Genomic DNA, 72,089 nt, shown 5'->3' on the forward strand with positions numbered 1-72,089 from the left:
CACTGACAGAACCACAGGCACATAGACACAGGCAACAGACCATGCACAATGTCGGCACTAGTACAGTGTATATCCACCTTTCGCAGCAATGCAGGCTGCTATTCTCCCATGGAGACGATCGCAGAGATGCTGGATGTAGTCCTGCGGAACGGTTTGTCATGCCATTTCAGACCTGGCGCCTCAGTTGGACCAGCGTTCGTGCTGGACGTGCAGACCGCGTGAGACGACGCTTCATCCAGTCCCAAACATGCTCAATGGGGGACAGATCCGGAGATCTTGCTGGCCAGGGTAGTTGACTTACACGTTGGGTGGCACGGGATACATGCGGACGTGCATTGTCCTGTTGGAACAGCAAGTTCCCTTGCCGGTCTAGGAATGGTAGAACGATGGGTTCGATGACGGTTTGGATGTACCGTGCACTATTCAGTGTCCCCTCGACGATCACCAGTGGTGTACGGCCAGTGTAGGAGATCGCTCCCCACACCATGATGCCGGGTGTTGGCCCTGTGTGCCTCGGTCGTATGCAGTCCTGATTGTGGCGCTCACCTGCACGGCGCCAAACACGCATACGACCATCATTGACACCAAGGCAGAAGCGACTCTCATCGCTGAAGACGACACGTCTCCATTCGTCCCTCCATTCACGCCTGCCGCGACACCACTGGAGGCGGGCTGCACGATGTTGGGGCGTGAGCGGAAGACGGCCTAACGGTGTGCGGGACTGTAGCCCAGCTTCATGGAGACGGTTGCGAATGGTCCTCGCCGATACCCCAGGAGCAACAGTGTCCCTAATTTGCTGGGAAGTGGCGGTGCGGTCCCCTACGGCACTGCGTAGGATCCTACGGTCTTGGCGTGCATCCGTGCGTCGCTGCGGTCCGGTCCCAGGTCGACGGGCACGTGCACCTTCCGCCGACCACTGGCGACAACATCGATGTACTGTGGAGACCTCACGCCCCACGTGTTGAGCAATTCGGCAGTACGTCCACCCGGCCTCCCGCATGCCCACTATACGCCCTCGCTCAAAGTCCGTCAACTGCACATACGGTTCACGTCCACGCTGTCGCGGCATGCTACCAGTGTTAAAGACTGCGATGGAGCTCCGTATGCCACGGCAAACTGGCTGACACTGACGGCGGCGGTGCACAAATGCTGCGCAGCTAGCGCCATTCGACGGCCAACACCGCGGTTCCTGGTGTGTCCGCTGTGCCGTGCGTGTGATCATTGCTTGTACAGCCCTCTCGCAGTGTCCGGAGCAAGTATGGTGGGTCTGACACACCGGTGTCAATGTGTTCTTTTTTCCATTTCCAGGAGTGTAGTTTATAGTAACACCAAATTCGTAGTAGGACTCTGACCCATACACGTTTTCTACAGCTTTCTAGATTTGGCTATGATCATTGACTATTCATTGTGAAAGTTGATAAGCGGCGCTACCACCTCTCCACGAACTGTTACAAGGAAATGTTCAAATGGCTCTGAGCACTATGGGACTTAACATCTAAGACCATCAGTACCCTAGAACTTAGAACTACTTAAACCTAACTAACCTAAGGACATCACACACATCCGTGCCCGAGGCAGGATTCGAACCTGCGACCGTAGCAGATGCGCGGTTCCAGACTGAAGCGCCTAGAACCACTCGGCCACCTCGGCCGGCAAGGGAACGTGTAGAAGAATTAGCGGTACCAACCAGGGAGTTCTGTCTGTTCTAGGTCGTGTCTCCCTACTACTTTCGCGCAACGACGCTCTGAGCGTGTTTTTTAGTGAATTGACTAGTTTGAACCTGGGACCTTTTCCTGGTAAAGAGACGCCAGACCACACATGACATGTAGACTTCAAAAGAGTTCAGTGAGACTAGCGATGGTATAACCAAATACTTAATGATTCCAGCGTCAGCTCCACTGCACTCCCTGTAAAAGAATCTTAATACTAACTAAATTTAGTGGAAGGGGTTCAAGGCTTTGCTATTTTTAGTTAGCTGGTAAAATAACATCTAAAAAGCAGTTAAGTTTACCATTGAAAATTTTATTCTACTCACAAAACATTGTTTATAAATTGCACTATTGATAAAAGGAAATGTTTTAATACAGGATGATAAAAACCAACTGCGTTCAACAAAAATGTGAACGAATATTCCCTGAATGGGTTTCGAAGTTCTACAATGGATCGAAGGATGACCTATGCCATATCACATCTATAATCTAGGTTTAAATTAAGTTTCACAAAAGAGAAAACTATCAAAATGGTCTACAGTGACCCTCAATTGTCTTTAATTACTTATCTAACTTGTCGTAAATTACAGTGGCTGATGTGGCTTCTCAATAATTATATAACAGAAAAATCATCGCGTTTCAGATTTTCACTTACGTAGAAAATGTGAACACCATGAGATTTAATTGACGATCGACACTAGTATTACGTAAAAAGGGGATGTAACGGATGAGACTTCTGCAGTTCTGAGTGAAGCTTTGTGCGTGCTTATGCGGCATCGCGTGCGTTCATTACCTTGTCGGTGGTTAGTCAGCGTCAGGGAGCGGCGGTCGGCACAGCTCCACGCATCTCACCGTCTCGGAAGCAACTCCACGCTAACTTCTCCTTACTACAATTTACCGAAGTTGGTTTAAAAAAAAAAATCTGGCTGTTTTCATCTGACCAATCAGGGTCTCAATGTTAACCTTAAGCTCCGCCTACAAAAATTCTGTCTATCCAATGAGAAACGTTATACTTTTCGTGGTGGGGCGATGTTTTTAAAGTTTGCAACGTAACAGAGACGCGAAAAAGTCTCACGCTAAAACTTGCGGCTGGTGTGGCCCTTTTAGTGTTATCGTAAGATCTATACTGTTCTTATGGAGGGCTCTAGCTTTTAACATGGGCTGGGGGGGGTGGTCCTGGCAGTTACTTTTCGTGGTGGGGCAATGTTTTTAACGTTTGCAACGTAACAGAGACGCGAAAAAGTCTCACGCTAAAACTTGCGGCTCGTGTGGCCCTTTAATTGTTATTGTAAGATTTATACTGTTCTTCTGGAGGGCTCTAGCATTTATCATGTGCTGGGGGTGGTCCTGGTGGTCCTGGTGGTCAGCTGACGACGTGGGTGCCCGTCCCTTATCGTAGGGCCTTCTAGCTTAGCACGGTTCTGCTCTCAGCTTCTGTTCTCGTTTCTCCCCTCAGAACTGCGTCTGTCTCATGGTGGGAACGTATGACATGCTCTCAGCTTCTTGTGTTAGTCTGTAGTATTCCATTTGCTCAGTCGTTACTCGTATTACTTTGGTTAATTTAATGTCACGATTTATTCGGAGCTATGTGACATACTACTGGATTTGCTTATCATGTCAGGGTTTTCACGGAAGGTGTTGGATTTCCCTGACACCTTACAGAGTCTCGCCCTCAGCAACTCCAGACTCGATCCATTTTGACTGCCGATGAACAAGAAGGAACATGTAAAGTCGTTAAGCGCAAACAACTCCAAGTTTTATTGTGCAAGAAAAGTAAAATTAGAGATAAATGTTTTACAAGTAAAAAATTTGCTTGTGGTTCATGTCTAAGCGAAAGCAATGCAAAAAGTGCACTTGAGATACTCTGAATATACATTCTCCATATAGATGTGTCTAGCAGTAGACTATTCATTTCTTACAGGATAAAATAATAAATACTGAATAGCTAAGCAGCTGTGTTATAATCAACATTTGTCGCCTATTATTGTATGATGTGAAACACAAATACTGAAAACGTAAGCATTTTTATGTACCCCTAATACTGTTGCACAAACAAATACAATATATAAAGGTTAAATAAAAATGTGCTACTGCGGAACTTTGCCGAATGCCTTGCCGAAGTCAAGTAACGCGACATAGACCTCGTATCCACTGCATTCTGGTTGTATTATACGAACAGAGCCGGTTTTTGCACAAACAGACGCAAAATCTATACGCCTGCATCTCTGACGTCAGTCACTTATAGAAATTTTGGTAAGTTTCATGCTGATATATTATGTCATTTCTGGAGACTGAGAATCTCCTCACCCTTTTTTGTGAAATATATTGTCTAAAAGAGTAACCTAAAACGGAACCGATAGAAGTGACGTAGCCTAAAGGTCACTGGACTCGCTTCCGAAATGAAATACTTTAAAATTCTTAACTGAGAATCCAGATTTTGGCCTTCAGTCGTTCCGCCGAAGAGATTATAGTGAATTACGAGATGTTTTGTTAGAAAAGGATACAATAAATTTTCTTCTCCAGTACGGCAGTTCCGAGTTTCCACTTTCGCATCGACTATTTCGTGTTGGCCCTGTGTGCCTCGGTCGTATGCAGTCCTGATTGTGGCGCTCACCTGCACGGCGCCAAACACGCATACGACCATCATTGGCACCAAGGCAGAAGCGACTCTCATCGCTGAAGACGACACGTCTCCATTCGTCCCTCCATTCACGCCTGTCGCGACACCACTGGAGGCGGGCTGCACGATGTTGGGGCGTGAGCGGAAGACGGCCTAACGGTGTGCGGGACTGTAGCCCAGCTTCATGGAGACGGTTGCGAATGGTCCTCGCCGATACCCCAGGAGCAACAGTGTCCCTAATTTGCTGGGAAGTGGCGGTGCGGTCCCCTACGGCACTGCGTAGGATCCTACGGTCTTGGCGTGCATCCGTGCGTCGCTGCGGTCCGGTCCCAGGTCGACGGGCACGTGCACCTTCCGCCGACCACTGGCGACAACATCGATGTACTGTGGAGACCTCACGCCCCACGTGTTGAGCAATTCGGCGGTACGTCCACCCGGCCTCCCGCATGCCCACTATACGCCCTCGCTCAAAGTCCGTCAACTGCACATACGGTTCACGTCCACGCTGTCGCGGCATGCTACCAGTGTTAAAGACTGCGATGGAGCTCCGTATGCCACGGCAAACTGGCTGACACTGACGGCGGCGGTGCACAAATGCTGCGCAGCTAGCGCCATTCGACGGCCAACACCGCGGTTCCTGGTGTGTCCGCTGTGCCGTGCGTGTGATCATTGCTTGTACAGCCCTCTCGCAGTGTCCGGAGCAAGTATGATGGGTCTGACACACCGGTGTCAATGTGTTCTTTTTTCCATTTCCAGGAGTGTAGTTACTTTGAATGTTTTTTTAGGCGACGTTCGTGTACTTATACAACGATATTCAACAAACATCTGAAAATCTCCAATAAATGAAAAGATTAAACTGTAAAAGAAATCCTTAGAGAGTGGGCATCACAAAAAGCTGAAATAACGCAATATTTTTAACTGCTATCCACTAATCATCTGATTTAGTACAACTGGATGCAGTGGCTTAAAGAAATATTCGTGTAAAATGTGAAGAAATTTTGGAAGAAGAATAGAAATAGGACGTATAAAAACCTGTGTGTGTGTGTGTGTGTGTGTGTGTGTGTGCGGACGCGCGCGTGCGCGCGCGCACGCATTCCACGTTTCCTTCTAAACCGCTGGACCGATTTCAACGGAAGTTGTTACACATTCCTGTTATTGTCAGGCAACAATCCCTGCGGGGATAAGAACAACGTACCTATCAAAGTTCGGGCGAAATGACTTAATGGAAAGTAAGATGCGTCAAAAACTGCCGCACCATTGACGAAGTTCACTACTAAGACACTCCTACAGGTCAATCAACTTAAGGAAATTCCTGATGCCGGGCAGGGCTTTTGACAGCTTTCAACTGCGAATCTCAAACGGCTTTAGGTGAAAACAGTGGCCTTGTGTAGAGCTACGAAGAGGCGTTGCCATAGAGACGTTTAAAAAATCGGATTGTAGACACGAGAAGCAGTTGCGCTAAGCATAGAGGAATACTATGTTTCTTAATTTGGATACTGCACTTATACAAATGTAAATTATGCATATTTCCTTGTACGACTGTATCATAATATGAGCGAATGCTTGGAAATGAAATTTTTTCGTTATTACACTAGAAACACAGTTGATTTTTTTCGTTTTCATTTCCAGTGGAAAATTGGCAAAATGAATAGCGTTGATGCAATTTTTTCATATGATGACATGGAGACCGTGGCTGTCATTTGAAGACAAATGTTGATGGTGTTGGGACAGCAACCGGCCAGAAATTTACTTTCAGTTCCTTTATTCAAAAGGTACCGTTACCGATTTCGAATCGTTGTGATTCATCTTCAGACGTTTTACACGCTTTCGTTATGACATGGGGTGTGTTTTTTACAGACTAATTGTCCTAAAATATGAATAATACATAATTATAAGCACTTCACACACAGATGGTTGCGTTACAGATTTTCGTTGCATGTGACTTACGTGAAATGTCGCTTCGGAGTGTTTGTTTTCATAACATTCGTCCAACAGATGTGAGTACATTCACACTGCATTCTTATTGTTGCTCACATAAATTTTTCTCACTGAACAATTTAGATTTGTCAGTGAGAAGATCTCTACCACGCACCACATGATTTCATACATACAAAGAGTTTACAAACATATGAGTATCAAAGATGCTATGATATATCGTAACATTTGAAGATGACATATGTTTGGAAAGGATCATGTATTCACTTATGCAACTGAAATGCCTTTTACACTGGTACAGAGACATTGATTTTTTTTTTAGTTGATACTGATACATAAATTCTGAAGTTGTTCCTTTATTTTTTTCTTGGTACTGTATAGGTGAAAGAGTAAATTATTTAATTACATTTAGCATCATGAAAATTATAGTAACATATAAATTTGCTACTTGATATGCAGATATTCGTACTAATATTATTTGCTTTGGTGGTTGGAAAATAATTTTGGGAAATTTTTCAGGAGAGGGGTGTTAGCTAACTCTGTTTTTTCATTAAGGATATAGTCCGGGGCGCTGTTATTGTATGTGTGTATTTCTATTTCTTCTAATATATTCCTAGTGGCTCCTTTTTCTGTTGGATGTAAAATTTTTAAGTTGTTCTCAGTGTTTCTCACTGATTAGCTTTCTCCGGCAATATGGGCTCCAAATGCATATTTGTTCAAGTTACCAAGTCCTAAGGCATCAGTGTATTCTTTGAATCTAATTTCAAAACTTCTGCCTGTCTGCCCAATGTAGTATTTTGGGCATGTATCGCATTCGAGTTTGTATATTCCTGATTTACGGCAGGGACTCTTGGAGGTATTTATATCATGGATTATTTTTTGTTGTAATACTTTAGAGACATACTAGGGCTACGTTTTAATTTCTACTGGAGCAGAAATACGTTTTAAGACTGTCAGAGTGTTATTAAATTTATAATATGAAATGACTACACAGAAGAAAGGTACTGGATAATAGAACATAATCACCTGGAAATTAGTAATGGAATACTCTATTCCATTTCACCGTTTTCATTTCTTTGAAGTTCATTAAAATCCCTCAACTATTTTTAGAATGACATAATGCTTTAAAGAAACAAGAAAGGAAATTCGTATATGCTCTAGTGGCATTTAAACTTGCAATTGACAGGTAATTTCTATCACGCGTGGTCAACGCATATTATCATGTGTTCACAGAACTCTTCTCGGAGCAACTGGCTTTAATTGTATTTCGATATTTTCGTATGGATGGAAGCTACTCCATTATTTAGTCATAGCAGTACACATTAACTCGCTCTGTAAATAGCTTAACACACAGTGCGCGTAGACTAATTGACTTCAGGGGCTGGCGCGCGTTGTGTTGCCAAATATAAAAGCTGAAATAAAGTGGTTACCATACATTTTCCCCACTTACAGTCACGTCGCCACGAGCACTTTAAAACTACGTTAAAATTAAATGGCAGAGCAGTATTCGTCGAACTTGTTCACTGCGAGCAGCTCTGGCATAAAAGAGTTATTAAGACCTTCGTCAGGAAATGTCCATTTTCGGAGTGGCTATATTTTGAACACGCATCGATTAGTAGGTACCAAGAGGTGAACCATGAAACACACGAACTGAATACTGCTTTTTTCAGAAGCCGGAAGATGTACTGTAATGGGGGCTAATAATACAACAGTTTACTGCTACTTAAACGTGCTTTTTCGTTGAAATTCGCCAGTTTCATCATAGGCCTTTTTTAGATCATTTTTAACAGTTCAATGATCAATGCAGTTGATACAGGATGATATGATATACACTAATTAATGATTACACTCTTTATTTGAAAGATTTCTAGTACCAAGATTGTGTGAAAGAACAGAGTAGCTCGAAGTCAGACGGTACCAAGGAGAATGTATAGGGTAATTATCCGGACAGTTGTAGCACAGTGATTTCCGATCTTTCTGAGCATGTGTGTTATCTTTGTGAAAACTGATATTTTTCTTTGCAACAATGGCACCTTCTCTCGTTCACTGTTATTGTTTGTCTTTGCAAGAAAATCAATACGAAATCTCCTACTGCATCCCAGAAAACAATGGGAACTACGTTGAAGCACCATTGGCTGCTATCTACTGCTTTCTCTGCTACTTTAGTTGTGGCATAAAATGGTTGATATGAATCACATTCATTGTAATCTATTAGACTGATTTGAACTTGGTCGACATATTGGGATGAAATTTACTGTCGATATTTTTTTCCAGTATTCATCAAATGCGACACTCATCTTGCACAAAGCTTTCCCCTAGCTAATTTTTAATGTTTTAATGTTCTAATTTGAGGCACCCAGAAGCAAAATGCAGCGACTTCACCAGAACATCGTTTTTCTTTTCCAGGAAACACAAGAGACTCCTGGGGTCCTTCGTATAGCAAAAGTTAAAAATTCCTTTTTATCATAGATTTACGTTCACCTAAGGAATATATTTCTGAAAATCTAACAAATATTAATGTTTTGTCTTACGAGTTATAACGTAAGACAATTTGGATTCACCGACTTTTGCATCTGTTTCCGCGAACTACAGAGTTTTGCTTCTGTAGGGATGGATGTACGTGTATTATCGTTACAGAGGAGTAAAATGACATTACTGAAGCAAAAGAGAAAAGAAAATGATTTAATGACCAGTTCACTGTGGGTACAAAGTATGTGACATTAAGCAAACGTTTGTTTATAGTAAAAACGTAACAAACTTGTAAGTTCTGCCTTGTCCCATCTAAATTACACTGCTCTCGCATTACCCTCTGGATGAATTCCAAAGTCTGAGTCTTCCAAAGCAATGTTAACAGCTGTTTGACAATCGATTACACTCTTGTAGAGAGCAAGATTTTCATTTCCTTCCCAAATCTGCGCAAATGATTTTTGAGGACGAAGTAAATGTCCCTCAGTTTTGCTTCCTTTAAGACTCTTCCAGTTCGGATAACGTTTGGTTCCGTGTGCTTAACACACTTCCTTCATTAGCGTCGATTCTGTAGTCCACTTCACCTCTTATTAGTGCATTTATATAATTACTTCTGGCCATCACAATGCGTTTACAGGGTAAATATGAAATGACGTGGACTTGTTGGCTTAATGACTCCCAACACCGATTGTCGACATGATCCTTCAACACTTCATTCTGCTCCGTCGATGAGGTCAGATATGAAAACCTTTTCTATTGGACCTAAGGTTCTGGCCACAGAAGCGGCCACCTCATCTTCTGAAGAGCACGTTGCGAGGAATCCCAATTTTCATGTCTGGGGAGTTTGGTGGCCAGTGGAAGTGTTCTAACTCAGAAGAGTGTTCCTGGCGCCACTCTGTAGCAATTCGGGGCCTATGAGGCGTCGCCTTTGTCCTGCTGGAATTGCCCAAGTCCCTCGGAATGCACAACAGACATGAATTCATGCAGATGATCAGACAGGATGCTTACCCACGTATCACCTGTCAGAGTCGTATCTAGACGTATCAGGGGGGCCCAAATCACTCCAGTTGCACACGCCCGTCTCCTTCTGGGCGCTAATGACCATAGAAGTTTTGCGCCCTAAAACCACAAAAAAAAAAAAAAAAAAAAAAACGCCCGTCTCCATTACAGAGCCTCCACCAGCTTGAACAATCCCCTGCTGACTTGCAGGATCCATGAGGTTGTCTCTATACCCGTACACGTCCATCCGCTCGATACAATTTGATACGAGACTCCTTCGACTAGGCAAAATGTTTCGAGGCATCGACAGCCCAATGCCGGTGTTGACAGGCTTAGGCGAGGCGTAATGCTCTGTGTTGTGCAGTCATCACGCGTACACGAGTGGGCCCATATCGATGATGTTTTGTTGAATCGTTCACACGCTGACACTTGACGGCCCAGCACTGAAATCTGCAGCAGTTTGTGGAAGGGCTGCACTTCCGTCACGTTGAACAACTCTCTTCAGTCGTTGTTGGCCCCTTTTTCCGGTCGCAACGATGTTGGAGATTTGATGTTTTGACGGATTCTTGATATTCACGGTACACTCGTGAAATGGTCGTACCGGAAAATCTCCATTTCATCGCTGCCTGGGAGATGCTGTGTCTCATCGGTCGTGCGCCAAATACAACACCACGTTCAAATTCACTTAAATCTTGATAACCTGCCATTGTAGCAGCAGTAACCGATCTAACAATTGTGCCAGAGACTTGTATTATACAGGCGTCGTCGACCGAAGCGCCGTATTCTGCCTGTTTGCATATCTCTGCTTTTGAATACGCGTACCTATACCAGTTTATTTGGCGCTTTAGTGTATTTTGAACAAACTGACGGCGTGGCTATGGGGCGTCCTTTATCCTCCATAGTAGCTAATCTTTTCTTGGAGAACTCTGGCTCTGAAAACATCTTTTCTGAAGCCCATTTGTTTACTGAGGTATGTGGATGACACGTTTCATGTTTGGCTACGCATAGAATCGACTCTTTGCACCGACTATTGGACCATTTTAATCGTCTTTATCCTGCCATCAGATTCATGACGAAAATTGAAAAGCATGGGAAATTACCCTTTTTGGATGTACTCGACTCGATAAAAGGTGACGAAACCCTTGGACACAGAGTTTAGGGGAAACTGAGTCATACGTATTTACATGCTACCACCTTTCATGCATTGCTTCCATGTACAGAAGTCCTACAGACCTTGTTGAGGAGAGCGTATGATATCTCGGATGCTGAGAATCTACCATAAGAGCTGCCACCAGTTTCTTTGACGGTTCAGTGCATAAAGATCTCACAATTAAATTTTGCTTAAGACTTTCGTGTTAGGGCGTAAAGCCAAGCGTCGGCACGCCGGTCGGGAGCAACAGGGAAGAGAAGGCTGTGAGAAGAAGCCACCCAATCACACGCTGACCGACCTCCCTTCCAGGACGACTACGCGACTGCAGCGGCCCCTACATGAAGAGGACTTAAGCGTCGCAATCGACTTGTGACGGCCCAGTTCAATAGCAGCTTTAAGATTAGTCAGTTGGATAACAGCGTCAGAGTTAGGCACTTGTATAGCAGATCAGGCAAGACGTTTATCAGTTATAGATCACCAGTCACTACAAAGTCTAATTATTTCGTATGTTGCCCTTTGCTTGCGACACATCTGCGTAGTTGCCAAAGTTAAGTCATAATGAAACTCATTAATAAGAGTTGTTTGATTGTTTGTCCAGCGAACCGAGTATGTAGGCTTCCTAGATACAACAAGATTGACGATAAGGCAGGACGAAAGAATTTGAGACGCATTTTCATCTGCGATAATGATGGAAGCTGAAGAAATGAATTAAAATGAGCTAGGACCAACACTCGAACCTGGGTCTCCTTGTTTACTAGAAAGGATGCTAGGAATTACACCGACACAGCACTGCAGCTAACATTGCTGCACGGATTAACCAAGTATTGTGCCCTCCCAAATACAATGCTGGAGAGTATTGCCAGTAGTGACGATCTAAGAAGGAGAAAATAAGCCGAGGGTGTGAGTTGAAGTTTGTGTTGGGGGAGGGCACTGGATTTGTGTAGTCCATGCAGGAGCGTTAGTTACAGTGCAGCGGTGGTGTAATGGTTAGTATTCTTGCCTAGTTATCAAGGAGACCTGGGTTCAAGTCCCTGCCATGGCACAGATTTTAATTCATTCCTTCAGCTTCCATCATTATCGTAATAAAGTGAAAGTACACAAAAATTTCTATTTCAAAAATCTCGAGATCAAGCTCCAAGTACCAGTACTCCACAACAACTGGGGTTTGAAAAGAAACTCCTGGGGAACCTAACCCATCACAGCTGAAATTACTGTTTACATGTATGTTGATAGTAGAGTTTTTATTATTTCCATGCACTAGATAGCACAAAGTGCGAGAGTTCACAATCGAATCTTACCTCATGCATTTTGGTTTGCTCTTCCTCCTCTGGGAAGGATTTGCTGTTAGTTTACGGCCTTTCCCTTTCGGAACTGACTGTACATTTATTCCATCATTAACATCCATAACAATGGAGAAAATGGCAGAGAACTCTTGATATTTATCCCATAAATATACCATAAACGTTCTCCGTGCTCTCACTTACAAGCCACGCCAAGAAAAAAGCGCAAATTTGGCTTGGTAGCAGCCGGCGTGCTAATGTTTTTTGTAATAAATTTGGAAAGCAGCATTATTTAGATAAAATGCATAGCATGTACGAGTGAGTTTTGCAGCTTTAAACCTTATTAGATTATGGCACTTGCTAAGCATACAACAAGTTCTGCTACTTTATCATGCCATGGATTCACTCAGATTTGCTTTGCAATATGAAATGGATGAACTGACATTTGGACCTGTAGCCTATTTTGCAGGTACGTTTTAGACAGACACAACACAAGGTCTTCTGGTCGTGTTTTAAGGCGTAATCGATGGACAGCAGTGTGGACAACAAAATGGTGGCAACAACTCGTTTCCGAGAAAAAATGGATTCACAGAAGTTTGCTTCTGGACGTCTCAGTTGTGGTTGCAGACTTTGAATGTTCTTTACGTGGAGTTCCACTTTCAATATAAATAATATGGTGCTGCTGATACACCAAAACAAGAGCTTAATTGTTACACTGCCTTTGTCGTTTCGCAGGAACAGTACCAAGAGCGCTTTGCATATAAATGTGATCATCACATCGGACCCAGCCCTTTGCTGTTAGCGCCTCATGTATTCCGAACATGTCGTCTGTTACTTTCATAATTTTCGGTAGGTCGATTCACATCGAGGCAATGGATGCATGAAGAAGTGAAATCCCACTTAGTTATCAGCAGTATCCCCTGTACGAATTACTCTAATCAACAATTAATGCGGCCAGTTGGTTCGTAAGATAAATTAAACACGCTGAGATGGTTGTATTATGTATTTCAATTACAACTGTTCCTGATTCGAATATTAATCAACTGTTAGATATCTTCAACTTCTATAGTAATGTTGTTTTTGTTGTAATGTTGTTTTTGTTGCAGTCTTCAGTTCGAAACTAGTTCAATGCAGATCCCCACGCAAGCCTCTGCGCGTAAGAACTACTGCAGCCCAGATCCAATTGAATCTGTCAATTGTATTCATGCCTAGAACTCCCTCTACAACTTGTAAGTCCCCCTCCCAAACACACACTTGCCCCCATAACCAAATTAACTATCTCTAATACCTCAGAATGAGCCATATCAATCGATGCCTTCTTACAGTCAAGTTGTACCACAAAGTTCTTTTTCCCCCAAATCCGTTTCATTACCTCCTCTTTACTTCTTCCATTTATCCATCTAATTCTTAGCATTTTTCTGTAGCTCTACCTATCTTTTTTGTCTGGATTGTTTATCTTCCACGTTCCGCATAAGGCTAGTTATAGACAAATACCGTCAAAAAAGAATCCCAGACAGTAGAATATATATTAGATATTAATAAATTCCTCTTTTTCAGAAACTATTTTCATGGTATTAACTGATTGCCCTCTAAGTGTTATGATCAGTTATTTTGATTTTCAAACAGAAAAATTGCTCAACTGCTTTTACTGTCTCGCTCCTTCAGCATCGCCTTATTTAACTCAACTATCTTTCATTTTCATTCTTTCTAATTTCGTTGATTTTCATCTTATGGTCTCATCTTGATGCACTTTCAATTCTTCTGAACTACTCTTCCAAGCTGTTTCCAGCCTCTGACAGAATTACAACGCTGTCGGCAAACCTTCAAGTTTTTATTTCTTCCTTCGACTTTAATTCTCCAAACTTTTCTTCCTTTTCCTTTACTGCTTGGCGGATGTACGTATTGAATAACATCGGGCGTAGGCTACAACCCTCTCTCTCAGATTTCTCAACTGCTGCTTCCCTTTCTTGTCCTTCGAGTCTTGTATCTGGTTCCTGTACAAGCTGCAAATAACTTTTCACTTCGTATACCCTATCCATATCGACTTTCTTCACTGTACTAAGATACGTCGAAGTGTCACTATTGTTTCCCTAGTTTCTGTATTACTCTGGGACCGTAACTGCTCTTACCCGAGGCTTCTACCAGTTTCTCAATTCTTTTGCACATAATGAGTATCAGTATTTTGCATCTAACACTTGAAAAATTGATTATTTGGTAATTTTCGCACTTGTTATCACCTGCCTCCTTTGGAATCGCATATATTACACCACTGGTCATTAAAATTGCTACACCAAGAAGAAATACACATGATAAACGGATATTAATTGGACAAATACATAATACTAGAACTGACTTCTGATAACATTTTCACACAATTTGGGTGCATAGATCCTGAGAAATCAATACCCAAAAAAAAATGTTCAAATTGCTCTGAGAACTATGGGACTTAACTTCTCAGGTCATCAGTCCCCTAGATCTTAGAACTACTGAAAAACCTAACTAACTTAAGGACATCACACACGTCCATGTCCGAGGCAGGATTCGAACCTGCGACCGAAGCGTTCGCGCGGTTCCAGACTGTAGCGCCTATAACCGCTCGGCCACCCCAGCCATCAATCAGTACCCAGAACAACCACCTCTGGCCGTAATAACGGCCTTGATACGCCTGGGCATTGCGTCAAACAGAGCTTGGATGGCGTGTACAGGTACACCTGCCCATGCAGCTTCAACACGATGCCACAGTTCATCAAGAGTAGTAACTGGCGTATTGTGACGAGCCAGTTGTCCGACCACCATCGACCAAACGTTTTCAATTGGTGAGAGATCTGGAGAATGTGCTGGCCAGGGCAGCAGTCGAACATTTTCTGTATCCAGAAAGGCCCGTACAGGACTTGCAACATGCGGTCGTGCATTGTTCTGCTGAAATGTAGGGTTTCGCAGGGACCGAATGAAGGATAGAGCCACGGGTCGTAACACATCTGAAATGTAACGTCCACTGTTCAAAGTGCCGCCAATGCGAACAAGAGGTGACGGAGACGTGTAACCAATGGCACCCCATACCATCACGCCGGTTGATACGCCAGTATGGCGATGACGAAAACACGCTTCCAATGTGCGTTCACCGCGATGTGGCCAAACACGGTTTCGACCATCATGATGCTGTAAACAGAACCTGGATTCATCCGAAAAATTGACGTATTGCCATTCGTGCACCCACTTTCTTCGTTGAGTACGCCATCGCCGGCGCTCCTGTCTGTGATGCTGCGTCAAGGGTAACTGCAGCCATGGTCTCCGAGCTGATAGTCCATGCTGCTGCAAACGTCGTCGAACTGTTCGTGCAGATGGTTGTTGTCTTGCAAACGTCCCCATCTGTTGACTCAGGCATCGAGACGTGGCTGCACGATCCGCTACAGCCATGCTGATAAGATGCCTGTCATCTCGACTGCTAGTGATACGAGGCCGTTGGGATCCAGCAGGCCTTCCGTATTACCCTCCTGAACCCACCAATTCCATATTCTGCTAACATTCATTGGACCTCGACCAACGCTAGCAGCAATGTCGCGATAGGATAAACCACAATCGAAATAGGCTACAATCCGACCTTTATCAAAGTCGGAAACGTGATGGTACGCATTTCTCCGCCTTACACGAGGCATCACAACAACGTTTCACCAAGCAACGCCGGACAACTGCTGTTTGTGTATGGGAAATCTATTGGAAACTTTTCTCATGTCAGCACGTTGTTGGTGTCACCATCGGCGCCAACCTTGTGTGAATGTTGTGAAAAGCTAATCATTTGCATATCACAGAAACTTCTGCCTGTCGGTTAAATTTCGCGTCTGTAGCACGTCATCTTCGTGGAGTAGCAATTTTAATGGCCAGTAGTGTACTTCTCCTCAAAGTATGAGGATGTTCTGCCTGTCTCATATACGTTGAATACCCGGTGGAATAGCTTTGATACGATTGACTCTCACAAGGATCTCCCTGACGCTCAGGAAATGTCGCCTGTTTTAGGGATTTTGTTTTCTTTCAGGTTTTTTAGTGCTGTGACAAATTTTTCTCGCAATACCACATCTCCCATCTCAGTATTGATTTCCTTTTCTCTTTCAACAACAGAACGTTTACTCCAAACATACAGCCCTTTAATACACAGTGCGACGCCTAAAGCTGCCACGTTATATATTTCAAATGAAACAAAAAGAGAAAAATGTAGTTGACCGGGGATACTACCTAGTCAGAAACACAGTGAGGAGGAATTTATAATACATAAAGGTAACGAATACCACTTTCAACACAGAGTTTATTTTTAAATGTCACACGTATGTTTTTTTTTCTACAGAAATGTAAAGCCGAGGTAAAATTAGTAATGGCAGACTTGGTTTCACTTTTCAACACGTCATTCATTTTGAAATATTAAGCTGTAAAAGATGGCAACGACGTCGCTGCTTCTGCGCAGGGCAAGAGTTGCCCGCACTGTTCTGGAGCCTGCTGTAAACAGACCACTATCAAATGTTTCAAATGGATCTGAGCACTACGGGACTTAGCATCTGAGGTCGTCAGTCCTATAGCCTTAGAACTACTTAAATCTAACTAACCTAAGCACATCATACACACATCCTTGCCCTACGAGGATTCGAACCGCCAACCGTAGAGGTCGCGCCGTCCAGCCTGAAGCGCCTAGAACCGCTCGCCACACCGGCCGGCAGACGACTATCACAACGCGCGTTCTACCTACAGTGTGCGATCTACTATCGTCGCCTGCTCGGACTTGCTGTACTACATATGAAGATGGTATGTGTAGCGCCCATCCTGAGGTGAGTGTGCGACAGACTGAGAGCGGTTCTGGTATAAGCCGTAGTGGTGTGTGAAGAACTTTGCATAGGCACACGTGTCATCCTTATCATATACCTGTGCGGGAATGGATTTGAATCCGGCACTGAGTTCTGACGTTATTCACTTCACCGGTTGCAAGGTCATCCTGACTTCCTAAGTAATACATGGTTCACGGATAAAAGTTCGTTCACAGATCATGGTTACATAAATCTGCGGAACATGCGCTACTGATCTGTGTTAAACCACCACTGGCTTAGTGCGGTTGCCCAACAAAGACGGTGGAGTGTCAACGTTTGACGCGGAATCATTGGTACCCATATTTTATGTCACTGTTTTTTTTACGGAACGTTAACAGAACGGCAGTATGAATCATTTTTCCAAGATACTATGCCCTTCTCATGGAGGAAATGAAATTGGAAACGCTTTTATTAGTGTGGCTCCAGAGTGATGGTTAACCCGCATATTGCGCACGTGATCACAGAGGGCTTATGGACACTATGTTTCAAAATAAACTGCCGGAAAAAATTACAACATAAAAAATTAATTAACGTACAGTAATGATATTTAGGGAATACACTTGAGTTCGTAACAAATTTAAGTGGTTAACATTGTAAGATCACAGGTTAATGCAATGTGAAATGCTGGAACACTACTAATCGGTGTAGCCGCCAGTATGTTGAATGCGAATATACAGACACCCATGCCGGATGTAAATTTTTTGGGGTGTAGTTCCAGGCCTGCTACACTAGGTCAGTCAGTACAGGGACTGTTACTGCTGTTTGTGGATTACGCTGAAGTTGTCGTCCAATGATGTCCTATACGTGCGCGATTGGAGACAGATCTGGTGGTCGAGTAGACCAAGAAAACATATCGACACTCTGTTCAGCATGTTGAGTTACAAGAGCGGTAAGCAGGCGGGCGTTATCGTGTTGGAAAACATCCTCTGGAATATTGTTCATGAATACCAGCACAGCAGATCGAATTACCTGATTGCCTTTCAAATTTCCAGTCAGGGTGCGTGGAATAATCGCACCCCAGAGCATAACTACAGGTGTAGGTTCAACGTGTTAAGCACACAGGGAGGTTGACTGCAGGCCCTCAACTGGCCTACTCTTAACCAACACATGGCCATCACTGGTACCGAGACAGAACCAGATTTCGTCGTAAAACACAACAGGCCTCCATTGAGCCCCTCATTGAGCTCTCGCTTGACACCACTGAAGCCGCAGATGCCGAGGATTTGAGGTCAGTGGAATGCACACTACAGGGCGTCGGAGCTGTCCTTCAAGTAACAGATTTGTAGCAGATCTTTGTGTCATTGTGATGTCAACTTCTGCTCAAATTGGTGCTGCAGGTGCAGTACTAGTTGCCTGAGCCATACGCCAAACACGATGGTCTTCCCTCTCGGTAGTGCTACGTGGCCTTCAGGAGACCGGTCTTCTTGCGACCTTACACTCCTGCTAGCAGTCATGTGCAGGAGCTACGTTCCTACCAAACCTTTCTGCAGTATCGCAGAAGGAACATACAGCTTCTCGTAGCCCTAATAAACGACCTTGCTCAAACTCAATGATGTTCGTTGGCCTATATAAATTACGCTTTCCTGCCATCAATGTGAGACCCTGACAGGTGTATCCCCTATCAGGTACATTTTTCACATTTTGTTTCATTTCTAAACTATGGTAGGCGGCAGAGTTGGCTGGGACACCCTGTATATTCCCTCCTCCTTTCAGCTTCCCTTTCTTTGCGTATTAGCATTCCATTCTTTGCTTATTACTCGTTTGCTATCTAAGTTTTTGATATTCATATAGTGAAATGCAAGCGCGAGATAAGTCATTACAATTAATGTGAAATGCTGAAACACTAATAATCGGTGTAGCCGCCAGTATGTTGAATGCTAATATGCAGACACACATGCATTGTGTTGAGCCAATGCCGGATGTAAATTCTCCATAGGCCTCTTAATTTTCCTATAGGTGCCGTCTATCTCTCTTCTATTCATGCGAGCTCCTACACTGTTCTCCAACATTTTCTGCTAATTAGTTTTGCATTTTCTGTCAGTTTCATTTTTTAGAATAGTATCTTTTAGCCTGCTCCATATGCTGCAGTTTTATGTTCTCTCTTTTCGTCAATTACATTCAGTAACTCGCTTGCCATCCAAAGATATCCAAGGACCCTTATCATCTTCGAAGCTAGCAGGCGTATGAACTTTTAATCCTGTAGTGGTTTTTATCTAGGCTACGGTAATGAGCTCACTGTGCTGTTGAGAGTAGCTCATCCACATTTTTATTCCCTTATTAATTATTACACCTACTTCTGCATTACCACTATTTGATTCTGTATTTACAGCTCAATACTCATCTAATCGGAAGCCCTGTTCCTCTAGGCACAGCACCTCGTTAACTCCCACTATTTCTAAATTTAATATATCTATCTTCCTTTTTAAAATCTTTTCTAACCGATTAAGGAATGTAAACTACCACGCGCCGATCTGTAAAATATCAGGCTTCTTATCTTGATGACGATTCGCCATCATTAAACCATACAGTCGGGATATACGCCACTGGGAGAAATGACAGCTGCAGATCGCCCTGCTTTCAGCCGTTCGCATTACCAGCAAAGTTCTGGCCACGTTCGCTGTTTTTGTTAGACTAGATCAGTCAATAATTCAGACTGTTTCCTCTCCAACTACTGAAAAGGCTGAAGCCCCACTTAAGAAACCACAGGTTTCTCTGCCGTCTTCACAAGTGTTCCTCCATTGTGACTGCACCACCTGAATAATTTTGTATACCGTTGAGGCACACGGGGCACCCTACGTCGGCAAGATCCATGGTTCATGAGGGGTGAGAGGGAGGGGTGGGTGTTTGTAGCACTAACTGCATCAAGCGTCTGTCACACTAGACGAGTAGTGCACGTACATGAATATGATTTGGCGAAAGGAGATCGATATATTGGGCCTTACCCCAAAACACATTGACTGTTGAAAAGGACTACCCAGTCCAAATCCACACTAAAGTTTTTATTGCAGCCAATTTTATAGACTACTCATCTCTACTGGCACCTAGTTGTGTTGCCATAACTTTTTAAATCCAGGTGATATTACGGAGTAAAAGTTGTCTCAATAACATTTTATTTTATGTCAAAAATGTACATCAGTAGTAGGACTACCGTCTTACACCCGCTCCATCATGCTAATATAACATAATATACAAGAGACCAAATTAAAATACGTAGACGATGTAGTTACCAGCTGTATCGTAAATTTGCAGTTATTCGTTAGTCGTACCTACGGTCATGAATATGTGTTGCCTTAGCGGACTAATCTTTCTGTCATTCTGTCTATATACACGCAACCCATCGGATACACTATTATTGTTCAAAATACCAGCAATGTGTAAAATAATGTAGCTGAAACAGATCAGTGTATCTCACTCTATCAGACTGTGAAACCGGCACTTACACTTATATAGATAAATAATTCACTCTACATGTACGTTAATAACTATAGCTTAAGTTACCACATAAAATATTTTAAGATCAAAGTTAAAAATTTAGTTCTTTAGGTCTCCTTCCTACTACCCAATGCACTCCGTACATGCTTATGAATGTTGCAGGGAGCGTATGTTACGCTTAGTTTTCCTGTAAAGGATGAGTTTGTGATGACCAGAGGTATGGGAAAATTACAACTAAAGCGTACCTTCACAGTAAGATACTATGTCTCTTATTAAATTCAAGTCTGTCATTAAATATCACCGGTCCTTGTGGCCGAGCGGTTCTAGGCGCTTCAGTCCGGTACCGCGCTGCTGCTACGGTCGCAGGTTCGAATGCTGCCTCGGGCGTGGATGTGTGTGATGTCCTTAGATTAGTTAGGTTTAAGTAGTTCTAAGTCTAGGGGACTGATGACCTCAGATGTTAAGTCCCATAATGCTTAGCACCATTTTAACCATTTGAACTTAAATATCATTTTTATTTTATTTTGTATGTATGAATACTGTTGAATAGGGAAAAAATCAGTTGCGAACGATATAGCAAATAAACCGTTGTTGAACTCGAAATGCTGCTCATTCCGCAGGACATATTTTCCCTAAATAAATGTAATTAACAAACTGTATAGCACTCATTAGGAACTCGTTGTTGAGAAGGAACGGAAGTGAAATGTCGCTGTGGAAAAGACACTCTTCATCATAAATGAGAAGGCTAACACGCAGGGATGAAAAGGAAATAATGATACAAATTCTGAAACCGCATCTCGAGTGATAAGATGTACAGATAGCTAATCAAAGCAAGACTATCAAGGCTGAAAGAACGGTGCTTTCATGTAGAAAAGAAATGAGCGATAACAGGAACTTACTAAATTTAGAACAGGTACTGCTTTCTTCAGAGCATACTCTTACCACCTTGAGCAGAGATATTTCATATCGTAAAAAAAACATTATTTGAATTTTCTTTGCGTTATAGATTCTGTAATATGTACTCTTATTTAATTTAGTCGTAGATATCATTCTTCACACCTGTAAAATGGAAAGTGATTGTCTTTACCTTTTACAATACTTGCGGAATGCACTTACAAAGTGGGAAATGGAAAGTGTTTCCACAAGGCACGAGTCCGGTACTTACCGTACATAGTGTAGATGTTCATTAAGTAACAAGTATCAAAGGATAAAATTTTCCTTGTTTTGGCAACTGATGTCCATGATGAACATCAATGGAGGTTGTCACTTCCATAGTTACTAATATTCTCTAGTGTTTATTGTGTCATGAAAGAAAACAGCTTCCGTATATCATCTTGAGAAGTTTCTTGTCACCCTTAAAACACAAGGTTCATTAATTCACGAAGGTAGCTGGCTGGAGGCTGTTATGAATCCCTATGTCTTAACACGGCATGCCAGATATGCTCTATAGGTGACAACGAAACTAGTCAAGTATTCATTTATTCCTCAGTCCGCTTATGGTGTGAACAGTAGTGTGGAGTCTCGCTTTATCCTTCAGGAAAATGCAATTTGTACCCCTCTCATCAATGATAGTATACCAGTCTTCTCATACACTGGCGATCACTTGACCTCCCTTCAACAATGAGCGAATCCGTCGTGTTTCCATATCCAGAAGCTCCTCACCCATGATCCCACCCGATGGATGCGTATCGGAACTCGATGCTTCCTGTGACCTTTCACATTTCAGACGTATACTCAACGCTGAAGAATACAGAATTCCACTTTATATGCAGATTGATTCAACTACATACAAGTTTCTGATGTCTGTGGCATGTTTTCAGCGGTGAATGATACATGAAATTGCGATGTTTGAAGCCGGCTTTTGCCGCGCTGGATTAGCCGAGCGGTCTAGGGCGGAGCAGTCATGGCTTGTGCGGCTTCTCCCGGCTGAGGTTCGAGTCCTGCCTTGGGGATGGTTGTGTGTGTTTGTCCTTAGGATAATTTAGGTTAAGTAGTGTGTAAGCTTAGGGACTGATGACCTTAGCAGTTAAGTCCCATAAGATTTCACACACATTTGAACATTTTAACAAGTCGGCTTTCATTAATCTGTTTCCGATGTATCGTGATAACACTGTTCCTCTAACGTCTGTTAAGCTGCTGTCGTCCGTCAGAAATAGTTAAACCATTGTGTGTTCTTGTGGTGGTGCTGTCCTTCCAGGTCTGGGCCTATGTTCTTTCTGCTGTCGTCCCGAGTCTGTCTCGCCACCACTCGCCATCACTGATGTGACGAATGGAAATTTGTACCACGGCTGGGATTCGTCACATCAGTGCCGTGGTACAAATTTTCATTCGTCACATCAGCCTGCAGATACAGGTCACAGATGTTTGAGAATTTAAAATCTCTCTGAAACCATGTAGTTTCATTTGATAACCAAACTTTGCTTTGCTTTTTGAATTATATTAAATGGTTTTTTTAAAGAAATGCCAAATATTATTAAAAACTATAGCTCATATTTCACATCGCAATAACTAGCAAGTAATGCAACTCCAGTACTGTTATAAACTATGTTAAATGTTTTCATTCTTCTTATTTTTATGTCATTTTCATATTCACTTGACAAAGAAGAAAGCCTGAGAATTCAGGTTTGGTTTTCATCAGGTCTTTTCCTATTGGTTTTGTAAAGAGAATATTTCCGGAAGTCTACAATGGTGATGATGGTGGTGCAGGTATTTTTGAAGTAAGACCCATGAAAAACGTATGTCAGGCCAAAGCATTTATTTCTGAATACCCCATGGGATAACCCTTTCTTTCAAGGGAACCGACTAATTAATAAAAGATAGTGATTGAAGCTAATTCTTTCGTTTCTAATTTTTGTCTCTTCAGAGGTAGTATGCTTTTTGTAGCGCAGTTTTCTCCATTTTTTTAATCTAGTTCATATCTGGTTGCCACTTCTATTACCAAAGTTTTCTTTCTACAGAACACTATAATACGAGTAAGGCTACGCACTGAATAGATTTTGCCATTTCTTTGGGTGCCTGGTGATGATCCCCAAGTCTCGGTCACTAGGTAAAAGGCTGTGATATCTCACAAGGAAAAACTGTATTTTCTTAAGTCTAGTTGTGTCTGCGAGTGAGAGAATAAAGCGGGAAAATATCTGATTTTTATGTTCGCCTGTGCTGTTGTCATAAGATAAATGCAACTCTGTGTTATTTTGAGGTATCTGTTTTATAAAAAATGATAAAAAGAACGGATTAGTCCGGGGATGTTCTGCCATTCGCTTCTGGTAGACGTACAAAACCATTTCTCTCGTTAATGTTAATAACGCAGAATATTCTAATAATATATGTGTTAAACAGAGAAGCTCCTAAACTAGAATCTTTTGTAAGTTTATATTCTGTATAGTCAGCTGCGATGAGCAAAACATACATATTTTTTGTCCTTCTACATGTAATTAATGCTTCAGTGCAGAATAAAGTTTTCTACTCCTGCATTTATGTATTAATAGATCGGCTATAGCTGTCCTTTCAAACAACTCATTAAGCTGGGGGATTTAATTTTATGCAATGAAGGTTGTCCTCGCCCATTTAAAGCTAGTAGGTAGGTCCATCTAAAGAGTTTCCGAAATGACAAAAAACAGAAAACTGGTCAAATGATGAGTTACGTCTCTTTACAGAATCGATTCAGGTACTAAACTTCACCTTATCTGAAGAAAATGCCCATTCGAAAAAGCACCATTCGCTGATTAGGTATCTCGATCGAAAGTTAGCAGCCACAGAATTAAAACCACTTTGTGTCATCGGCTGAGAGTAAATTATGAAAGACTATGGAAGGTCAGTAAATTGAAAGATGTAGGAAATAAATGTTTAGTGGACTACTGTAGCAATATGACGGATACATGATCAACTTAAATAATAAAACTTGGTGGTCACGACACTTGAAAAACTAAGTTTTTATATAAGATAATATATTTATCGTGCTTTTGGCGCGCATTTTAATCTACATATCATGCTGACCACTGTATTAATGTCTCATCGTACCGAGTATTATAGACAAGTTTTGCCTTTCCTACGAAAACAAAGTAAATTTTTCTCAAATGTAACTGCACTGTTATCAGATAGATGGCTTTCATACTAAGTATTAGTGATTAGTGCCAGCTATAGTTGGTGATTGGCCCATACAGGAATAATTCACTCGAAACACACCTGAGCTGAAGAAAAAGGCTCGTGTCAACCAATGACCAGATAAGGTATGTAATTTAGGTCTCCACAGTTCAGTCGATATGTGAGTCCAAATTAGTATCACTCACAGGTACATCCTGCCCAAACGTTGCGTTTTCATTTATATGTAAATTACTGCTACAGCATTTATTACACACACATGGGAGTTCCCACTGCTCCGAATAAATTTTTTTCTGTTAATTGACACTGTGAAGCATTCAGTACGGATCGTGTGTACAGATAATATGCGTCGCGGCTGGCTCATGTTGTACTGGTTATTATATCGACCGCGGCGATTCTGCGTCCAGATTACCGGGTTTGGAGAGTCTGTTGATAAACTACTCAGGGCGTGCCTAGTGGAAACTCTTTCTTTAATTGCAATCACAATTTTTAAATTCGTTATCCAGAAGGCCATACTAATTCTTATTGCCATTGCTGACATAACTGTGGTTTCATGTGTAGCCTAGGACGTAACCAAAATGAAAAAAAAAAACAACGAAATATTAGTAAGAAATTATGGTAGTAAACACTTAAATTTTGTTGGGAAGTTGTGTTATAGTAGTTATTAGGGAAACAGCTTGTAAATGTCAATTATCTGAAATCATCATTTAAAGACTTTTTAGAGAAACTGTGCCAATAAACAACGAAAATTATTGTTTGTTGTATGAGGGGCGATCAGACAGTTTCCGTTTGAGGGCATTGCTGCAGCGTAAATTTAACGTTAGCATGATTGCGATGGGAGTAAATAAGCACCGATATGCAGCCAAGAGATTAGTCTGGCACTCATGTGTTTCCGATGGCAGTGAGGCAAATGCACAAAAAGTGAACTATGGCGACTTTATTACCAAAAGTGTCCAAAAAGCACCAATGTAATGTTAATCGTTTCTTGGCTGCTAAAGGAAAAACATTGATAGTCATCCATCAGAGAATGAAGAATGTGTAATTGGCAACATGTCTGATGAAAACCACCGTTTTGGAATGATGCGCCAGATTGGTCGTAGACTGCAAACGGTATGCCCCCTGGAGCGAGAGACCCCCGAGCACTAGCCCTATAGTCCTGATCTCTCCCTGTGCGCTTATCACGCCATCGGTCCCTTAAAAAGGCCCTGAAAGGTCGACGATTCCTGTCGGACGAGGATGTGCAACAAGCAGTTACAGAATTATGTATGAAGGTAGTATCTGTCCCGAAAGAACAGATACCATTGATGACCGTGCAGCTTCTCTAGAGTGAATCGATAATTAAATCACCACCCTAGCTGCAAACAGGCGTTGATATAAATCATTGAGGACATGTTGAAAATGTTTGCCCCTACCGGGACTCGAACCCGTGATCTCCTGTTTACATGGCAGACGCTCTGTCGCCACTTAGTGGACGTTCAGTTATGGTATTGGCATGCAAATTCCACCCTTCGTTCCCGATGAACAGCAGTGCATGAACCAGGTGCCTGCTACGGAGACCCATACGCAGAAACGTTCAAAACAATGGTTCAAGTGGTTCTAAGCACTATGGGACTTAGCATCGGAGGTCATCAGTCCCCTAGTCTTAGAACTACTTAAACCTAACTAACCTAAGGATATCACACACATCCATGTCCGAGGCAGTATTCGAACCTGCGATCGTAGCAGCAGCGGGGTTCCGGACTGAAGCGCCTGGAACCGCTCGGCCACAGCTGCCGGCGGCAATGTTCACTGATCGGCCGTGGAGGAGGCAGTGTTGGTAGCCCCTTGGTTCATCTCAACAGTCAGTGCCCAAGAGTTGCACGACTATTCACCCGTACTCCTCTGCGCCGTCGTCCTCCATCCCCGTCATCAAAGGTCCCTGGTGGACCGCAGTTACCTCGTCGCCGGTTTTGGATATCGCCATTTTGCCGTGAACGATACGCACTGGTCAGCCAGAACATTATGACCGCCTGTCTAACATCCTTTGGTAAGGATGACAGCGATGACTCGTCATGGAATGGAAACAATTAGGCCTTGATAGAGCCATCAAAAAAATGGTTCAAATGGCTTTGAGCACTATGGGACTTAACTTCTGAGGTCATCAGTCCCCTAGACTTAGAACTATTTAAACCTAACTAACCTAATGACATCACACACAATCATGCCCGAGGCAGGATTCGAACCTGCGACCGTAGCGATCGCGCGGCTCTAGACTGTAGCGCCCCGAACCGCACGGCCACTCCGGCCGGCTAGAGCCAGCATATCAATTGGAACTCGTCACTGTGTTTATCGAAGCGCTACATCAAACTGCTAACCTTGTGACACGGCGCATTATCTTGCTGAAAAATGCGTACTGCCGTCGGGGAGCGATCGCCATGAAGGGTTGTAAATTGTGAGAAACCACTGTACGATACTCCTTGGCCGTGACGCTGCCTTACTCGAGCTCCACTGGACGTATGAATCACCACGTGAATGTTTCCCAGAGCATAATGGAGCCTCCGCCAGCTTGTTTCCGTCTCGTAGTACAGATGTCAAGGAGCTGTTACCCTGGAAGACAGCTCTTTCGCGCCCTCCCATCGACATGGTGAAGGACATATGGGGATTCATCAGAGCATGTAATGTTGTACTACTGCGCCAGCGTCCAGAGCCGAAGATCATGTGCCTCTATCAGCCGTAGTTGCCGATGTCGTGGTGTTAACAAAGGCACGTGCATAGGTCGTCGTCTGCGGAGATACACCATAGGAATGTTTTCAGGCACACTTGCATTCAGCCCAGCATTAAATTCTGTTGCTAGTTCCGCCAGAGTTCGCCGCCTATGTTGTTTTTCAATCTGTATAGCCTACGACGTCAGACATCTGTTCAAACAATGTTCAAATGTGTGTGAAATCTTATGGTACTTAACTGCTAAGGTCATCAGTCCCTAAGCTTACACACTACTTAACCTAAATTATCCTAAGAACAAACACACAACCTTGCCCGAGGGAGGACTCGAACCTCCGCCGGGACCAGCCGCACAGTCCATGACTGCAGCTCCTTAGACCGCTCCGCTAATCCCGCGCGGACAGACATCTGTAACGAGGAGTGGCCACCCAACCGTACGACGTCTGGACGTGGTTTCGCCGCGAGATGGAGGCACTCACTACAGCACCTCTCGAACATCCGGCAAGTCGTGCAGTTTCCGAAGCGCTATTGTCGTTCCTTCTGGTCATCAAAATCTTCCCTCGGTCAAACTCAGAAAGTTCGCGCTTTCCCCGTTCTGCACACGGACAGCACGCTCGATGATACTGCACGGGTTGTGCTTGTGTCTGACTTGCAGTCATACATCGCCAGGTGACGCTGCTATCCCCTGGTCGGGCTTATATCAGTAATAGGTTTGTTATCATAATGTTCTGGCTGATCAGTGTACTTTAACTAAGGCGGCACGCGAATGGTTTACAGAGTAAACCGTTTCGGATATACTTCCACCCTTGGCCCGAAAGCCAATGATTATGTTCTTTTCGGTGACAGATAAATCTCTCCGTCTCTGCATTACGACAACGACTGCACAGTTGTCGGCATCCCCCTCGACATGTTTGATTGCCCTCCACTCTAGTGATGCCACCCGCCGTACGTGAGTAGTTGTTGCACCTTGGCGTCAAACGTAGGCGGTGGTCACATTAATGTGAATGTACAGTGTGAATACCCAGGGGACATTCCACTTCGCTATCAAGCTATTTGAGTCACTATTACTTTTGCTATAGGTAAGAAACAGGTTGTATGTACTCTGCAATTTTTGTTCGTGGTATATTAAAATTAAACAACTGGTAACCATCACTGGAAGGAGCGACTACAGCGGTACTGAGTCCCATAATACCATAGGACATAACTCGTGAAACAGCATACAGTTAAAGAAATATAGCGGGTATCATTAAGAGTTAGAAGTAGCTCTCGAATGTTACCGGGGTTGAGACAAAAACTGGGGGAAGTGAGAATTATGACCAGCATAATTGGTGAAGTTAATGTATGCATAATATTTCGACATGCGTTTGTGATACAGTCCTGCCCATTGGGCCGAAGACTTACATTCCTGATTTGATGAAAACTCTGACAACCTATAGCACGTCTACTGGCCAGCTATATCACCTGAACTGAATCCCATAGAAATGTTTGGGCTACGTGAATCACATCACCGAATATTGCCACAGTGTAGTAGTTGTACAGAAGGAAGGAAGGAAGATTAGAGTTTAACGTTCCGTCGACAAAAAGATCATCAGAGACGGAGTTCTTTAGGGAATGATGAGGAAGGGTGTCGGCTATGCACTTTCAAAGGAACCATCCCAGCATTCACTTCAAGCGATTTAAGGAAGTCAAAGAAAACCCTAATACGGATGGCAGGACGGGATTTGATTTGTCCTCTGTAACGCGAGTGCAGTAGCTGTGCGGGGTCTGTTCTTCAAGGAGTGGCCTCAGCTGGAAACAGCACCTCTCAGTAAACTCGTGGAAGCTCTTCCGACACGAATTTAGTGAACCCAATACATCGACAAAACTAAAGGCAAGGAAAATACTGAAAACAGTGCCAGTTGTATATTGTATTAACTAAAAATTAGCTAAAATTCTAACAGGAATAACTGTTGTTGGATGCTGAAATCAACACGATGATACAAGCGTTTACTGTTAGTGGCAGCGTAGAGGCAAAAGAGACCAAATGAGTTACGTAGAATACCATTTACAAAAGAAAGATATGGACTGAAACAAATGAATCATCATAGACTTTCGCGACAGGAGTCAGTTTGCATGAAATCGATGATACTCTATTGGAAAATGATGAACCGATGTGTCGGCAACTGTCTGAAGGTTTTAATCAAAGCAGATAATTTATGACTTGGTGGTCGGCAGAAACTTTGGTGTATCAACTTACACTATGACATAGGCTACAAACTACTATGTTATGAAAACTCATACAAATTTCACAAGGGAAGAAGATGAATAACAGGAGCATTCATCTTTGTGAGCCACAAGATGCTAAATAGGCGTAATATTTCTGAAAAAAACATGTAAACAGTGAATGTGTTATATTCTTATGTAGCGCTCTCGTCTTAAGTACACCATGAAGACACACATTACTGCAGACACTCGCATTTCGACATTGTCGGTTTTCTATGAGCAATGTGTCTGAGCTATACACCGCATCTTTATTTGAGGATGTAACAAAGCATCCCAAACAAGTCTATAACATAGTTATTGGCAACGCTGTGTCACGAAAATAACCTAACAGGCATGTATAAGTGAAAACTACTTACAAAGTTCCGAGATAAAATGTTTCGAAAATCTGTAAGATAATGGAGACACAAGACGTCTTTACTGTATCTAGTGGATTGTACGTGGCGCGGGCAACTGGAAAAATTACACCGCATGCTACTAGATCTTCAGCTAATTTATGACGGAGGTATTTTACTTTGCGGTGTCGTATTTGTCTGTATGACAGCAAGGCAATGTGGTGGGTGATTAATGTGTGCTACTTGAAATATTGTTAGACAAAGCTGTGTGTACCGAATTTGCCTTTCATTGACGGTTGATTATCACCTACTACAGTTATGATATGTCAATCACGTTGTGTGTGAATTATTCAAAATGCTTATTGAAAAGATGTATTTAGATGGTTCACATATAGAATAAAATTTTTTTAAAGTTAATGACAGATTATTATAGCGCGGGGGACCTGGTCTCTAACTCGGGAACTAAGATTAGAGTTTAACGTCCCGTCATCCGTACGTTCACTAGAGACGGAGCACAAGTTCGTTTTACGAAAGGATGAGGAAAGTAATCGACTTGCCCTTTTCAAAGGAACAATCCCGACATTCGTCTGGAGCCATATAGGAAATTCACGAAAAAAAAAGAAAGTATGTGAATGACCCGATCAGAATTTGAATCGCCGTGCTCTCGAATGCGAGATCATAGCGCTAACCGCAGCGCCATCGCACTCGACCGAACTCAGGTACATTTTTTGTCCAGAACGGTAGTTAATCCAGTTTCGAAGGTTACTTCCCGTACGACGAAATATACTAGTAGTGGGAATGATTACGGGGGACCCTTGTGGTAGGTACTGACTCGACATAGTCCTATTGTAGATGGTTTGAAATACCTTTTATTCAACTGGTTGATGAGTCAGAGGCAATTGAAAGTTTCCGATGAATGTAACCACAATTGGTGCATTTCAGTGATGTTTTTCTGTTATTATGAATGAAAGGAAGAAGCTGAAACCACGTAGCCCTCACAGATCTAATGAAACGTGGGGTTTCACCGAATTTACGCCACGTGCAATAAATGAACCAGCGTCAGCAGCGGGGCACATCCTCTCACTTTGTACGGCGCCGAAAGACTACGATTTAACCTTTGACCTAAGCTTACAGTCGGGCGGCAAGAAGCTTGTGCCAACACCTCTATTGCCCTTATGGGCCTAATACGTCTGATGGAAACTTCTTCCAGCATATACCTTTGGGTACAGCGTCAACACGAAATTGCGTTATTGACCTCGCCTGTGGAGGGTGGTTCATTATGTTAGCACAGAAACTTCATTAACAGCGGCCTTTCAGAGCTGTGGCATTGTGTGAGCCATGCAGCGATATCGCCCCAACACACGCTTCTCGCGCAACTTTTGGAGGTGGGTTGACTGGCCTTCTAGCCACGACATACTTCGACCAAGAGCCCGAAACAAATGCCGTGTTCAGCGGTTACAAAAATACTTTCATATATTTATGGTCCTGTCAGCTGCATCACGACTATCACACCGTCATTTCGTTCACGTATCTGCTGAAGCGAAGTATCATTCTGTGTGATATCTAAACTAGGCCAGTCGATTATTAAAATAAATATCCTTAAGAAGTGGTCCACCGTGAATCTTTTTTGCACAATCTCACAGACTGTTACACTGGATTATACTCTAATGCCTAGTGAAATCCCTTCCCACACATGTGAGGCCATCCCCCCTTAAACCAACAAACCAACCTAGTGAATTCATAGAGGTATCGAATGTAATATTGAAAGAGAGCTACTATCATTTGTTGTTATACGGCAAGGGATGACACTAATAATGCAGACCGTACTGGATTCCATCGCATCGTGTTCCACACATTCTCAGTAAAGACACGCAGGGGGGAAAGGAGGGGTTCTATGAATTAAGGCACTGTGGACTGCAGTATCCAACATTATGGAGTCTAGAATTGCTAACGTTAGTGTCTGTCAGATGCCTTCGGTATTTTCTGCATTTTGCTGAAGGTATAAGCCAGGCTACCAAACAGATGCACACGATCAGTTACGTGGGAGTAGCTGACAGACAAATCAGGCGAGTCATTTGAACCTGGGTAAACGCACCTCCTACAAGAAAACTGCAACTTGTTAAAAGTTGTTTCGTTTATACGCTGTCTGACGATAAAAGTGAATCATTCAGATGGGGAGACGGAAACGAAGTAAAACTTAATGGGCTGGGAGTGTATGTAAAGTTATTTCCGTGATTATAAAATCTAGTCAAATTACAAAGAACTTGTGCAAATGAGCGCACTTGTCGACGTAACGTTGCGTCCCCTCTGGCCCGCATGCATGCACTGACTCTGTTGGGAAGGGTATCAGAAAGCCGTGGTGTCTTCTCCTGAGACAACTGTTGTAACTGTTCAGATATTAGTAAGATCAGTACCCCAATCAAAGTTATATCTCCTCAGAGCATAACACCTGAACAACCAAAACGATCATGCTCGATAATCTCCCCGAAAGCATTACGTGCTCCCAGCTCTCACCATATGATGATACGTCGTGCATTGTCAAACACTATCATTTAGGTATTGCTGGTGTCACGTATTGTTGCACCCAGATCTATCAGTAAGGTACGCTCACCAGTCAACGTTGTTCTGACACAGTACTCCTTCACAACGTGGTTCTTTTAAGAAGTGCATTCGGCCGTGACTGCACCTTTACGGATGACAATGTGCGACAGCATCAAACAGCGCTGGTGTAGGAGCTCTCGGAACGAAAGGATATTCGGCAAATGGACTTGTCTGCCCGTTCCCACGATTACGTTAGTTAGGTTTAACTAGTTCTAAGTTCTAGGGGACTAATGACCTCAGAAGTTGAGTCCCATAGTGCTCAGAGCCATTTGAACCATTTCTACATACGCCAACGACCATCCAGCAGTTGGCAACCACGGTAGTGGATGAATGGAATGCAGTACCACAAGAATTCCTCGTTAGTGTCGTGGTATGCACAAGGGCACGTTTCGGAGCGTGTTTTACCGTCCATAACGATCACACTTGCTATAAAAAATCATGTGGCAGTCCTTTCTATGTATGGTCCATATTTCAACGGGCTACGTTACTTGGCTGTGACGCATCATCCGAAAGTTACTTTCGTCCTTGAGTTTTTTAAATCGGTGTACATTCTATATGTATGTCTATTTTTATTTTCACTGTTTCTATTTTTATTTTCCCACATCATTGTATGATTGTCCCTGGGAGATTAAATAAATTAATTAATTAAAACACAAAATGAAATAAACAGTAATAATGTAATTATTTACTCAGGGACTTGGACACGGCTAGCTGTAATTAAAACTTACGCCACTTCACAGGAAGATGTAAGTGTGTAGCAAAAACAGATTGCATTCTTCACATGTTGCATACAAAGCAACCATAAAACTGCGACGTTGCCCTAAGGGAAATCCTCTGTCAAGTACTTTAAAGACCTATATCAGAGAAACGGTGAAACTGTGATATTTGTGTCATATAAGAAAACCGTTGTTTCGTATCTTCGAATAAGTCTTTTTTGCCTTCTTCTCTTTCTTCTACTTAAAAGACGCTATAACCTGGGTGACTATGTGAGTTCTCCACATTCCTCCACCAATCGTTTTTGTTTGTGACTGTCCTGGTCCATTCTTTCTTTACCAAGCCCATCACTTTTGTGTCCTTCTGACACCATCCTTCCAGTTTGTCCGTGGCATTCCTCGCCCCATTCTCCCTTCCATGGATCCTGACAATGGCACTCGTGCTAATTTTTCCTCTTCAATCCTAATTAGGTGTCCAGCCCAGACCAGTCTTCTTTTCTTCATTCCTTCGAAAAAAAAAAAACAGCTTGCGAATATGGATCTGCCATTTCCTGGTTTTATCATGTCCCCCATACTTGTGACGGGCTGTTCATCCTGGGGCCAAACATTTTCCTTGACATCTTCCTGTCGAAGACTAGCAATTTTTGTTCACCTGTTTTCCTTAATGTAACTGTTTCAGAGCCATGTAGGGCTACCGAGAGAATTATACTCTGGTATACTCTGGCATGATTGCTTTACTTTACAGTACTTCTCGTAAGCCGAAACACGATGTATCTGCCAATGAGATCCTTGCCTTAATCTCAGTTTCCATTCTATTCTGGTATCAAAAAAATGATTCGCAAATATTTAAATATGTCTACTCTTTCAATGGTAAATTCAAGAACGATAAGTGGGGTCTGATATTTGGTAACTTTGCTCACGGCTACGCACTCAGTTTCTTCTTAATTAATTTGTAAACCTTCTTTCCTTACAATATTTCTGTAAGATCTTGTCATGAACTGCAAATTCCGTTTGCTGCCACTTACTTGAACAGTCTGTAATAACTCTACCCATGTGTATTCCTACCTTCTACAACCTGTACTGGTCCAGTAAGTGTCTTGCGAAGTACATATGCACATGAAGAATTGTTAAAGATCACATTTAGTAATATGCCTATATGTTAAGAAAAGACGAGATCTCGGAAGAACATTGTTTCATGGATATGTAACAAAAGAGCGCAACTGCCTGTTACCACAACTGAACGAGCAGATACCCAAAATTCTGTATTTAGTCCATTCAATTCATCTAAAAAAATAATAATAACAAAATAAAAATAAAATAAAAAGGTATAACTGTCATCGCTCAGTTCGTTGTTTGAATTCAGCAGTGATTTACTAGGAATAGTTCTGTTGGAGATTGAGTGCCATTGCAAATTTCTGACCTATACCTACGTCGAAGACAGACATTACTGTGTTCGACTAAGTTAGGTTGTATAAGTTGTAAAGTTCAAGATCGTCACTTAGCAAGAAACTATAACAGTTGTATCAAAATTGATGAATCGAGGGATTAAATGTTTTAAAATGTTAAAAATGAGTGCGCGATAGAAAACGGAGTCGTTTGGATGAGATGATTTTCAAATCTCTTTATTCTAGAAATATTGCAAGTAAAAGTGAAGAAATTGGATTTTAGTTTGACTCTTTAACTTCACAATACTACGAAAATTGTGATCGTAAATAATTCACATTTTCAATGGTGTACGCCATTTTTACTTTGTATCATCTAGTGGCGCAATACGGTTTGCTGGGTGGGAACTGCGCTGTGCATGAAGAATACAGAGACGCATCTGGAAGCATACACAGAATTAATTACCTGACGTCATTTTTTCGAGGTGACAATTAAAATATTTTGACTGTCTCACGTACTTTCTTTTGCTCTTCGAAAATTGCGAGAGTATTCTGCAGACACTGGATTTCATGAAATGGTAGATTGTTGAGTTGTATTGCCGTCCCGCTTGAGCCGTCCTCGCCCTCCAAATACTGCTGACCATGAAACAAGGAGAGAGGTTGAAAGGAATGATTGTTCTCCAAGTGAGCAATCTCTCGGTTACGGTGATTGTGGCTGCGGACAGTCGAGCCGTGAAGTGTCCGTGACGAGTGGACGAGCGGCGCCAGGATAAAGCAATAAGCGGAAGGCAGCCCCATCTGCAGGCGGCCGCTACGGACGTGACCGGCAGGCGGCCGCTGGTGGCGCAGCACTGGCGCAGTCCCGCAGTGCTGGCGCCCTCCAGCCGAGCAGGCTCCTTCGCCCACAGCTGAGGCCTAAACCTGCGTGCCGGATCCAAGGCGACTACTCCTCACTAAATCTCTCATCCGCCTTCACACAACTTTAGTCCGCCCCCAGTAGCTGAGTCGTCAGCTCGACACAATGTCAATCCCAAGGGCCTGGGTTCGATTCCTGATGGGGTCGGATGTTTTCTCCAATCAGGGACTGGATGATGTGTTGTCCTAATCATAATCATTTAATCCCCATCGACGCGCAAGTCGCCGAAGTGGCGTCAGTTCGAAGTACTTACACCCGGCAAACGGTTTACCCGACGGGAGGCCCTAGTCACACGACATTTACACTTATTTACACAGCTCTCAAATTTCGCGATCTTTCTGAAGGTCTGCCGACGCCTCCCTTACCTGCTGCCCTTTGTTTGTATTTGGATGAAGTGTCTGCTATTAAACGGGATATAACGGGAACAAGTGCAGATATTTTTATATGAGGTACCTTAATATGTTCACACATCAGTGTGTTGGTTGTTCTGTCTCTTCGTCGAACAAACACACGTCACAAACTTTACTACCCAATGTTTTCTGTATGGGGTGTAAATGCATCACTAAGTGGACTACGCCTATCAGTATAGACTATCAGTTTTGCGTCCACGCATCCACACTTCAGCACCTGAGATTGCTGCCCAGGGAAAATAAATATTAATGGTTTGGCCTTGCGACACATAATTGGCGGTCTTTCTTTTTTTTAGTCATCAGTCTTCTGACTGTTGACTGGTTTGATGCGGCCCGCCCGCCATGAATTCCTCTCTGTACCGACCACTTCATCTCAGAGTAGCACTTGCAACCTACGTCCTAACGGTACTAACTAACCTACAAATTTACGACTTGTATTAGCTGTACTTATACGTCTGCAAAAGGCGTAAATACTGATCTAATGTTGTCCTGTACATTATGCTTGGTCACCAGTACAAATACATGCATTTATACCAGTTACATCTGTTATATTATATGTGGATATGTTTTCGATTTTCTTCTATTCCTCTAATGCCGTCATTTGTGGCGATTACTATTAGATATTCACTTTTGGACTCGTTCCATAACTTATACCGTAATATAATTCGTTTAACTCTCCTCAGTAACTTCATCCCCGAATTCTTGATTTCTTTTATCTGTTTTCCTTAACTCCCAATTTATTCTTCTATAAATGAACTCGGGAACGGCAGTCACTTTATTGATTGTTTCATACTCTTCTTCCTGTTGATTCAATATACATGCTATTATTTGGTCAATTTGTCATTTATACCTCTATAACGGTCTTATAAAGCGTGTTTGGTTTAACTTGCGCCAGCTAAATATCTCAAAAACGGCGCGTCGTGAGAAAAACGTGTTCGAAGTGAAAAGTTAATATTTGTGAAAGGGACATATGTCTGTGCTACAACCAGCCACCTCCTAACCACATTTCCTGCGTGGGCTAAGTCAAATTCGTATTTTAAAATCGGAACAACCCATTTCATTGCATATTCAGATTCTACGCAAAAAAGGCGTACGGTTTACATTGAAGATTGTTTCCCACTCGTTGTAGGTGGTGCTGTAATCCACAAATATCAAGTATGCCTTTTTGCAATTAAGAGCCGACACTTTTGATTCTACATTTCATTCACCATATAAATGTAACTCTTTGAGTTCTAAAGGTTGTTACTGATGTTCAAACGTTACTTAAGAGTTGGAGATGTGATTGTACAATACAAATAATATAGCGAGACATTGAAATTTCTGGCCAATGAGCTACTTGTACGGCAAGGCAGTTGTCTTTTCTTTATAGGGTTGCTTGTGGTAAGTCCGCAATGCATCGGAAAGACTGATTTCTGTGGCAGATTTCGATCTTCAACCCCCCCCCCCCATTTCCTCTTCACCTACAGTTTCACTGATTTCCGTGTGTGTTTCCACCCCGTCGTAACAATCGCACTGGTCGCTCTACGCTCCTACCTGCTAAATACAAACCATAACCGTTGCAAGAAGTTAAAATATCCCTTATGTCATATAGAAAGGCGTACCTGCCTGGGATACTCAGTGAAATCAAGCACTCTAATGGTGTGAGGTAAGGGAAGTCACCGAAATCGAGCACCCCAATGGTGGGAGGCAAGGGAACTCACCGAATTCAAATATCCCAATGGGGAGAGGCCAGGCGACTCACCGAAATCAAGCACCACGATGGTGAAAGATGAGGGGTGCAGCGTTGTTCCTGGATCACACTAAACGTAGTTTCTCAGCAGACATTGCAACTACTCATCATCCTGTACTGTACAACCAAATTCGCAACACTAACGTAAATTTCGAACATAAATATCAGCCATTAGAACACAAAAGTTTACACTTACAATGAAACTGAAATGTGAAACCAAATGCGTCCCTTCTTAATTGCAAAAACAGTCACATTTCATATCTGTCGACCACTGTGGCATCTACCACTAATAGAAAACAATGTTTTAAGTAATTGTATTGTTTGACTTACATGTCGAATGTGCATTAAAATTGGGGTGGGGAGAGGGGGGGAGGGAGTTCACACTTAAAAACGTGTAGTTCAAGCCGCCCACGCAGGAGAGGTGGTTACGAGGCGTCCAGTTGTAACACAGACAGATGGCCCCCCTATTAACAGCAGCTTTTCGTTGCGAACACTTCCTTTTTTGTACGATGCTTCGTTTTCAAGAAATTTAGTTGCCTCAAGTCAAACACCTTGTGTAATGCAGCTCTCTGCATCGGAAGTGTGAGACTTATTGCATAACAAATTTGTTTAAATCGAGCTTCTTGTTAAACTTTTTTCTTTTTGTAAACGGGATGAATTTCTTAATTGTTCCCCGTAATTAAATGTCAGTCTTCTCTATGCGTCTTCATTGGCCGTTAAATCTAATACGTCATCAGCGAATTGCAACCTGCCTCGTACGAAGTTTCCATTAAAAGGCGTTGATTTCAGGCATCTTCTTATGTTGTTCAAGTTAAAAAACTTATCTCTTGTATTCCACACCTTGTTCGTAAGCCTTTGTTATTATTCACGTTCTTTCCCCTACGGGACCAAACGCTGTAGAACATAGGGCGTTGTCAAAGGTTTGTTTTAGCTTTACTTTTTGCCCATATTACATTCATTCTATCAAGGGGGCTCTTTCTCGCTTGTCATACCAAGTGATTCCGACATTCTAGACTATTTTCTACGAGGTTAACTGTCAAACCGTGAACTTTCTGCCCAAAAATTTTTCTGCCTGTGATATCAGGTTGTGTTACTCTTATTCTCTGCAGGTCTTGCTTTATTACACCCATCCATTTTATTGCCCCGTTTTGTGTTTACTGTGAGTCAAGTCGATCTGGTTGGTATCGTCATTGTCTCCCACACGGCAACTTAATTGTCAAAAGAAAATACACCATGCAGTCAGTTTGAAGAAAGCGACGTGGTAAAAATCAGCGCCCTGCAATGCAAAGAACTGCCGCGCATCCTGCTCCATCTCAGAACTGATTTGGTAGTGAAGACCCGATAGTGTGGCTTTCAGTACATGGAACAGGCGAATGTCCGATGGGGCAAAATCAGGGCTGTAGGCCGGGTGATCCAGTCTCTGCTTTCTGAAGGGACGAATCTAATCCTTGGTCCTTTTCATCGAATAGCAGACTTCAGTTTGTTCAGGGTGTCGCATTAGCATATCGCATTGATGGCCCCTTGTTGGAGAAAATCGAAGATAATCACACATTTCGTGTCCCAGAACACTGTGGCCATAACCCTTCTTGCGGAGGATGACATTTTGAATTTCTTCCTCACTGGTGTACTGCCACGTCATTGAGGCTCCTTTGGATTATGGGCTAAGCTGGTGTACCAATGCCTCATCGTCTGTGATGATTCTGAAAAGCAACTCGCTTCCCTCTCGCTCGTACCACATCAAGTGATCGGAGCTGATTCCCATTCTTGCACTCTTGTGATCCGGGATCAGGTTTCTCGGCACCCACCTTACATATACTCTGTGGTAACTCAAGGGCTGGAGCACGACCAACACGCAGCGTGGACACCATTTCTGACAACGTCTGTCCGCTGGCATCACGCCCCCTACTCTAGATAGGTTTTTTCATTCTCGTGTATGAATAGACGGATGTTCACTTCGATACTGATCCCACATTAGGCGGTCCTTCTTCAATCTTCCATCACCAGTGATCAACTATTTGATAACACATGACCTCTTCACCTTACACAGCCTGCAGACATTTATGGTATAGCTCAACATGTTCAGTAACAGGGGTCGCTGCCCTCTGTAATGAAAGAAATGGTGGAAGTTGGTTGGTTGGTTGGTTTGGGGAAGGAGACCAGACAGCGTGGTCATCGGTCTCATCGGATTAGGGAAGGATTGGGAAGGAAGTCGGCCGTGCCCTTTCAGAGGAACCATCCCGGCATTTGCCTGGAGTGATTTAGGGAAATCACGGAAAACCTAAATCAGGATGGCCGGACGCGGGGTTGAACCGTCGTCCTCCCGAATGTGAGTCCAGTGTCTAACCACTGCGCCACCCCGCTCGGTGAAATGGTGGAAGTACTCAGCAATTCACATTAAGGGGTGTCATATGACGCAGCCCAGAAGAATGCCGAAGAAACACTGAAGGGGAGAAAAGGGGATGGGGTCTATGACTGGTGATCAAAACGTCCTGGATCTAGGGTTCGATCCTCCCAACTGTTTAAATTTTGAATAAAATTCATCAGAAATGGCGTCCAAAAACTTCCTGAGTAAGAAGTCACTCGCGTTCTGCCAGTGGCCACTGCAAAGAGTGCGAAGGAATAGACAAAGGTTCAGGTCTGTCTCTGGCCCTTTGGGCATGAGGATGCAGAAAGCAATAGAAATCTCTGCATTAAAGATATCCACAGGACATGTGATCTCTAATTGACAAAGTGTCAAGATGACCTCTCTACTGGCAAAATATTCTAGACTAGTCCCCCATTTGGATATCAGGGAGGCATATACCAAGGGCGATATGACCAAGAGAAAAAGATTGGCCGGCGTAAGATTACGGTCTACCAGTCGGGGCATGCAATGTCAGAAGTTTAAACGTGGTAGGGGTGATAGAAAATATGAAACGGAGATTGCAGAGGCTCAGTCTAAATACAGTGGGGGTCAGTGAAGTGAAATGCAAAGACGAAGATACCTGGTCAGATGAATCTCGGTTAATATCGACTTAAGCAGATATTGGTATAACTGGAGTAGGATTCTTTATGAATAGAAGGGTTGGAGAGAGAGTGAGTTACTGTGTACAGTAAAGCGATATAAATAATCTCATCAGAATAGACATCAGACCAACACCGGTAACTACACTGCAAGTATAAATACCAACATCGCATGCAGGAGATGAAAAGCTAATTCAGTAAGTAGGTAGTTGCGAAGAAGAGGAGCAGAAGAAAAGGTTTCTGGAGAATCACCGTAGGAATGAAAAAGGAATACGAATAATTAAATCCTGCAATAAATTTCACATAGTAATAGCGAATACTCTATTCAACACTTACAGGACGAGGATGTATATTTGGAAAAGTCTATGAGATACAGGAAAATTCCAGTTAGATTACATCATGGTCAGGCAGAGATTCAAAAATCAGATATTGAATTGCAAGGCGGACCCAGGTGCAAACACATCCCTGAACACAATTTAGTAATGATGAAGACTGGGCTGGTACTGAAGAAATTAATCTGGAAGACTAAATGCGCAATCAAGGGGATTACGGAAGTACTAAGGAATGAAGAGACGCGCTTCAAGTTCTCTAAAAGTGTAGATACTGCAATAATGAAGAACTCAGTACGCAGTTTAGTTGAATAGGGACGTACAGCTCTGAAAGAGGCTATCACTGATGTTGGTAAGAAAAACATAGATACAATGAAGGTAACTCCGACGAAGCTGTAGATAGCAAAAGGAATACGTCAGCTGATCGAAAAAAGGTGGTAAAAAATAATTCTAAAACCTGAAGAAATGATCAAATACTTGTCTCGTTTTCAGTCGAGTCAAATTGACATATTCTCGCAATATTGGCACGGTCCAGCTGGCCGCCATCATCAGGTGAGAATAGCGAATCGCTGTCTCTGATTAAAACAGTGAACCAGAGAACCATTCTATGCAGCGCAAATACAAAAGCGCATGGGCTGAGGTAGCGCGCAAATGATTAATCACTGCTGTTGCCCTCTGGGGTAGAAAAAATAACAGCGCCTCTAGTGGTGAACACTGTCGAAAAACTCGTAGTTATCCGATACATGTGCCACCGTTTCTTCATATCTGATAAAATAGGATTCCAAGTTCTACGCAGTAAGTATTCATTATCAGGATTAATGATATTATCTGTTAGTATGATTTCGATAGAGTTTTACAATCCCAGTACCAGGAGACGTTTGCACCATTTGTGTTTCATTGTACAGCAACCTATGTACCTTTGGCAAGACAGGAGTCAGTCACAGCAGGTTGTAATAATAGAGTATGGCGATGATGATCAACATTTCTTTCATGGACGGTATGAATATTTTGGCCAATGTATATTTAACTCACTCAAGTGGTACTTTGTAAACGCCAGGCTTCCTCAAATCTAAAAAATGGTTCAAATGGCTCTGAGCACTATGGGACTTAACTGCTAAGGTCATCAGTCCCCTAGAACTTAGAACTACGTATACCTAACTAACCCAAGGACATCACACACATCCATGCCCGAGGCAGGATTCGAACCTGCGACCGTAGCAGTCTCGCGGTTCCCGACTGTAGCGCCTAGAACCGCTCGGCCACGCCGGCCGTCTCCTCAAATCTAAATCGTTCTTAACGGAGCTAAGAAGTGCTGTAATATTAGCTGGCAAACGGTGTACACAATTGATTTCGTGTTTCTTCAATAACCTACCTATCTTGGCAGACACGTTCCCAGCATGTGGAAGGAAGGGCACAGAACTGAAACTCTCTTCAGTTGGTTTAGGTAGTGGTCCAACCTCACAAGGACGTCAAATTTTTCTTTTCGTATATTGGTTATGATTAAACACGTTCTTAAGATTTTGCAGCTCTTGTGGTAAATTCTCAGCATCCGAGATAGCATATGCTCTCCTGACCAAGGTCTGTAGGTCTCCTGAACGTGAAAATCGTGGAAGAAAGCTGGTAGCGTGCAAATAGCTATCAGTATCTGTCGGTTTCCTATAAACTCTGTGTCCTAGAGCTCCGCCATCTTTTTTAAGGACCAGTACATCCACAAAGTGTAATTAACCCTACTTTCCAATTTCCATCGTGAGTCTGATGTTAGGATGAAGACAATTAAAATGGTCCGATAACCGGTGCAAAGAATCTATTCCATGTCTAGCCCAACATGAAATTTATCATCGATATATCCCAAAGCACAAGTAGGCTTCAACACAGATGTTTTCAGGGCCATGTCGTCAAAGTTCTCTATGAAAAGATTACCGGCTATGGGGGATAAAGGACTCCCCACAGCCACAATGTCTGTCTGTTCAAAATATTTGTCATTCAAAGAAAAATAGGTGGACGTCAGTACATGATGACAAACCTTAGTAGCTTCCATATCTAATTTTTAATTAGTTAAAATCAATGACTCTTCATAAGTTCCCCAAGTACAAAGAGTCACCACATCGAAACTGACATGGAAATCAGAAGGACCAAGGCGAGGCAACTTTAAACGTTGAACAAAATCCATGGAATTGGAAATATGGTGTTCATATTGATCCACAGGAGGGCTGAGGGCCGATGCTAAATGTTTTGCCAAGTTGTAAGGTGGCGCAGCCAAATTACTAAAAATCGCGTGTAACGGGACCAGGACGAAGGTTTTTAATAATGTCCGCAGGTAATGAGTTCTTCTTCAGAAGTGATGTCATCGTCCACTTTATGTGATCAGTGGCATACTTCTGCAATATATGAAACGATGGATCTGTATGTACGTCATACATCTTAGACGCATAATCGGTCTTGGAGATTAAAACGGTAGCGTTGCCTTTGTTTGCTGGTAAAATTAATAACAATTGCCGGCCGAGCGGTTCTAGGTGCTTCAGTCTGGATCCGCGCGACCGCTACGGTCACAGGTTCGAATCCTGCCTCGGTCATGGATGTGTGTGACGTCCATAGGCTAGTTAGGTTTAAGTTGTTCTAAGTTGTAGACGACTGATGACCTGAGATGTGCCGGCCGCGGTGGTCTAGCGGTTCTAGGCGCTCAGTCCGGAACCGTGCGACTGCTACGGTCGCAGGTTCGAATCCTGCCTCGGGCATGGATGTGTGTGATGTCCTTAGGTTAGTTAGGTTTAAGTAGTTCTAAGTTCTAGGGGACTGATGACCACACATGTTAAGTCCCATAGTGCTCAGAGCCATTTGAACCATTTGAACCTGAGATGTCCCATAGTGCTCGGAGCCATTTAATAACAATTTGGTAATTTGTGGTAAGGTTGTAACAACAACAACGCTGTACTATTGTACAAATAAGTATTTTTTCTGATTTTTCGTTAAATTAGTGTAATCGATGTTCTGATTTCATTTCTTTTTTGTTTCATGTCATTGTGTTAGGAAAACTGTAAACAAATGTTGAAACTGTTATAACATGTTTAAAATTGTAACTGTGCGTCTGGTCCATACGTAGGCAATGTGTTAGGATACGTAGAATGCAAAACCTCGAGTGAATACCCTGTCTGTAAGGGAGCAGTAGAAGGTGGATGGCAGGCGAGCGCGGGAAAATGCGCACGGGCGCTGCACGGTATAACGGGCTCAGCAGTAGTAGTTGGAGTTGGGCATTGGTCTCAGCCACACGTTCTGGATCGAGGAGGCTCTCCTGGAAGACGTAGTTTCACTGAGCCTCGGGTATGGCGTTCCAACGCCCATACAGCACGGCAAAATTCCATAGGCACTAACCGGAAAAGTATTGCGACGCTATGAAGAAATAAAGTGCCGGTACGTCAAGAGCCATAGCTGTGGTTGTATGTGTGCTCTTTGCCTCGCCATCTCGCCGCCTGCCAACCGCCGCATCGATACAAACAGGTTGAAACTTTTAGTACTGTATTCGTATGGACCAGTGTTACTTTTGTTCCATACTGTTCAATAACAACTTAATAACAACTTAAATTTTACCAGAACTTTCCTATCATTTAATTATCATCACAACTAACCTAGACAGGGTCCATTCCAAATGTTGTGCAATCCGAGTGTCCCGAGATGAAAAATTAAAGTTTGTGTTAATAATAATTACCTGCAGACCTAACTATGTTAGAATTGTGTTTAAAGAACTGTTTTGTTAATGAACCAGAATATGAATAACGAAGGTCTGACAAAGTTGGAAGATAACTTTAATAATGATTTAGTAATGAAGTTTAATTATTTCGAGACAGATATAAAGGTATTTAAATGAGTTGGAAATAAGATAAAGAGAGTAGTAACTCATATTGGAAATCTTGAGCGCATAATGGTGTCAGTAATTAAATTTTTTTAATATAGTGATCATAACAGTTTCAAGCACCCCCCCTTTCTTTTTTTATTCATTTGAATTCTGAAGTGTTCTAAATTGATTTGACCAGCAAAAGTTAAAGTCAATATAAAAGCCAAAATTTATCAGTGTTTTATCTTTATTAAAATTGACATTTTGTTTGTGGCTCGAAATTACTATTTCTAGGGTGACCTATGCCCGATTTTAATCAGATCTATAGACAGTACGAAGTTTGGTAGTATACATTATAGAATGGTGTTGTGTATTTATGGTTTTTCCATATCAGTACAGAAAGTGAAACTATCAGCTCAATAGATTTTCGGGTTCTAAAATTTACTATATTATACAGTATTACTACGTGTTCGTTTGCATGAATGTACACCAACTTGTACAGGAAAGAAACTCAGTTAATGCCTAATTAGGCTGGCGACCGTATTATTAAGAAATTGGTAGCATCTTCTGTGTTGTTTCTTGTCCGTCCTGACGTGTAGTTGCATTTCGGATTTACTTGACGTATCATTGTTATTACAGAGTGGGTGTAAGTCTGATTTGCCTCCATTCAGGTACACGCGGTCAATATCTATACCAAAATCCTGTCACGTAAGGTGAACCCCACTCACTTACCATAGTACAGGCTTTAATGAGTATCGTGTGCCACGCGCGCACGTTACAAGGTCTTGTGGGATCAAACTGCTGAGGTCATCGGTCCCTTAGCCTACACACTACTTAATCTAAGTTAAACTAACTTACGTTATGGACAATGCACACACCCATGAACAAGGGAGGACTCGAACCTCCGACGGGGAAAGCCGCACGGGGGCAGGCGCACGGGCGAGCCGCACGGACCGAGACGGCGCGGCTACCCCGGCCTGCGGTAAAATTAATAATAGAGTGTCCTCTCTAATAGATCGAATGGCTCCCTGTTCAGCCGAGGAAATATTACTCTGTGTAGGCCGTGCCCGACGCAAAAGGTGAGAAACCTGTCTGACCTGTATGACCTCTCCCGCCCGTAATTCTGGGAGACGTGACACTGCTTGCTCGACAGAAGAAATGAATTCCATGGAGGTATCAGTTCTAGGTATGGGTGCAAGGTTTAAACCTCTCTCCAAACTGAAACTGTGACATCATCCTGTTCCTTACTTGTAAGATCGACTGTAGTCCGTAACATTTCCTGGTATCAAGGGTTCACAACAAAGTTGTTGAAACGTAGAGAACTATCTACTGGCAGTACTCCTATGCACCCGATACGATAATGCTCAGGAATAAAAATCAGCACACTCATTCGACAGTATTCACCACTGGAGGCGCTGCAACTCTTCTTGCGCCAAAAGGCTGCAGCAACGATTATGCGCTTGCGGATTGTCTTAGCGCATGCGCTTTTGTATTTTCGCTTCATGTAATGGTTCCGTCGCTCACAGTTTGAATCAGTTATCGGCGAGATCGGCTTACCTTTTTCACCTGATGATGGCGGCCAGGTGGATCGCGCAAATACTGTGTGCACTTGGCAGTTTGACCTTCCTCAACAAAAAAAAAAAATGGTTCAAATGGCTCTGAGCACTGCTGTGGTCATCAGTCCCCTAGAACTTAGAAATACTTAAACCTAACTAACCTAAGGACATCATACACATCCATGCCCGAGGCAGGATTCGAAACTGCGACCGTAGCAGCAGCGCGGCTCCGGACTGGAACGCCTAGAACCGCTTCCTCAACACGTGACTAGAATTCGACCTGCTAATACGCCGGGAGATGCTACATATTTACAAGTGCCTCTACAGGGAGTAGATCGTTCAACGCGTCAGTAAATTTGATAAACTTCGTTAGAAGAAAGTGAAGCTGTAGGGTGCTCTCGACCTTCTCCTGAGGTGTCCCAACGAATCTATTATACCAGAGCTTGCCAGAATTGTCTATTTCATTAATATGGGAATGGCCAATAGTATTAAGAAGCCGGCTAGTTTTGCCTCAGACAACGCATACGTTTTACTCGTGAACGACTGGATATTATGTCTAAAGATTTATTTTATCTTCACTTAGAAATTTCGTCACTGCTGTCTACAATATCTTGGGAGTGGTTGACATTTCTTCGTGGGTTTTATCAGCCTGGGTGCATGGTAGCGTTGCTAGTAGGCAGTTTCCTAAATTTCAACATCTTTGTCGTCAACCCTTGATACCAGGATATGATACCTGTCGACGGACTGTGATCAATCTTACAAGTAAACAACTGGATGATGTCAGGGTTTCAGTTTGGAAAAAGATTTAAACTTTGCCCTCAAACCGTGGAATTCATTTCTCCTGTCGAGCAAGGAGTGTCTAGTCTTCCAGAAGAACGGGCGGGAGAGATCAGAGAGGAGGTTTCTCATTTTTTACGTCGGATTCGGCCTCCACAGAATATAATTTCCTCGGCTGAGCGGGTATCAGTTCGGTTTATTAGAGAAGACCCGGAATTATTGATTTTACTAGCAGACAAGGGCAACGCAACCGCTTTAATCTCCAAGGTCGATTATGTGAATAAGATATGTATCCACTTAAGGATCCGTTGTATCATATATTACTGAAGGATCCCACGGATCGCATAAACCGGACAACAACGTCACTTCTCAAGAAGAGCTCATTACCTGCGGACATTATTAAAAACCTTCGTCCTGGTCCCGTTACACGCGATTGTTAGTAATTTGGGTGCACCGACTTATAGCTTGGCCAAATATTTGGCATCGGTCCTCAGCCCCTCTGTGGGTAAATGTGAACTCCATATTTCCAATTTCATGGATTTTATTCAGGGCTTAAAGTCGCTTCGTCTTGGTCCATCTGATTTACTTGTCAGTTTTGATGAGGTGCCTCTTTGTACTTGGGAAACTTTTGAAGAGTCATTGATTTTAACTAATGATACATTAGGTATGGAAGCGACTAAGTTCTCTCGCCATGTACTGACGTCCACCAATTTTTCTTTGAGTGACACGTATTTTCAAAAGACTGACGGTGTGACTGTGGGGAGTCCTTTATCCCCCATAGCCGCTAATCTTTTCATAGAGAACTTTGACGATATGGCCCTGAAAACATCTGTCTTGAAGCCTACTTGTGTTTTGGGATATGTCGTTGATACGTTTCATGTTGGGTTATCATATGCTATCTCTGATGCTGAGGATTTGCCACAAGAGCTGCAACATTTTAAGGACGTGCTTAATCATAACGGCTATACAGACAGACAAATTCAACGTTATTTTGAGTTTAGACCACTACCTAAACCAGCTGAAGAAGCTTTTACTTCTGTGGCTTTCCTTCCATATACTGGGAAAGTGGCTGCTGAGATAGGTAGGGTCTTGAAGAAAAATGAAATCAATTGTGTATCCCGTCCTCCAGCTAAGATTGGAGCACTTCCTGGCTCTGTCAAGAACGATTTAGGTTTGAGAAAGCCTAGCGTTTACCATGTGTTTTGAAAGATGTGCTGAACATTATCGCCATACATGATTATTACAATCTGACAAATTTGCCGTGGCGGAGCACTGGGTTACAGACGGACGTAGGGTTCTATTCACTGAGAAACAAGTGGTTACAAACGCCCCGCCTTACTAAGATTATGTTTTAAAAGAATCTATCGCAATCATACTGAGAGATAATATCATTAACCCTTACGATTGTTACCCATTAAGTAAAACTGGGAATACTGTTTTATCCGATATGAAGAAACGGTGGCACCTGATTCGGCCAACTACGAATAACAGCTTTTAACGATATATCGTTTTGGACAGTACTCATCACTGGAGGCGCTGCTACTCTTCTTGCGCCAGAGGGCAACAACAACGGTTAAGCTGTTGCACATTACCTTAGCGCATGTGCTTTTGTATACTCCTTGCATATAACGGTTCCGTCATTCACGGTTTGTATCAGTTATCGTTGAGAGCGGCCTATCTTTGGTCACCTGATGATAGCGGCTAGATGCACAGCGCAAATATTGTATTGAGATGGCAGTTTGATCCAGTTGAAGACCCGACAAGATTTTGATCTGTTAATATACCGGGAAAATCTACATCGTAGCAACTGAAGAAACAAATTAAAATTTATGCGACGGCTGGAAGTTAAACCCAGGTCTGCGGCTTACTAGTCTGATAAGATAACCCTTACAGGACAATAAGAGTATGGATAACGCAGCTGTATGGACTATCCTTGTCCAGTGCCCACCCTAACACTAACATCAGTTTCCATCTTCCACACATCACATATACCTAGGAAGCAGGAGACCTGGTTTCAAGTCCTGGCTACAGAAAAATTTTAATTCATTTGTTCTGGTTCTATCATTACCGTAAATAAAGTTGAGACTCATATGTCTCGAAGAAGATGTAATTCCATCAGATGATCATCTATGCCTGAGGTGCAGGAAGGATTTCCACATCAAGTGCAAAGGGGTTGAAGGCGTGAAATGAAGTTTGTTCTATGGAGGATACTGGACTAGGGCAGTCCGTGCAGCCGTATCAGCCATACTGTTACGGTGATGTAATGATTTGCACGTCGGCTTAGTAAATAGAATGTACAGGTTCATGTCCGAGCCGTGGTACAGATTTTAATTCACTTATTAGCTTCTATCAATATCGAAAATAAAGCTGAGGAAAATGTACAGGTTCATGTCCGAGCCATGGTACAGATTTTAATTCACTTATTAGCTTCTATCAATATCGAAGATAAAGCTGAGGAAAATGTGATTCCTTGTCTTCCTTCCACTTAACTTCACTGACCCCTACCATATCTAGATTGAGCCTTAGCATATCCCTTTTCAGATTTTCTAGTTTCCCTACCACGTTCAAGCTTCTGACATTCCACGCCCCGAGTCGTAAAACGTTATCCTTTCGTTGATTATTCAATCTTTTTCTCATGGTAACCTCCCCCTTGGCAGTCCCCTCACGGAGATCCGAATGGGGGACTATTCCGTAATCTTTTGCCAATGGAGAGATCATCATGACACTTCTTCAAATACAGGCCACATGTCCTGTGGATACACGTTACGTGTCTTTAATGCAGTGGTTTCCATTGGCTTCTGCATCCTCATGTCGTTGATCATTTCTGATTCTTCCGCCTTTAGGGGCAATTTCCCACCCCTAGGACAAGAGAGTGCCCTGAACCTCTATCCGCTCCTCCGCCCTCTTTGACGAGACCGTTGGCAGGATGAGGCTGACTTCTTATGCCGGAAGTCTTCGGCCGCCAATGCTGATTATTTATCAAAATTTAGGCTGTGGCGGGGATTGAACCCGGGACCGAAAACGTTTTGATTATGAATAAAGACGCTACCCGTAGACCTCGGGTACTAGGTTATAAATACAAAATCAAATAGGGGTAATGCAGGAGTAGGTTTAAATACGAATAAAAAAATAGGAGTGCGGGTAAGCTACTACAAACAGCATAGCGGACGTATTATTGTGGCCAAGATAGACACGAATCCCATGCCTACTAGAGAAGTACAAGTTTGTATGCCAACTAGCTCTGCAGATGACGAAGAAATTGATGAAACGTATGATGAAATAAAAGAAATTATTCAGATAACGAAGGGAGACGAAAATTTAATAGTCATGGGTGACTGAAATTCAGTAGTAGGAAAACGGAGAGAAGGAAACGTAGTAGGTGAATATGGATGGGGCTAAGAAATGAAAGAGGAAGCCAGCTGATAGAATTTTGCACAGAGCACAACTTAATCATAGCTAACACTTGGTTCAAGAATCATAAAAGAAGGTTGTATACATGGAAGAAGCCTGGAGATACTGACAGGTTTCGGATAGATTACATAATGGTAAGAGAGAGATTTAGGAACCAGGTTTTATATTTGTAAGACATTTCTAGGGGCAGATATGGACTCTGATCACAATCTATTGGTTATGAACTGTAGATTAAACTGAAGAAACTGCAAAAAGGTGGGAATTTAAGGAGATGGGACCTGGATAAACTGAAAGAACCAGAGGTTGTACAGAGTTTCAAGGAGAGCATAAGGGAACAATTGACAGGAATGGGGGAAGGAAATACAGTAGAAGAAGAATGAGTAGCTTTGAGAGATGAAGTAGTGAAGGCAGCGGAGGACCTAGTAGGTAAAAAGACGAGGGCTAGTAGAAATCTTTGGGTAACAGAAGAAATACTGAATTTCATTGATGAAAGGAGAAAATATAAAAATGCAGTAAATTAAGCAGGCAAAAAGGAGTACAAACGTCTGAAAAACGAGATCGACAGGAAGTGCAAAATGGCTAAGCAGGGATGACTAGAGGACAAATGTAAGGATGTAGAGGGTTATCTCACTAGGGGTAAGATAGATGCTGCCTACAGCAAACTTAAGTCACCTTTGGAGAAAAGAGAACCACTTGTATGAATATCAAGAGCTCAGATAGAAACCCAGTTATAAGCAAAGAAGGGAAAGAAGAGAGGTCGAAGGAGTATATAGAGGGCCTATGCAAAGGCAATGTACTTGAGGACAATAGTACGGAAATGGAAGAGGATATAGATGAAGATGAAATGGGAGATACGATACTGCGTGAAGAGTTTGACAGAGCACTGAAAGACCTGAGTCGAAACAAGGCCCCGGGAGTAGACAACGTTCCATTAGAACTATTGACGGCCTTGGGAGAGCCAGTCTTGACAAAACTCTACCATCTGGTGACCAAGATGTATGAGACAGGCGAAATACCCTCATACTTCAAGAAGAATATAATAATTCCGATCCCAAAGAAAGCAGGTGCTGACAGATGTGAAAATTACTGAACAATCAGTTTAATAAGTCACGGATGCAAAATACTAACGCGTATTCTCTACAGACGAATGGAAACACTAGTAGAAGCTGACCTCGGAGAAGATCAGTTTGGATTCCGTAGAAATAATGGAACACGTGAGGCAATACGACTTATCTTAGAAAATAGACAGAGGAAAGGCAAACCTACGTTTCTAGCATTTGTAGACTTAGAGAAAGCTTTTGACAATGTTGACTGGAATACTCTCTTTCAAATTCTAGAGGTGGCAGGGGTAAAATACAGGGAGCGAAAGGCTGTTTACAATTTGTACAGAAACCAGATGGCAGTTATAAGAGTTGAGGGACATGAAAGGGAAGCAGTGGTTGGGAAGGGAGTAAGACAGGGTTATAGCCTATCCCCGAAGTTACTCAATTTGTATATTGAGCAAGCAGTGCAAGCAACAGAAGAAAAATTCGGAGTAGGTATTAAACTCCATGGAGAAGAAATAAAAACTTTGAGGTTCGCCGATGACTTTGTAATTCTGTCAGAGACAGCAAAGGACTTGGAAGAGCAGTTGAACGGAATGGACAGTGTCTTGAAACTAGGGTATAAGATGAACATCAATAAAAGCAAAACAAGGATAATGGAATGTAGTCGAATTAAGTCGGATGATGCTGAGGGAATTAGATTAGGAAATGAGACACTTAAAGTAGTAAAGGAGTTTTGCTATTTCTGGAGTAAAATAACTGATGATGGTCGAAGTAGAGAGGATATAAAATGTAGACTGGCAATGGCAAGGAAAGCGTTTCTGAAGAAGAGAAATTTGTTGACATCGAGTATAGATTTCAGTGTCAGGAAGCCGCTTCTGAAAGTATTTGTATGAAGCGTAGCCATGTATGGAAGTGAAACATGGACGATAAGTAGTTTGGACAAGAAGAGAATAGAGGCTTTCGAAATGTGGTGCTACAGAAGGATGCTGAAGATTGGATGGGTAGATCATATAACTAATGAGGAGGTATTGTATAGGATTGGGGAGAAGTTTGTGGCACAACTGAACTAGAAGAAGGAATCGGTTGGTAGGACATGTTCTGAGGCATCATGGAATCACCAATTTAGTATTGGAGGACAGCGTGGAGGGTAAAAATCGTAGAGGAAGACCAAGAGATGAATACGCTAAACAGATTCAGAAGGATGTAGGTTGCAGTAGGTACTGTTAGATGAAGAAGCTTGCACGGGATAGAGTAGCATGGAGAGCTGCATCAAACCAGTCTCAGGACTGAAGCCCGCATCTCGTGGTCGTGCGGTAGCGTTCTCGCTTCCCACTGAAGACCACAACACAACAACAACAACATGTAAGAAATGCAAATTAGTGACGATCTACGACGTGCACACACTTTATTTAACATGTTAACGTCACTGTAGATACTCGAATTTACGTTATGACATGTACGATATGCCTGCCTCATTGGCGATAATGTGGCGCAGGCGAATAGCACAATTGTGCATGACTAGCTGAAGTGTCGGAATATCGCTGATGTTAATGACCTGCTGCTTGGCTGTTTAATACAGCCCCACAAAAATTTAACGCATGTGTTCAGATCCGGATAATACGGCGGCCAGTTGAGGTCCATGCTAGTGGCCTCTGTGTACCCCATAACCAGAATGCGGTCCCAACTGCTTCTCCAGGACATCAAACACTTTCCTACTTCGATGGGGAGCTCCGTCTTGCATGAAACACATCTAATCGAAATCAGGGTCATATTGGACAATGGGGATGAAATCAGCTTCCAAAACCTTCACATACCGATCGGTAGTCACCTGCCATCATGGAATATTGGACCGATTACTCCGTGACTGGACACTGAACACTACACAGTCACCTGCTGAGGGTGAAGAGACTTCTCGATCGCGAAATACGGATTCTCAGTCCCGCAAACGCGCTAATTTTGCTTATTTATGAACCCATCCAAATAAAAGTGGGCTTCATCGCTAAGTCAAACCATACTAACTCCCATCATGCCCCGCGATCTACCGTGCAGTTTGAACGTCCTAACGCAAGCGGTTCAGAAGGTATGACGATTTTATTTCATATAGTTCAATACTTGTCACCCCGTACATTCTATACACCAATCTGAATAGCCATTTGATTATAGAATGACGGCTTTCAAGGCAGGTGTTGTCATCAGTTAACACTTCCGGGCTGAGATGCTGTGGTCCATACATAAAACTCTTCCCTAGCGTTTCACCTTCGACTGCGGAAGGCATCCTCCGAGGACAATAGGCGAACTTCTCGCAGTTAACCCATTGTCCTCGGAGGATGCCTTCCGCAGTCGAAGGCGAAACGTTAGGGGAGAGTTTTATGTGTGGACCACGGCGTCTCAGCCCGGAAGTGTTAAGTGATGAATAGTCATTTAATTGCCAAGTTATTATTCGAATACTGGATCCCTTATTTGATCCCTTTCGACCCCAGTTTCTTCTTGTAACACGGCATCAGAAAAGTCCTCCACATCTTAGAACCTTCAGTGTCCTTTTCCCATCTATCCTCTGCGTTTAATAGTGTAATTCCCTTTGTATTCTTAATATTGCTACCCTTGCTTTTCATTCTATCGAATGTTGTTTTGACTTTTCCAAATGTTGAATCAGCCCTCCCGATGACCATTCTTTCTCGATTTTTTCACTTCTTATTTCGCCTTGCCTGCCCTGTAGTTTCTATTTATTTAATTCCTGTTGAATTTATATTGCTATATTCCTATATTCCCTTGAACATTTTTGTGCTATCTTCTTTCGTCGATCAGTTGAAGTATTTAGTCTGTTAACCAAGGTTTATTCATTGTTACCTTTCTTCTACCTATGTTTGTTTGTCTATCATCTGTGAGATCCCTTTTCAGAGACATCCACTACTCATCAACTGAACTGCCTAATCTGTTGTTCCTTATTGCAATATCCACATCGTTAGCGAACATCAAACGCACCTCAGTAATTCAGTATCCCACTTCCTTCACCCATTGATTCCTTTCAAACGATACTCTTGAACTTCTTCATCGTTACCAAACTGTGATCTATATCTGCTCCTAGGTTTGCCTTACAATCCAACATCTGATTTCGCAATATCTGTATGATCATAATGTAATTCAGCTAGAACCTTAGAGTCGAAATAAGACGCCTTAAAGAGGTCATCCAATGGATATTACTGTCAAGTGCCAAAACTACAACAAAAAATTTCCTCCTGTCCTGCGAGCTATGATGTCCTACAAGGAACACATTTTTTTGAAGATCATTCTCCAACTGTGCATTCTGTCGCAAATGTATTGGTTTGAGAGAGGATCTGGAAGAATCTATACATTGGTTCGCACCGACGTCGTCAATGAGTGGATTCTGATCAGTACCCCATTGGAAGCAACACCTGTGCGAATGCGAACGATCGCAGCGAACACAGTTTGTAACGTTTATTTACCACCAGATAGTGTTGTTGGGGTTGTTTTGGGGAAGGAGACCAGACAGCGAGGTCATCGGTCTCATCAGATTAGGGAAGGACGGGGAAGGAAGTCAGCCGTGCCCTTTGAAAGGAACCATCACGGCATTTGCCTGGAGCGATTTAGGGAAATCACGGAAAACCTAAATCAGGATGGCCGGACGCGGGATTGAACCGTCGTCCTCCCGAATCCACCAGATAGGGCACTTACATAATTTGAGATGACCATCTTAAAGCAACAATTCACACCCTCTTTTCTCCTACTGAGGAATTTCACCATCCCCTGTGGGGAAGGATCACATCGTCAGGTAGGAGCCTTCTGATTCGCCAGCTTCTTCCCGATCTTGATCTGTGTCTCCTCAATAACGATGCTCATATCCACTTCATTGCCACCCATCTCATTTTATCTGCTATTTCTATCCACAGTCTTGTGACTCTGCTACAGTCGTCACTAAATGACGGTCTTCGCGACGATGAGCACTTCTCTGCACCCGACGAACTCACTGCCACGTTGGGCTCTTAGAAGAGCCAGCTGGCAGTTTTATACCTCACCTTCGTTCATTCCCCGTCAGGTTGCTTCGACCTGGTTGTGGGAGACGTCTTGTGGCGATTAAACACACCGCTGGAGGTGCTATTCTTCTAGAGGCATCATACGCTGTCGGCCATTACCATGGTAGACCAGGATCGTCGAAGGACCCTTCACCGCCTCAAGCGACATACTCCACAAACCAGTTTTAAGCTTCTCGCTAAGTAAATACAGCAAAGAGAAATGCTCGGAGTGTTAGTTTTCTCCTTTAGGAGTCTTGTCACGGTCCGTGCGGCTCCCTACGTCGGAGGCGCGACTCCTCCATCGGGCAAGGGTGTGTGTGTTGTTCATATCGTAAGTTAGCTTAAGTTAGATTAAATAGTGTGTTGGCTTAGGGACCGATGACCTCAGCAGTTTGATTCCATAAGACCTTACCACAAATTTCCCAATTTCCTGCTATAGAATGTATTCTTCTTCATCCCAAGTATAGGCCAAGTTACACCCTGTACTGCACCAGGCGTGTTCTTCCATGGTGACATTTCTACTGACTCATCCTTTCTTGCTGAACACGATGCAACCCGCTTAGCGATGGCGTCGGCGTCCTCTTCTTAGCCGGCCCGGGTGGCCGAGCGGTTCTAGGCGCTGCAGTCTGGAACCGCGCGACCGCTACAGTCGCTGGTTCGAATCCTGCCTCGGGCATGGATGTGTGTGATGTCCTTAGGTTAGTTAGTTTTAAGTAGTTCTAAGTTCTAGGGGACTCATGACCTCAGCAGTTGAGTCCCATAGTGCTCAGAGCCATTTGAACCATCCTCTTCTTACCTGGCCGCCTCTTGAATACTTAAAAGCCTAGTTTGTGATGTCTATCTATCCTTTACTTCCCGTTACACCGAATTACACACCTTTCATTAATAGGGAATTGCTTCAGGCTGTTGACTCATTACACAGTATGATCACGGGCCCTGATTAAATTCATAATCAGACGATACAACATCTAGTTGTTATTCAAAGACTCCATCCTCTCAGTGTCTTGGACCGTGCTTCGCTAGAAAGTGTTTTCTCTTCACAGTGGAGACGTAGTATCATCTTCCAAAACCCACTAGGACAAAATTCTTTTAATTTTCGTTATTTTTCAGTTTAGTGCAGTTAGTCTCTATGAAGAATCTTCTCTGAGACCCTTGAAACATTTCACCTTAGTGATAAACGTCTGTGACTCGTAGACATACTCTAATGCTTGCCATTAAGCTTCAGCAGATTAATACCGTATTCGAATTTGAGGGTGTGTGAGACAAACCTTCATTGACCTGTGTAAATTGTTTCAAGACCGATGATCTAGAATCCTTCCTCCTTTTTGTTTTAGCTCGTATCTTCCCTTGAATTTGTATGTTACAGCCTTAATGTACTCTGACATTACTGGCATTTTGTTTTGTGAACGATTTTACTGGCGAAAATAGTTGTATTATCATAAAAATCCTCTACCTGCTATGTAGTGACAGTTATTTTTATGTAAAAAGATTATATGATTTCTGCTACCGATAACTTGCAGAGAGATCTCAAATAACATTTGACGTCTTCTCGACAATATTAACTCCTAGCTACAGATAGTGTAACAAAAGTAAAGAGAAACTCTGAGCTGATAAAGATAAAATATAGCTAAAAAAATTGCTTTTACCGTGAAACTTTAGCTTTTCCACTGAATATGGACGAGCCGTCGAAATGAAGGGGGCTACTACGTAGTTCCGTCAGCGTCATAATGCATTTCTTTTGCTCCTTGTGGAAAGGATGGAGTCGGATGGCGTCGGGTGGGGGGGGGGGGTGAGGGGTGAGGGGGGAGGGCGAAAAGAGAGTGGGGTCGTTCACGCTCAGCAGATACGCCAGCCATCGCATTTCTCACGGCGCCGGGTTTCAGGGTTCCAGCGCCCATACCTCAAAATGACTCAGGGCATTACTTTGAGAACTTCTGAAACACCTGCGTAGAATATCAGTATTCAAGAAGGGGCTACCCAAGAATAACAGATACGCTCCTACTGATCACTCTTTTTCGCAAGAAATCAACTGTTATCACTCTTCATCAAATCACCACTTGAGAAATGATGTAAATATGTATCTCGGTACAATGAATATTGGCAAAAGACAGTATGAAACACTCACGACTCTGTAAATGAAACTTAATTTTTATGAACTGTTTTCTTTATAATTACTTTTGGTATATTTCCATTGAAATAACTTATGTCTTACCGTTATGAATTTTGTGTGTTTATTTAATTACTTTTTTCGGTCAAAATGTCGACTCTCTTACGTTAGCAGACATGAGGCTATTCTTGAATCTCTCTTGGTTAGTACGTTAACACAACAACAAACATGTTTAAGTTGGTTCGCTCAACTATACTGAAACCGTGTTACAAACTAAATCTCTGGAATTATGTCAGTTTTGCATTAATATTAAAGTAACTACACTGTAAGTTCAATATGATTCTTTTGAGTGTGTGACCGCTTCATTATAGCGGTACGGGAAAACTACCGATGTTTTGGTTAATACTCTATGTGTATGTCCTTTCCACACAACAGACCAAAATGGAAGTTCGGAGCAGCTAAGGAGAAAGTAACAGCTGCTCATAACCAAGAAGTGAGAGTAATATTTAGTTTCACTTGCATCGAACTTCGGACCCGCTTCAGCGATTTAGTCACTGTAATTGCACTGTTTACTGGTTGAGTAAGGTACCGAATAAGAAATTGTAACTACAACTTCACAGTGCACTCGTATATATTTTGTGCTGTCTACGGAATCATTTTTTGAGCCACTAACAACTGTTTAAATTTATTTCTCTACTGTTGCAGCTGTGGATGAGTACATAAGGCAGTGAAATGAGAAGAAGAGAGATGCAAAAAGATTCAGTAAACTGTTTATCAGTTGAAAAGTACTCTGCCGACTGTTATTAAATTTATGCCACTGTTACACAAGATTGTCGATGCCTTCATGGAGATATGTTAGCGGTTGCCTACGGTACCTTTATTGTACCCAGACGTGCACTTTTTCGAAGCAAATTGATGGATGCGGATGTCTTTTGTTCTTCAGGGCTTCAAAAATATGAAAATCTCGCGAGGAGAGATCGGGAATGTATGGACGATATGTAAGGCCTTGCCAATGAAACCTTCTGGAGCCCACCCTAAACCACATTCGTATATTTTATTCCTGTTCGTTTTCGGTTTGTATATCCTGTTGCCAAATGAATGCCCATACATATTGTGTCTACTGATACCCTTAAATATAGTTTCTTTTCACTAGAAACCTTGCCACTTTTCACGAAATAGTTCCTGTTTCTCTTTCTCGTTTGCTTCGGAAAGGTAATTAATTTCTGTCAAAATATGTATATGTTTTTAATTTTACTCTTATTCAAAACACTTTCAGTTTCCTGCAGTTATAAACTATTTCACTTTTTTCCCATTAGGCGAGGTCAACTGTCCGTGAAAGATACATAAATTTTATAATGACTATGTTGCTCTATTTCTTATCTTTTAGTCGAGTTTAATCGCATAGACTTTAGTTCCGTATATACTCATTTTTCTTTGAAGACAATATAAGATGCTACTCAACAACTCTGGTGTTCGTATTTTTAAATTGTTGTAAGGGAATTACGTCCTATCTTGTAGTGCTGGCAAGATCTTGAGCTGTAGTTCAATAATGAAAGGAGCGGACGTTAGTGTTTACTGTCACATCGACGTCAAAGTGATATGATGTCTAAGCTCAATTTTGACGAGGAAGGGGAAGCAAATCGCCAATTTATTGTACCAAAGGAGTGATTTTAGCATACAGATGGAGTACGCCGTGGTAGATGTAGATCTGAATGGCTTGCATGAAATCTGAAACCTACTCACTGCCAGTCCTTGACTTTTGCTTTACTGCATCACTAACTGTATATCCGTGTACACAGTTCATTATAACGTTGTCGGTATGGTATCAGCGGCAATTACAAATCTAACAGCGAGAAAAGGTTGTCAGTACCTTCATGGAAAAATGTTTGCTTGTGTCTACTGATCCATGATTGTACCCAGGCACCCAACTATTCGTCTGAAACACAACGACGGCCTCAGGGCTCAAAAAAACATGAAAATCGCGAGGGGACATCGCGACTTAATTGAAGATGTTTAATGGCTTCCCAGCGCAACTTACACAACAAACAACCTAGGCAACATGTAGGCAGTAGATGCCACATCAAATGCACTCTATTAAAGCAGATCCCTAGCTTAGATACATCGAGAATTTATGTTTAAGAAACTATAATGGTTGCCAGCAGTGTTTGCAATGGAAAATTTGGTTACCTGTCTTAATTAATTTATTATTGGCAGTTTTAAGGCTGGTATAGCTGTGTCGTGTGTGTGAGGGTATGTATATGTATGTATGTATGTATGTATGTGTGTGTATGTCTTTGTGTGTGTGTGTGTGTGTGTGTGTGTGTGTGTGTGTGTGTGTGTGTGTGTGTATGTGTGTGTCAGTGTGTCTTTGTTTTAGAATTTACAGGAACTCAATGGCGAGGGTATCAGCACCCTTGCAAAAAGTAAAAGAAAGGAATGTGGAGAAAATGGCTACAAATGTTGTCACACAGTAAGGACTAAACTTACACAATGACACACGCATTCCCACCTAACTCGCACTGATCCACACAGTCACTGCACGAGTATGTCACACGCAGTAAGACATCTGGGATAATTTAAATGACAGAGGCACTAAAATAACTGTACATGCCAATGTGACTGGCTGAAACTTACACAAAATTTTGGAGAACAAGCCACTCTGTCAATACACTAAGAGCGCAGACAACAATGTAGGTAGGACAACCACAGCTATGAGTAATCGTTTTAGTAAATCGCTTAAGCTGTATTTAGTACTTCATTTTTAGATCACTACCGCTTTAATGCGGCTAAAGTCACATCTTCAGCTGAATACATAACTAGAACATTAGAGTTAAAAATCTCGGAACTGAGCGTTTTAGTTGTACCGTTTTAGTCATATGTTCACCTGAGGATTTAGTTTTTAGTGCCATGTAATCTGTTGTTATTTAAAAATTGAGGACTACATACAGATGAAGCGATTTCTTAATATTCGAAACATTGAGAAAGTTTCGCCAAAATTTTAGGAAGCAAGTTGGATGCATCACAAAACCTTAAAACTCTAACCGTATTCGTATGAACATCACATAAAACAGAGGATTGACGCGTGTGCGTCCACCAAACAAATGGTCTCAGTACACATTCCTAGCGGATCTCAAACGGCCTCGTTGCCCGTGGACGATTGGTACACAGTTCTTCACTATCTGTACGAGCAACGGTATGGTATGCTGGATAAGTGCGAGTAGCGAGGATCTTACACACGTTACAGTCCATGAGAAGTTGCTGCCGGATGGAAAGTGGTGGTTCACCAACCTCAGCACAGACTGGATATGCGGCTGGTCGTTAGTTTGATCCACTCATGGTGTACTCGTCAATGATCTTGAGGTAAGAATGCTTTTCTGTCCCGTACGCTGTACACCCATAATCCAGCCACGATCATACAAACGATCTATAAACCTGGAGCAGACACGCCCTGTCCACTCTTTAGGACCTGTGGCTAAGGCACTTTAAAATGTTCAGTGCCTTCTGGGCCCTTTCCTTCAGTTCGTTGGGGTGTGGTAACCACGACAGAGGCATAAGAACCTCACAGTCTTTAAACGGGAGAATGGTGTCCCACATACGCAATGACGCAAATTAAAAATACGACGATAACGGCTATAATGACCACTCACACTTAACTGCGGAAAAAGTAAGACTTCTTCGCTGTATGTTACAACTGCAACTCGCTGCTACGGCATTGGAAAAAGAATAGGCGTGTGCAAAGTGTTGTTGCTCTCCATGCAACTCTATCCTGTGCAAGCTTCTTCATCTCCCAGTACCTACTGCAACCTACATCCTGCTGAATCTGCTTAGTGTATTCATCTCTTGGTCTCCCCCTACGATTTGTACCCTCCACACTGCCCTCCAATACAAAATTGGTGATCCCTTGATACCTCAGATCATGTCCTACCAACCGATCCCTTCTTCTGGTCAAGTTGTGACACAAACTTCTCTTCTCCCCAATCCTATTCAATACTTCCTCATTAGTTATGTGATCTACCCATCTAATCTTCAGCATTCTTCTGTAGTACCACATTTCGAAAGCTTCTATTCTCTTCTTGTCCAAACTATTTACCGTCCATGTTTCACTTCCATACATGGCTACACTCCACACAAATACTTTTTGTGAAATGACTTCCTGACACTTAAATCTATACTCGATGTCAACAAATTTCTCTTCTTGAGAAATGCTTTCCTTGCCATTGCCAGTCTACGTTTTATATCCTCTCTACTTCGACCATCATCAGTTATTTTGCTCCCCAAATAGCAAAACTCCTTTACTACTTTAAGTGTCTCATTTCCTAATCTAATACCCTCAACATCATCCGACTTAATTCGACTACATTCCATTATCCTCGTTTTGCTTTTGTTGATGTTCATCTTATATCCCCCTTTCAAGACACCATCCATTCCGTTCAACTGCTCTTCCAAGTCCTTTGCTGTCTCTGACATAATTACAATGTCCGTGAAATCTTCTCGGGTGATCAGCCGAGTAAAGGCGTCGTCTTCTCGCAACGTTTCGAAGGGTTTCGTACCCATCATCTTCGCTTGAAGATGATGGGTACGAAACCCTTCGAAACGTTGCGAGAAGACGACGCCTTTACTCGGCTGATCACCCGAGAAGATTTCACGAATGGAATACGCCGAGAAAGTCTCAAATCACATTTAATTACAATGTCATCGGCGAACCTGAAAGTTTTTATTTCTTCTCCATGGAGTTTAATACCTACTCCGAATTTTTCTTTTGTTGCCTGCACTGCTTGCTCAATATACAGATTGAGTAACATCGGGGATAGGCTATAACCCTGTCTCACTCCCTTCACAACCACTGCTTCCCTTTCATGCCCCTCGACTCTTATAACTGCCATCTGGTTTCTGTACAAATTGTAAATAGCCTTTCGCTCTCTGTATTTTACCCCTGCCACCTTTAGAATTTGAAAGAGAGTATTCCAGTTAACATTGTCAAAAGCTTTCTCTAAGTCTATAAATGCTAGAAACGTAGGTTTGCCTTTCCTTAATCTTTCTTCTAAGATAAGTCGTAAGGTCAGTATTGCCTCACGTGTTCCAGTATTTCTACGAAATCCGAACTGATCTTCCCCGAGGTCGGCTTCTACTAGTTTTTCCATTCGTCTGTAAAGAATTCGTGTTAGTATTTTGCAGCTGTGGCTTATTAAACTGATTGTTCGGTAATTTTCACATCTGTCAACACCTGCTTTCTATGGGATTGGAATTATTATATTCTTCTTGAAGTCTGAGGCTATTTCGCCTGTTTCATACATCTTGCTCACCAGATGGTAGAGTTTTGTCAGGACTGGCTCTCCCAAGGCCGTCAGTGGTTCCAATGGAATGTTGTCTACTCCGGGGGCCTTGTTTTGACTCAGGTCTTTCAGTGCTCTGTCAAACTCTTCACGCAGTATCGTATCTCCCATTTCATCTTCATCTACATCCTCTTCCATTTCCATAATAGTGTCCTCAAGTACATCGCCCTTGTATAGACCCTCTGTGTACTGCAAAGTAGTCCATAAATAAACAACAATGAACAAGAGTCCATACTGTGGTTGTTATACTGTTAATGGCTATAGCAAAGAGGGTGACACCGCTGCTCTGAAGACCACCATACTCCTGAATAAAACTAAGTGACAGAACGTTACCAACTCTATACCTAAAAGGGCGCCCTGAGAGGAAGGACCGAATGAAGATGAGGACGTGCCACTTAAACACTGTTGGTATAGCTGACTGAGAATATTGTGCGTCCGAAGTAGTGTCATTCGCCTTACTGATGTCAAAAAATACCCCTAGACATGTACGACTCAAATAACTTATATATCAAATAATAGAATTACCAGTTGGCTCCCTTATCTGGCGGAAAGTTTTAAATATCCTGAAACACTGAAATTCAATTTGCCCATATTAGCATACCAACATCAGGTCCACAATGAAACTTACAGTGAGTGGCGCCTCAGTATGTCTGCCTTTATGATTTCATTGATGTGGTCATCTTGCGAGGTGTATGTAGGATTAATCTGAGAATCACCTGTTAGATGGTGAACATAATAATATGTTGTCACACTTTGAAGAAATACTAGGCACACGCTGGATCTTTTAGAATATCTTATTCAAGCTATTTCTGGCAGCGTAAACTGAAAGGGCTTGTGAAATAAGTCTTGTCGCGTAAGTATTCATAAAAATATTGCAGTTTTCAGACTTGTATACATTCTTCTCATTCTTCTTCTGACAGTCCAAGATTAGGTGCTATGGCAACATCTGGTCTCACCATCTCTTCCTTGGACTTCAACACTCCTTCTCCCAATGCGACTGTAATCTATAGCTTGTCGCGGAATTCTCTGACGTTACATACGCAGTACATGTTCTTTCCCATCCTCTTTTTGTTGGATTCCTTTTCCGTTAATGGCTGTACCACAATCCATATCTTAATTCTTCATTTCCCTCTTTTTCGTCTCTTTTGCAGTCTTTCACTTGAGTTTTGTCTTAGGTCTTTTCATCTTAGTGTTGTAAGTAGGCTGTTTATATTTTCTTATTGGCAACGTTACGTAGCGCTCTATATGAAATTCACTGGCTGTACTGTGTGCAGTCTGTGGCTAGTTTGCATTGTTGTCTGCCATTGTAGTGTTGGGCAGCGGCAGCTGGATGTGAACAGCGCGTAGCGTTGCGCAGTTGGAGGTGAGGCGCCAGCAGTGGTGGATGTGGGGAGAGAGATGGCGGAGTTTTGTAATTTGTCATGAACTGCTATATATATTATGACTATTAAGGTAAATACATTGTTTGTTCTCTATTAATATCTATCATTTGCTAACTATCCCTATCAGTAGTTAGTGCCTTCCGTAGCTTGAATCTTTTATTTAGCTGGCAGTAGTGGCGCTCGCTGTATTGCAGTAGTTCGAGTAATGAAGATTTTTGTGAGGTAAGTGATTTCTGAAAGGTATAGTTTAATGTTACTCAGGGCCATTCTTTTGCAGGGATCTTTGATAGTCAGATTGCGTTGCGCTAAAAATATTGTGTGTCACTTTAGTGAATGTTTGAGTACGTTCAGTTTTGCTCAGCTGTTTGAAAAGCAAATAGTGTAAGAGGTTTATCAGCACAGTCGTGTATAATTGTTCTAAGGGGACGTTTCAGTGTGCATCTCTATGCTCCACACAGGATGAACATTAAAACAATCGACAAGTTGCTGGAACGGTTTACTGACTCGAAATTGAAGAAAAAAGAGCCTACGAATATTCGAAAATGCATCGTTCCCACGGTAGATGGCGCTCACGAATGACCTCCTCTCATCACATGATGTGCGCTCCTTGTGTGTTGCAGGCTCCGTGTGACTGACGCAGCGTACTGTCAACAGCAGCATGATCCGGTTTTCATGATGGGAACAAGCCGGGTGGTGTTAGTGTATGGCCAAGCAGATGGACACGGTCGAAAGACAGCATGGCTGAACCAGAACAAGTACCCTCACAGACGCTAACCACGTCACACCACATTTCGAGCTCTTTTGGGTGTTTGTGTGGTCATGGGTCCTTTCAGACAGACGAGGTGGTGAACTGTACCAGATTTGGATGACCAGGGTCTGCAGGCAAGCTGTCGGCCAACATGGAGTAAGCCAATGTACGATTATGAGTAGCCTGCATGACAACCGTTACTATCCATGTCACATGCAATACCAGTGAGGCCACTTTGAACACCTGTTGTGACGTGGATACCATGACGTTCTGTACTGTGTTCCAGAACGATTTGTTGCCATTGCACGCATAACGTTCATTTCTATACATATGTTTATAGGACGTTTTTCTCTCCATCATGCTATAGATATGTTGATAGGCATTAGTTTTGCTAACAGTAACACACCTTCCGGGTATTCATGAAAATACTTTTGTTTTTAACAAGGCTGGTCCGATGTACTATTCTCACAAGCTGACACTCAGCTCGTTGGCTGACGGGAACGACTGTAAAGGCATTTCACCATCACAGTCGTTCCTACAAGTCACCTGCTGAGAGTCAACGTAGTTTGTACAATCGTTAAAGTAGTACTTTATTCACTAAGAGGCTGTGATATCCAACATTGCTACCCCTTCTGGGTAGTCCACTCTCTTATGTAGTGACGTGTCTGTGTGCCTACATCAAGGTGAAGTCAAAGCATCTACGGTGTATACTGTTTGCCGCGCGAGGTAGCCCTGCGGTCTTAGGCGCCTTGTCACGGTTCGCGCGGCTCCCCATCTGAGGTTCGCGTCCTCCCTTGGGCATGGGTGTGTGTGTTGTCTCTAGCGTAATCTGCTTTACGTTAGATTAAGTAGTGTGTAAGACTAGGCACCGATGACCTTAGCAGTTTGGTTCAAATGGCTCTGAGCACTATGGGACTCAACAGCTTAGGTCATAAGACCCCTAGAACTTAGAACTACTTAAACCTAACTAACCTAAGGACATCACACACACCCATGCCCGAGGCAGGATTCGAACCTGCGACCGTAGCAGTCCCGCGGTTCCGGACTGCAGCGCCAGAATTAGCAGTTTGGTCCCACAGAAATTCTCCAAATTTTGAAAGCATCAAAGGCTTCGTCAGTAGTCCCCTGAGACCGCCAGCGGTGGTAGCAGTATTCCGTGTGCCTCGTACGTGCGCCAGTCACACACATTGATGACATCACCGCACTTGCGGAGCCTCCATGTCGTGGTGGTGGTGGCACAGCCATCAGCAAAGTTCATTAGCATAGACCGTTATGAGTTCCACAGAGTTGATCATTCGCGAAGCCAAGTGTTCTAGATTCCTATACAACAAGGAGTTTAACATCGGCTGCCAGGAGTGTGTTTTCACCAGTTTTCGGTCAGAGTTTTCACCAGTTTGCGGCCAGAGGGCACAGGCCGGAGCTCACGTTAACAACAGCCAGAAGAGAGCTGCCATCAGCCCATCAGACCGGAATCTGCCGCTCACAAGTGTATCACCCTCAAGGATAGGGTCCACCATAGTCCGAGTGGTAACTAGCTGTTTACTGGAAGTGACTGTTTGTTTATGGAACTTCCTTCTCACCTGAACAGATTCGTAGGTGATATATCAGAAACGGATGTATGCTTTGTGAATGTTGCTGTAATCAGATTTACTTATTCCTATCATTGTTATCGCTGTTACAGAACTCATACAACAGAGGTTATGCAGCATAGTATCGATTGGATTCCGAAAGTCAAGGGACAGGGCTTCAGAAGGGTATTGTCGTCTACGGTTCTCTTGCTCTCGTGGATGGACTGAACGATATGGTTTCACGAGATCGCTGATTTTGGATTCCTTATTGTTGACGGGTGGTGCTAATAAATGGACATAAAAGGTGTTCTGTAATTCTGGAACAGATTTACCCTCCAACAGATTTACGTCAACAATACTGACCTACAATTTTGTACCATATGTATAGTAAACAGAGTAAAATATTTACTGGATTGAACTTCACTTTACTTAGAAGTCTCTTTGGTAAATCAGACACGAAACAATAGTACAACCACGCACTTAATAGCAAAACGTCTAATCATGAGCAGAGCTACAACAACGTAAAGTTTAATGACAACAATAATTTGTTTAACACTAAACTACAATGTCTGTTTTAGGGTGTAAAGAATAATAATGCTATTTATAGTCTATCACTCAACAGAAGAAAAGTACTAAATATTGGGACATGAGGTGGCTCTAAAACATCACTGCCGAAGAATAGTAATTTTGAAATAATTACCAAACTGTATTTCAACTAACATGAACACTAATAGCTTTTCATGAAATGTGCACAAACTTTTGTTTTACGCAGAGCATGGGGACACTGAATCTGTTACAGTTTTACTCAGTTACTACCAGTAATGTATTCAAAACCACAAAGGTTCCTATAATAATAGTTAATGCGCTTTGGATAAAATTTCAATGTAAAATTACTAAATCACTGAGATAACATAAAATAGGAGGGACGCGATATGGGAGGGGAGGAGGCAGAAACTGTTTCACCTGCTAACCAGGCAGACATCGCACATAACAAAACACACGCAAAAACACAAATGCAGAAATAAAAACACAGTTACAAACTGCATGTAAATAAGGAAGATGTAGGCCTTTGAAATGTTTGACATGCACTTGGTTTTTTGTAACGTTGGTTTTATTATGCAAAATTTAAGTACTGTGTAGTGATTTTAATAATAATTCAAATTAGTCGCTTCGGTTACACATTACTTGTTATTTCAGTTCGAATAGAAGTCACTGAATGGAAATGTATTTGCATTGGGTGTGCTGTTTATAGATGTACTACCTTTCAGTGACACGAAAAATTGTGCCGCATTGGGTCTCTAACCCGGATTTCCGCTTCTCACGAGTGGTCACCTTAACCAATACGGCTATCCGTACATGTCTTCCGTGCCGATTCAAACTTCCATGTGTCGCACTGTCTACTTATTTTTTTCTTAGGCCCCTACATTCATGACGTAACTGTCACAGTATTACTCGGGATTCCCGTACTGTTGACAGTGAGACTAAGTGGAATCCTGACCAGTGATGTTATTGCCTTTCGCCCGCCGTGGCAGGTATTACTTAGTTGTATGTGTGAAAGATGTGGTGTCACCGCCAGACACCACACTTGCTAGGTGGTAGCCTTTAAATCGGCCGCGGTCCGCTAGTATACGACGGACCCGCGTGTCGCCACTGTCAGTGATTGCAGACCGAGCGCCGCCACACGGCAGGTCTAGAGAGACTTCCTAGCACTCGTCCCAGTTGTACAACCGACGTTGCGAGCAATGGTTCACTGACAAATTACGCTCTCATTTGCCGAGACGATAGTTAGCATAGCCTTCAGCTACGTCATTTGCTACGACCCAGCAAGGCGTCGTATTCAATTGATATTTATCTTGTGAAGGATGTACAGTCAAGAGAGATGTTCTCCAATTATGGATTAAAGTTAAGTATTCCGGAAGCTATGTACTAATTTTGGCTACTATAATTCCTTGTCATTTTCCAGACCTCACGCCAGCCTGCGTGAGCTTAAACGCGTGCCTTTCGGCTTCCTCCAAACTCCGTGAATTGGCTCCTGCCAATTCACAACAAAAGACTAGATGTTTTTGACGATCGACAGCCGTACGAGATTATATCTTGGCTCTGGCTGTACTAGTGTGTTTGTGACGTATGAAAATTAGTGCCGGACCGGGACTCGAACCCGGCTTTCGCGTGTCACCTTCGGCTATCCGTGCACTTCTCCTGCACCAACTCAAAATGGTTTCAAACTAATACTCTAGCGCTGTCGATCGTCAGTAACGTCTGTTCTTTCAGACATGCAAGTAAATGATATGACCCAAGGCAGGCCAAAGACGATAACATCATTGCTCAAGATTCCTCATAATCTCACGCTGACTGGTGCAGGAATCCAGAGTAACGCTGCGAGCGTTAAGTCGTGAATGTAGTGGGCTAAGGTACACGTGAGTAGACAGTGCCACACATGGTAATTTTTATTGGTCCGAGAGTTTGTGCACATGTAGCCGAAGTGGTTGACGCGATCATTCGCGATGAGTGGAAAACCCGATTCCAGTACCGCACAAATTTTCGTATATCACTAATAGGTAGTATACACATACCTCACGTGGGCTTTGCAAATATATTCGCACTCAGTGAATTTACTTCTAAGTTATTTCGTACGGTTCTTTCAGGCATGCAAGTAATTACCTTATCCTTTTGCTACACCTGAACTTAAGAACTTTTATAGTCACATGGAACACTTCAGAGAAAACACTGATGAACCACTTAAGAACATTTTTACTCCACTAAAATTAGGAACATTATTAATTTTATTGGTTATATAGTTCATCACCTCAGAATATATCAGCAACGGGAAAGTAAACCTATTAAAGTAAATGGTAAAGGATGTATCAGGGATCACGAAACAATGTTAACACTAGTCCATCTATTGTTCGTAATTTTGGCAAACATCTGGTACATGCATGAAAATATACAACAATAATGTATACTCCGCCTGAAGGTGGTTGCAGTAACGCTCTTCTTGCCATCAATACAAAGTCGTATTTTGCAGTTATGACTCCTGATGTAATGTGGTCTGTGAAACATCTTCATGGCGTCGGAATTTCACGTTTCAGTGGAAACCAATAAATAACACGACGTAACAGCAAATAATAATCCAGATCCGGAGGCATATTTCTTCCACTTTAACTGCAGTCCTTGCCTCGTTAAGCTCTGGGGATGATAATTCGTCGGAGGGCAACCACGTACTGTATGTGTATGTGTGTGTGTGTGTGTGTGTCACAAATATTTCTCACGCTGTTTAGCGTCAAACCACCATTTTCATTCCGACTAAGCTTTTCGCTGCGGCCGGCCGGAGTGTTCGAGCGGTTCTAGGCGCTACAGTCTGGAGCCGACCGACCACTACGGTCGCAGGTTCGAATCCTGCCTCGGGCATGGATGTATGTGATGTCCTTAGGTTAGTTAGGTTTAATTAGTTCCAAGTTAAGTTCTAGGCGACTGATGACCTGAGAAGTTAAGTCGCATAGTGCTCAGAGCCATTTGAACCTTTTTTTTTTTTTTCGCTGTGAAGAGACTCCCCCCCCCCTTTTTCAAAAGCATTTATGGTTACACAAGGTTACAGAATAAGAAAAATTAATTCCAAAGTCAAAGACTGCAGCAATCGAGATATTGCAGTATCTGTAGGAAACGGAGATGTCACGTAAGAGACTCATCGTCGACAGCAGACATAGGTGTTTTACACAACCTTCTAGTTATCGACTTTGCTAGCAGCTACGCTGTCTCATGTAGTGTGGGGTATCGACTGCGCATGTTACAAGCAACCGAATGAACCGGGAGCAGGCAACAGGAAATGAAACAGGGAGGACAGTCGATAAAAACTTGTGCGTCAACTTCCCTGAGATCTCGCAAAATTGTTCAAATTACTGTATGGTTAAAAAAATACTGACTGTGTATACTAAAATGGAGTAGCTCGGGGGAAAGAAAAGGAACGGGTCCAGTAACTAACAATGGCCAGAAATAAGTGGCAGCTCTATTAAAAAAGGGAAGGAACCTATTAGTCATAATCCACGTTTATGAATATGATAGTATGACAACAAAAAGCTCATGGTTCTAGAAACATCATTTGTGAAATGAAGAGTGAAATTTCCTGGCAGGTTAAATGTGTGACATAAACGACGCCTCGAAGTCTGATGCATTACTTTCGCGTGAACTGAGCTACCCCGTCGAGATTCAAAACTTGTTTCCTCAGCTTCAACTCTAACAATAACTTTCAGCAATGGTCCGCGTTCCATGTGTTATGCGTCAATATAATAATCTATCCTGTCATCTGATAGCAGCAAATACTTCATAGCAGAGTGAGACATTCATTCCGTAACTGAAGCCCAATAAAAATCCACGAAATGAAAGTCTTGATAAATCATTTAACTTTTCGCGAAATGAACAAATTGCGTGTTGTTTATCATACTGCACAAACGCTGAAAGCATACATTAAAATTCAGAAATAAGCCAAATATTATATCGGTCACCAGTGGGATGAACTGCTGAACGGCAACGCAACTTGGAAGCTTCACGAGAGCGGAATTATAGTTCCAGGACCTGTTTGTTACGAGGATTCACATTAAATGTGTCAGAGATGTTAAAATTTCAACTGAGGAATCGTTCGCTTTTTACGACAAAAACGACCTTTATACAAATATCCTGCATAATGAGACGTCACACATTAGACACAACTTTCTCAAAGCAGATATCAAACTGACAAAAATATAACTACTATCCAACAAAAACAGGATGGGAAAGAACATGCACTGCGTATGTAACGTCATATAACTACTATCCTTCGAACTTAAATACAAGAAGACAGCCTATCTTTGCAGAACATATTTGCTAGTGAGCTGGAAGTCGCGTTCTTTAAGCGCACAGAGAGAAAAAAAACGCCGTTTTATCGTCTATAAACAATGTGTTCATGAGAAATAATTATCACAAAAAATAGAAGACACTGACATCCAGGGTGGTAGCGTATGACTGGTTTTACCAATCTTATGAGAAGCCATCAGTATCATTGACATTGAGTACTGGCCACCGTTTCTCTAAAATAGCAATAACGTGATAATAGTTTCAAATGTCGGGATTTCCTTAAATAAGTTCCAATTTCAAAGTGCTGTAGAAAGAGAACCGCTTCCTAGAATGAATTCAAATTTGAGCAACATATTATCGATGTGAGGGGAAACGTCATGGAACAAAAAGTATTTCAGGAAAATCTTGCCAACAGTTGGTGCTGTAGGCATTTTAACGTAAATGGTATCGGCTACAAATGACAGATGAGCAGTAGTACGACGAATGTGGTTTAAGTTGCACATTACACCATCCGTATGCATATGTCTCCAGAAGTTCGGCAGTCAACGGTTGTAGCAA

Source organism: Schistocerca cancellata, chromosome 1, assembly GCF_023864275.1.
Source record: "Schistocerca cancellata isolate TAMUIC-IGC-003103 chromosome 1, iqSchCanc2.1, whole genome shotgun sequence".
Lineage (NCBI taxonomy): Eukaryota > Metazoa > Arthropoda > Insecta > Orthoptera > Acrididae > Schistocerca > Schistocerca cancellata.